Source organism: Lonchura striata, chromosome 1 (genome assembly GCF_050655825.1).
Source record: "Lonchura striata isolate lonStrDom1 chromosome 1, ASM5065582v1, whole genome shotgun sequence".
Lineage (NCBI taxonomy): Eukaryota > Metazoa > Chordata > Aves > Passeriformes > Estrildidae > Lonchura > Lonchura striata.
The window spans coordinates 113,627,198-113,687,073 of NC_140703.1; the positions used below are offsets into that span (position 1 = coordinate 113,627,198).

The window sequence follows — 59,876 nt, forward strand, 5'->3', positions numbered from 1 at the left end:
CGTGCAACCACCTGAGCTCAGGTAATCCATCTGCCCAGAGCCACCCAAGCAGCTTTTGCACCCAGAGCATCCAGCCTTAAAGTAATCTCATGGTCTAGAAGAGTTTTCTGCCAGGTTTCTGTATTCTGTATCTCTGCACTTTTTAACATAAAGAATTATACCAAATGTTCATGCTTATAACAAGAAGTAATAGCAATTTAAGTGTATCCTACCCACCTCTTTACCTCTCTGTAATGTCCACACTTCCATCATCTCTTTCTTTAAGGTTAATCAGAGAAGTGAACTAATCAGACAAGAGGTTAAACCAGATTTCTGCTGCTGTTGCATGTCTCCCAGCTCTGCTCCCATTCACTGGCAGGCACATGAGTGCTGACAGCACCTGTGGACCCATGGAAGGGCTGCAGCTCAGGCACCAAGCAGGAAAACTTGGGCAGAAAGTCTGGGAAATGTGGCTGCTGCCACTGTCCTCCCCTGCAGACCAAGCCCAGCAGTGTAAGGGGTGATGTCAAACCTGCCATAACAGCCACAGTCAAGGCTCATCTCTCAAAGTCCTCCCTGACTTGCAGATTGGCTTCAGAGCTCAAAATCTCCTCTAATTTTTCCAGCTGTGCTAGTGGATATAATGAAAAATATTCCCTCTGTCTACGACCCTTTGGCCTGGCTGTGTCCTGGGACACTGCAGCTGCAGCACAACATGCAGAGACCTCAGGGTCTGGTTCTGCTCCAAGGTAAGGAGAGCACTTCACCTCGGAGGCCTGAGAAACTGCAGCTCACATCTGATTTACTGGGAGGTGAGGAACCCCTCTCTGACCCAAGTGCTGTGCTGGTCACGGGAAGAGGCATTTTTTGGCGCACTGACTGCTCACTTCAGTGATTCCTGCCACCACATCCCCCTGCTGCAAACCCCTCCTGCAAGGGCTGGCAGTGAAAAGTCTGAGCAAATGAAATCACAAGTGCTGTGGTGTGAGTTTTTCCTTCTATTTATGCTGTCTTACTCCAAAACATGCAGGTAAAGTTCTGTCAGACCCTTCTGTCTATTTTAATTACTTTTTTTGGTTGGTTGTTTGTTTTTATTTTGGTATTTTTTGGGAGGGAGACTTTTAATCTCTTGGTTTAATTAATGCATTTTCAGCTGCTTGGTTAATGACCCAAACATGGAAGTCACACAGTGAGAAAACCTCCTGGAATTTGGATGTGAAAAAATGTGAATGAGAAGCTCAAATGCCAGCTCAGCCCCCCTCAGTGGCTGACTCTGAGCATCATTTGGTGGGAGGGAGAGTAGCACAGTCCAGCTGCACAGTGACAACAGCTGAATTTTGCTACACTCCACTGGATTTACAAGCATTTCAGGTGCTGCAGGGGCTCCTGCACTTCATCTTATCAAATAAGAAAAATACATACATGCTCTCTAATCTGTGTTTTGGTTTGGATTTTTTTGTGTTACTAAAGCATAAAGGAGTTGAAATGTACATAATACTTTAGTTGGAGACTTTATCTCTGAGTTATCTGCCAGCCCCTCAGGAGAGGAGAGATGGAAATATTGTTATAGCCAACTGCTCCAGCTCACCATTGATACTATTTCTTATTTAAGCCTTCCATGCATCCCAGTCTACATCTCTCTTACTCTGTGCTGCCCTTTTTATTAGGCTGAAATGATAGGGAGATAAAATGACAGGGCATTAGTAGTGCCTGGAAGAGAAAAGCCAGCCTGGCAGCCCAGCCAAAAATTGTGAACAATTGCTCTCCTCTACAAAATCCTTTCCCAGACTCTGCTGAACCACGCTGCCACTGCTAAATAAGTTCATCACATTCCATTTTCCCTGTGTTGATGTGGCAGGGTATTTATTTTGCATTCAATTCAGGTGAGACTTTGAGCTGACAGGTTGAAAATCAATGAGCAGCAGAAATCATCTCAGGGGAAGCCAAATTGCTACGGGGGCTGAATGAGCCTGTTGGGCTTCCTGGTTGCAGCCCCAGGGACAAGGTCATAGATCCTGGTGTCATGAACCTCACAGGGGAGGGAGATAATGACATATCCAGAGACTGAAACAAAGCCATGTATAGCTGTTCTTACCCCTATGGCCTGCTGGAGCACATAAATGAATCAGGCTGTTTGCCTGTGTTTTGTGGAGGGTTTGGAAGTAGTTCATAAATTATTGGAGAAGAAAGGTCAGGATCTTAAAGAATGCTTTGGAAAATCAGCATCCTTGGGAGGGATTTGACATGCTTTGTTTACAGTGTGAGAGAGTTCAGCATGCAAATCCTCCAAAAAGCCCAAGGAGCCTTCCAGCAAAACCAGTGGAGACAAGGCTAGACATTCCAAATAGTTCCCTTTGAGTAAAAACAAACAACAATAACAACAAAATCATAGCAGGAAATTAAACCCCAGACCTTCCTTAGTCAGCACTGAGAACTATGAAGCAGACTTTCAAAGCTCAGAGCTCTGAGTTATCTTAATATCAACATCATCAGAGCCAAACGTTGTTCCTGCAAGACTCAGCAGAGTGTCCTGGGCTCATGCAAGGGACAAGGGGGGAATAAAAGGGACCTCTTTGACCATCAGTGGCCTGCAAAACACTTTGAGGGACCTATTCCCCTGGGCTCCCTTTGTTTCCACTCTGGTGATTCAGTGGCAGGGCGATCCTGCACGTCCCATGTCCCAGCATGGCTCAGCGGGGAGGAAAAGGGCATCAGAGGTGGGAGCCAGGCTTTGGCTCTGAGATCTCCCCAGCAGATGGAAGAAATGGGAGACAAAAAGTTGTTGAAATAAGCAGTGTGGAAGGCAGAGAGCAATGCATTCAATCCTGCAGTGAGGGGCTGCCATCAGCCCGAGTGGGTCGAAAATGGAGACAGCGTGGGCAATGGTGCTGCCCTGCACCCTCTGAGCACCTGGTCAGAGAAAAGAGAGAGAAGAAAACCGAAATAATTACTGCTGGGGGTAGGGGAGAGGGGAAAAATAGGAGAGGGGAAAAAATAGGAAAGAGGAAAAGCAAAGCCCAGCATTCTCTGGAGTGTTGCTATAGGACACATGAAAGCACGATGCGAGCCACCTGCTATTTGCAAGGTAAAGAAGAAAGTTTATTTCTATGACTCCAACTTTTATACTTTCCCAAAGGTGACATTAGATTGAAGAGGGAATGGGCCACCTCTCCAAAGACATTGGACAAATCACTAGTACATCAAGTTTCTCCACCTCCACGAAGGAATGCAAAACAATATGTTGTTTACAGAAATTGTGTGTGAAAGTTCTCCAACAGAATTTAAACTCAGAAGGCTTTAGAAAATCTTAAGAATCAGCGTGACACTGGAGGAACGTACAGGAGGTGCTCGGCACATCCGAGTGTGACCTTCCCATGGTGCGCTCCCTCCCAAGCCGGAGGATGCTCGGTCCCAGCGGCGAGGGGCTGCTGCCACCTCCCGGGAGCCGAGCGGGGCCGGCCCCGGCTCCTGCCGGCAGGAAAGCATCGGGAAGGGACCGGGATGCGAGACCAGAGCCGGTTCTTTGGAATAACGCCGGAATTTTTGGATGTGTTATGTGTAGTAGATATAATTCGCTCCGTTTCTAGTATGATATATGTGATATTGAATATTTGTTGGAGTATACACGTTTGTATTAGGAGTCCCCCGCTGTTGGAACTCAAAATGTATCTCAGACGTTTTTAGAGGTTCCAGGCCTTGGTCAGAGGCATTTTAGACCCTGGCAGGCAGCTGGAAACAGCTGTGATTTTGAGTTTGAGCCATGCAATGATTAACCAACTTTGAAGGTGGAACAAACAGTCACAAAGGGTTAGATATAGTATAGTATAGTATAGTATAGTATAGTATAGTATAGTATAGTAGAAGTAGTTACAAAGTAGAGGGGAAAATTTTTTTAGTATTGTACAGGGGGGTTTTAGCACCTGTACAGGGGGGGTTTTACTTTGTACATGGGGGTCAGAAGTTCTAAGATGGAGGAAAGTGGGCTGATCCTGTTCTTCCTCTTTCTTCTTCCTTGCCTCCATGTTCTTGGTGATGTTGGCACTCACAGATTGGTTTAGTGTAGAAAAGCACCTTGTAATATAGGTAGTAGGTTTTGGGGAAAAACTGTAACCATGTAACACGTAATGTACCATATAAAAGAGAGCAGCAGCCCTGGGCAGGGAGAGAAGAAGCAGTCGGGGTCAGAGAGGATGTCAGGGTGTGTGTGTGCCTCTGTCTGAGCTGTGAGCAAACCACAGCAGCCAGAGAAGAAAATCTTTTAGATAACTCACAATAAACTGCCTTGAGACCAGACAACAGAGACTGCTGAGCCTTTCTTTGGAAGCATGGGCTGGAGGAGAGATTTTACCACCACACAAGACCCCAAACCAAGCCCAGGGTTCTCACACCCCACCACCCTCACAGGCGAGACCTGGTCTATATTAAAACCTGATTTTCAAGTAAAAGGATGTGGCTTGGCCAGGAGATGGGCCATGGCTGAATTGTTCTTCCTCATCACCAAAAAAAAAAAAAAAAATCTTATTAACCTATGGACTCTGAATAGAAGAAAAGACTGACTGCCGAAATCTTAGCCTCAGGTGGAATATTCCCATAAAAACCTCTTGTGCCAGGATGGAGGTATGTGGGCATAGAGGAAACCTCTGCTGAGGCTGACTCCTTGTTGCACACCCAGGGTCGATGCCCGGGCTCAGCTCTGTTCTTTCCTTGTGGCTGGCTAGATAGAACTTGATTGCAAAATAAATATTTTATTTTTTCATTTTAATTTGGCTGGACAAATTTTTGTTTATAACAGATGGGTATGTAAAAATCCTCGGGTGCAGCATCTCTGAGCACAGCGCTCAAGGCGCTGAGGAAATAAAGCTGTTGGTGTGCAAATGCTGTGCTGGATGCTCCGGGTTTTGTGTACACTGAAATTACACAAGTGTGCAGATCTCACTGATGGCCTGAAGGCAGAGCAGGCTCTGAATTAAGCAATGCTCCTTTCCCCCTGATCAGAGGGTAATGACATGAGCAGCTGTGGAATTTTAGCAGAGCAAGCACCACGAGCAAATCATGGAATCTCCCTTTCTCCTGACTGCCAGCTGAGCTGCTGCTTCCCCTGGGACACAGCAGCCCACGCCAGGCAATGCCACGCTGTCCATGAGCCCCTCGTGTGCTGAACCCACCCCAAGTGCTGCCTCCCCACCTCTGGGACCCTCAGCCTCCCCAAAACAGCTCCAGTGAGACACTCTGGAATCAATGAGTGCTTCCAGGAGGCTCCAGACCCTTGTGGATCAGCTCTGCCCACATCCCAGGGCAGCTGGATCTCACCATCCTCAAGCAGACAAACTCAGAGGAGTTCAGGGTCCCCATGATGTGTGGTAGATCTCTGCAAGTCAGCTGGAGGGTGAACTTTGAGGCAGAGACAAGTCTCCTGAGCTTTGGTCAGCTTGCGTCAATCCATCATCTTGCCTCAGCCTTGCTGGCTGAGATTTCATTTTTATTCCACTTGTGCTGCTCTCTCAGAAATGCCACAAGCATCTGTGCCTGTCCCAAGCTCACATTTTTCATTAAAAGGGCCAGTTAATTGCAGTTAAGTGAAGCACCAGCCATGTGGCCAGGCTCCAGCCCTGCTCTGTGGGTTCTGGATGGGCCCTGACTTCATTTCCCCAGGGAAAAGCCCCACAGCAGATCAGGAAATGAGGGACACGGCAGGCACCTGCTCCCCTGGTGTGAGCTGGTGGCTTTCCAAGCCTGTCCTCACAAGAGGTCACACCAGAGGGACAGAATCCACATTAGGGGGGTACAGCCCACACCATTACAGTCTCCTCTGGCTGCACCTCCCAGATTTATGTGCCCAACACTGCAATAAACTGCACAGATGTGCCCAGTGGGGTTTTTTTTGAGAGAATACTGCCGGGGTTTTAATCTGTTTTGAGCCCTTTTTTTTATTATTTTTCTCGCTAACAGAGGCAACTACTGCTATTTTAATTCCAGATTTAGAGACCTGTGTGGCAGAGCCCAAATCCTGATGATGATGCCAAGGAGATGAGGGGTTACAGAGATTGCAAGCAGCAGAATTTGCTTTGGGTGAAAAATGCTGGTAAACTTTCAGGCTACTCCCAGTTTTTATGTAGCACTGGCTAGCTTGTAAATCAATCAGAAATCAAGAAATGCCAGAGTTTTGCAACTCTGGTTGGGTCCTTGTGCCTGCTTGCCTTGTGCCCCGGGTCCCATCCCTGTGGGGAGATGTTGAAACCTGGTGAGAGGGAGCCCTTGGGAGTGCCAGAGCACGGGCAAGGCTGCCACCCCGCGGGGACACGGCTTTGCCAGGCAATCCCTCCCTGTCTCCAGGGCTGTCCTTCTGCCAGGAGCCAGGGGACAACATTCTAGGACTAAAGGATCAGCTCGGGGAGGATGCAGCATCCCTAAGCTGCCCGCTGCTTCCTTGCAGAGAGGGCTGCGTGAGCTCCGGGTGAGCAGCACGAGGAGAATCCTCCTTATCCCCCTGCCAAGAAGGGTGACAAGCCAGGAGCTCTGGCCCCAGTGCTCAGGGACATCTTCCTGGCTGGTAGCCTGCAGGTTGGAACCTGCCAGTTCTTGCTCTTGGATTTTTCTTGGAGGAAACAGGAGCCTGGCAGAGGTACCCTGCCCAAGCAGGGCAGTGCCAAGGAGGGGAGGGGGCAGGTACAGCACCAGGATGCTGCTGTCACTGTCCCTACGTCACTGCCACCCCCACGGAGTCACTGGGGCCTGTGGGAAGAAGGGGAGTTACTTGGAGGAGGCTGCATGTCCCTGGAGCACCATCTGCTGCATCCTCCTGAGATGCCTCTGATAATTCCTCTGGAGGAGAAGCTAAAGTCATTTCTGCTTTGCTGTAGGGAAGGGAGATTACAGGTCTGGGCAGACAATAAAAACACACTGCAGAAAGGATGAATAGTCACTCTGAGCAGAAGCCCCTGGTTAAAGGCCACGCTTCACAAACTGCCCAGACACTTTGGAAGTTCCCTGTGGGCTGAGTCCTTTGCTGCCTTTCCCTCCATCATAAAACTATCAACTAATTCACAATCAAAAAAACCTCCAAGAAATTTTGTTAATCCCTAAAGAGTGTTGCCAGCACATTATTAATAGGTGAATTTGCAAAGAAAGTTGTGGTGAAGAGCTCTTTCCTGAAACCACCATAGCTTATGAACAAGAAGAATTTCTCTAAATGACAATTAATCTCAGCAAACAAGAATTTTTGCACAGAACAGGAGGAGTATCCGGGACAGATGTGACTGGGAAGACTTCTGGGTGAAAAAATTGAAATATTTTGAGTGACACACAGGCATTAATGGCAGTGCTCAAGCTGTTCTGCAAGTAGATGAGTCTTTTGGGGTCAGAGTGGCTCTGGGTTTGGGGACACATTCCCTGTCCCACACAAAACACCGCCAAACACCCCAATGTCCTTGCACAGAGGCTTTCAAAGCTGCTTATGGGTTTAATTAGCTTATGGATTGCAAAAGGCTTTAAAATCATCCCTTCTGATAGCAGGGAGACAGTCATGGCCTGGTGTCCCCAAAAGTGAGGGGCAGCATGGATCCTGAGCTGCTGCCCCCTCTGCGTGGCTCCTGGCTTGCCTCAAACCTGCCCTGATTTCCTGTCATCATTTCCTATCAAAACTCTCCTTTTCTGCCAGCCAGGCATGAAGAGGGGCCCACAAATGGCTCAAGTGTCATTTCATGGCCCTGACAGACACACAGGCTGCTCAGGCACCTGCAGGTAACATCTGCACACAGATCACGCTCGAAATCTGTTTCCCTAATTTTACGCTTCTGAGAGGTTTGAATGGGGGGGTCAAATGTCTGGATTTAATTTTTTTTTTTTTTTCCTGCTGGCTTTGCTAGGTTTCTGTCAGGAAGGAGAGAGATGTCAGCACATGGCAGGGAGGAACCAAGGCTCTGGCAAAAGAAGTATCTGAAGGGAAAGCAGCAGAGGCTGGGGACCTGTTAGCACCAGGCAGAGAAAGGAGGCAGCTTCAGTTAAAATGCCCTTTCCATGCCTGCAGCTAGAGCTCCCTCCTGGAATGAAACTGCCCTTTCCCAAAGTGCACTCATTCATGCCTTTCCCCCTGGAGATGCAAACACAACAGGGCTGCACAATCTGTGGTAGAAAGCCCTGAGATTGCCCAGTAATTAATCTCAGTAAAAAATTGGTTTAAAAGAGTGTCAGACACTGAGGGGATTTATTGCTTTCTAATTAGCAGAGAGTCATCTCCCTCCTTTGCTTTCTCCTGCATCTGCAGCCCTGTGCCACTCCCAGCCTCTGACACAGGTGCTGTGATGCTGGTCCCAGTAATGATCCCTCAGGGGATGCAGGAGGGGACTGGGATGAACCCTGGGGCACACTCACTCTGTCTGGATAAGAGGTGGTGCCTCTGCTCCTTAACTTCCAGCCCTCCCTGAGTTTTGGCCTAGATATGGCAGAAGCAAGTGGCTTTTCAATTTAAATAGTCTCAGTGCTTCTGTGTTTATGGCTCATATTAATATCTAAGCCCACGCACTGAGGGAAAAAAAAAAAACAACCAACAAACAACTGCATTTATTTCCTCTGTTTTTCACAGCTAATCAGCATCAAAGAGGAGGAGGTTGGTGGGCTCAGCCTTTTGGCAGAGCAAATACTGTCTGAGATGATTATGCCCATGTGGTAAATTATAGGGATGTGGGGGCCTTTCCTGAACACCCTGGATATCCATCTGTGTGGAAAGCTATTTGAGCAGAGCATGAGTGCTGAAACCTTTAGCCTTGGGTATTCACGTACACTGGAGCTGTGGATTTCATGTGTGGCAACTTCAGGGAGAGCTCGTACATCCACCCCACCCACCCACAACTTTAATGATTAATTTCAGATTAAATCTGTCACGTGGTTCCATGGGCATGAGGTTTGAACTGCTGTTTGTACTGACCCATTGGTGCTGGTCAGGCTGCTGAGTTTTGTTCTTCCTCTGATCCTTTTGATTTTGCTCGCATGAGGGATAACGGGACCACGAAAGAAAGGGCGAGCCACCCTCACAAAAAGTACTTCCAGAGGTGGAAAGCACATCCTCCAAGTGGTGCTGGGCACCACGCTGACCTTCAAGAGCCTTACAAAGGAACAAATGAAACCCCCAACGCCGGTTGCCTGTTTCCTATATCACTTTATTGACCGCCACTGACCACGGTCTCAGGTTGAGCGCCAGATACCAGTGGGAGAGGTGCAGCTACCCTAGAGTTACAGGAGAGAGCAAGGGAGATGGTGTGTCACACACAGGCTGGGGAGAGCTGGCTGGGGATGAGAAGCTTCTGCATGGTGGTGAGCCCCCCTCTCTCCCCGCCGAGGGCCTACAAAGACAGCGGAAAGACGAGCTTGTCCTCCTGTCAGTTGTCCCAAAGGGAAATGACAGGGCAAAGGTGTGAACAGAGAGACTTAAACACTTTGCTGGAAAAAAAAAAAATACACATTGCAACCCCCTCGAAGGTGAGATATTGTTGGTAATTGTTATTATTGTTATTATTGTTTCTCCTGCGGTTGCAAGGAACTCATGGCAGGTTCGTCACATGGACGCGGGGCTTTGAGTGTGGGGCTTGGCTCTGTTGCTGTTTGAGAGTAACCAGTTTAACTCTGAGTGGGGTACAGCAATTCTGCAGGGCTTTTCCCCTGCCCCAAGCCTTGCCTCAAGGCTGGGTGCACCAGCAGCCAGCGTTACTCGCGCTCTCCTTCCTGCCTGATGGTGGATATGGGCTACAGCACCAGACAAAGAACCCTTTCAGCAAGTACAGCAGCATGGCAGCATTGCCACCCATGCCATTCCCATGATATTTAAGCTTCCAAGTCCACCAGCCGGTCACCCAGCCCCTCGTTCCATCCAAGGGAAGAAGGGGAGAACAAAAATAGAAGAGAACAAAAAAAAAAAAAAAAAAAAAAGGAGGAAACAAAGTGGGAGAGGAACCAACAGAAGAAACCCCTCCAGATATTCACTGATATCTACGCCAAGGCTCTGGGAGCGAGACCTGCAGGCGGTGGCAGCCTGGCCAGCGCGGTGGCCGGCGGGCTCAGGAGGAGGGCGCGGAGGTGGGCTTCTCCTCGCGGGACACGGGGATGGGCCTCTCGCTGTGGCTGGCCTCCATGTTGGAGGGGACCTTGGGGCCCGAGAAGGTCAGCATGCCATCGTTGGACAGCGAGCAGGTGATGGCGGCCTGGTCCACGTTGGCGGGCAGGCGGTACCGGCGGTGGAATTCCCGGGAGATGTAGCCGTGGTCGTCCTGAGAGGCGGTGGGGAAAGGGGGGAAGGCGTGTCAGAAAGTCCCCGGCACTCGGAGCAGGAGATCCACAATCACCCTGGCTGATCATGACACTGCACTGCCAGCACTGCTGGCACACTTCTGCCAGGTTTAATTTTGCAGGTTTGGAGGGGCAGGGATCCCCCTTGACACCTCTGAAACTGCAAGAGCTGAGCACAGCAGCAGGGAGTGATTTTGGCCAGAGGTTTGATGCCAGGCTGGGATTTGATTTGGACCTCTGATTTCAAAGGATGCTTGGAGACAAAGTCTGGAGGCCTGGGAAGGTAAAAGCAAGGTGGTTGTGTGCACCCATGTATTTATTTACTAGGCTGCAATGCTGTGTCAGCCAAAGTATACAATCTTGGCCTCCTTCTTTTTTTGGCCAAAAGAATGAAAAGTGCAATTATTTTTTTTAAGTTGGCCATGAGAATAATAACTATATTTAAAAATACATACTGTTTCCAGGCTAGAGCTTTGTCTGGCCAAAAATGTGTATGAGAAGAATTAAATCCCTGCTGGTATAATTCACTTTTCAACCCCCACAGATATTTCCATGACATCCATGTTAAAAGTTTCCAAGCCTGAGGCACTTGGTTGGTTTTCTTTTGTTTTGTTTGCTCTTGCTTTTCTCTCCCAGACTGGCATATAAAAACTGTTTTCACTAAGGGTTCTGGCTTATGAAAACTCAGCCATGCTTCAGCAGTGCCAGATGATGTCCTGAGTCTGGCCCAGTGTTATTAGTGAACAATGGACACGGTCATCTGATGGTTATGGAAGATGATAATTGAAAATAAACAAAAGAGGAGTGGATTAGCTTGTTATTGTCAGAAATCAGGTGGGGGCTCTATAGGAACAGGCCATGCCAATAATGACAATTCATAATTAACTCCTTCTTCTGATATATTCTGGTTTTTTTCCTTCAGCTGAGAACCATTGGAAAGGAGGAAAAGAGAGCTGGACTCCCCAGCTGCTCCACCATCACCATCACTTCACTTACCTGCCTTTCACTGTGCTTGCCATGGATTTCCACAAAGTCATCAATAATCTTCACGCTCAAGTCTTCGGGAGAGAAGTGTTTTACATCCAGCATGATTGTGAACTTGTCCCGATCAGACCTCACCTGGAACGAGCATTTTCACACAGTGAGGCCCCAGCTCTGGGTGTGGGGACAGCGCCAGCATCACCACAGATCAAAACCCAAAAGAGGGGTGGTCTGGCACTTTGTCCTTCTGTGACTATGGGTCTCAGCAGGGGTCTTCTTCCCATTGTGGGCACCCAAGGACATTGGGAGGCCTTGGGAGGTGTCAGGGTCACTGGGAGGTGTCAGGGTCACTGGGAGGTTGGTGTCTGCACCTTGGTACTGCTCTGGGGAGAGGTGATACTCCCTGCTGCTATTCTTGTGCCAGGGACCTTTTCGCACTCAGTGACCTGCCAGATGGACCAGGCACAGAGAGGGGGGATCAAAACCAGTGTAAGGCTCTCTGGTAGCACGTGTTTTGTCCTTTCAGTGATTTATGGTTTCGTTGTGGTCATAGCTCTGGGAGGAAAGCAGTAAGAGAAGGCTACAGAAAACACTGCTACCTGAATTTCAGATCATGGCCCCCACAGCTACACATTCCCCTACAGTTCCCTTCAGAAAATTGCTCCAGGGTCCTTCAGTGAGGGATTTCTAAAACCACCGAGCTCCCAAGGTGGAGGAGAAGGTGGAGAAAGCTCCAACTTGCCAGGGTCCTCTCCCATGGCAAGCTTTTTTGTTCTTTTTCACTACACAGGTGGCAGGCACAGAGCAACCAAAACAGCCTTCTTGAGCTGGAAACAACCCTCCAAAGGAGCTGAAATGGTTCCTATTTCTCGAAGGGAAGCTTTGTCCCCTTGAGAGGTTCCCTTTGTGCCCAAGAAGGGGTGGGTGGCTGTGCCTGGCAGTGGGCTCGGTACCTTCCTCGTCCCCTCACACGGGGCTACAGCAGCATGAGATGTGGGTGGAGAGGAGCAGCTGGAAAAGGTGGGAGAGGAAGGAAAGGAGAGGAAATCAAAGGGCCCTTACCTCTGAAATGCCCGACTCCAGCACGCTGCGGAAGAGGGACTGCCTGTAGTAGGGGCTGATAGTGGACGAGAACAAAGGCAGGAGGTCATACTCAAGGAGACCCTCTCCAAAAAACTGGTCGAACAAACGGCTTGGAATGAGGGGTCCCAGAGCACGCTTGAACCAGGGGTGCTGGATGGTAATGTCCATGCTGCTGCTGCTGCTGCTGCTGCTGCTGCTGCTGAGAGCTGTGGCTGCAAGGGGAGAGAAGAAGGGGCAGCGCCGCTGCTGGGGAGACGGCGAGGCCTTGGCTGGACTGCAGCCCCAGGGAAGCTCCCCCTATATATACCAGCCTGGCAGAATGAAGGCATTAGCAGGATTCCTCTGGAAAGACATGATCTCATGATGGAGGCAACGTGGTCAGCAGAAATGCGGAGACTGACCTGGAAATGACAGTCTGGTTGGAATCGGTGCCAGATGTCCTGGAGGGATGATGCCAGGCAGCAGGCTGCGAGGCACAGGGTGCCCAGGGGTGCTGGCATGTCCCCTGTGGAATCAAGCAGGCTGGGCAGGACACCCCAGTGGGCATCTCAAAGATGCTTGTGAAAGAGATCTGGTCCATAGGTCTTTGTAACCTGACCCTGGGTTTCATTAATTTGCTTCATTGCTGCCCCTCCTTGAAGCAGAAACTCAATATTTTTTCCAAATAAATGAAATAGCTTTCTTCCAAGCAAGGAAAAAGGGTCAGATTCAGGTTGAAGGAGGGGAAACTTTTTTGTAACATACTACAAAGTGCCTCTGCCACTCAAGAGGGGCCTGACGCCCCTGGCACAGGGATCATGGCAGGACTGGCAGGGAAGCAGGACTAGCAAATGATTTAGAGCATCATTTTTTGTCTGACAAAACAAAAACTTTCAACAAAAAATACTTTGGCAAAAGAAAGAAATAAAAACAAGCTTGGCCTCTGACTGTAACATCAGCCCCTAAGCTGCTCTTGTGAGTGTCCTTGTTTTGATATAGGAGTGATGGGGGAGATCCATTTATCTCATGGTGTCACAGCACAGATCCTGCTTAACATGCATTTCTGGTTACAGCTGTTTTTCATTTCTGTTTCACTTAAAGCTTCCTTTAAGGGGTCAGCTGGCACCCTGGGCTGCTGGGCAATGGGCACCGTGCCCGCTGCTGCAGCCACAGAGAGCTGATGTGGCTGGGCACTGAAAGGGCAGCCAGGCTGCCCAGCTCCACAGCAGGGCTCACAGGCTGTGGCCACAGCTGAAACCCCATTCCCATCACATCCAGAGATGCAGGGATTGCATTCTGGGAGCCTCTGAGCAGCAGAAGCACCAGTGCTGGGAGTCCTGTGCATCTCAGCACCTTTTGCAGTCAGCAGAGAGCAAAAGAAAAAGAGAGGACACTTCATATATGAGGAGCTGAATCATCTTCTCACATTTTTAGGCACTAAAGAAAGCAAGGGTGGCTGAGATCCTGCCCTCTTCTTTGGGAGAAACCAGATGATTCCAGTCCAGAGGATCTAACTGAGAAAAGCACTGAGGCTTTTCTATCACTGAGTGATACTCAGCTGGGAATCACCTGGCATCCAGGCACCATGTGCCCTTGGAAAATCCTTGGCCTTGGAAGAATTGTAGGAACTAGAAGATCCTGTTACAGAGGCTTTCCTTCATGAAAAGCAAAAACTTGAGCAGAAAAACCCCCAAAATCACAGTAAAGACTGCTAAGAAGACAGACAAGAGTTTAGGTTCCACCTTACGTAGCTCCAGCAAGAAAAGGCCCCATGGTCTGGCCTTGGCTCTCAGACATGAAGGATTTTCTAAAATCAGGTGTCAAAAAGAGATCAACCACTCCTCAAGCCATGGAGGGAAAAACCACAAGAGAGAGACATAACACCTCACTTATTCCCATTGCACCAAATCTGTCATTTTGTTTGAGGAATTAAGGGAAAGCAAACAAATCATAAAGCACTACTAACATTTGTCTTCAAGAACTCTGTGAGATTTGTCCTGCAGTGAAAAAAAAATCTCTCCTCAGCCAGCCAGTTCCAGAGACCTGCTAACCTGTATTTATCCAACTGGCAGCAGTGACCTGATGCAGATGCATCACCTGATGTGCAGGATAAGAGGAAAAATGAGAGGAGAGATGGGAACAAGTTCAAATCCCAAAGCACTCAGTGGAACACACAAAGCAAGGTATTTATTTGGCTGGTAGAGGAACTGTGAGAACTCTTCTTACACAGAAAATGAAAGAAATTTGGGAGTCTGACAGGTGAGGGGGTGAGGGTGAGGGGTGAATGCCATCCCTAAAGGGTGTTGGGAACATCCTCTTTGTATTTCCCAAATCAGGGGTTATGGTGGGAGCACAGGGAGCAATGCACACAATGGCAGGATCCTCTCTGGGCTTCCTTCAGTCCTGACAAACCTGCCAAACCCTTGAGCTCTGACCTCCAGTGTGTTCCCCAGATTATTCCTTGGATTATTGAGGCCAGGAGGAAGGAGGGAGCCCAGTCTGCTCAAAGTCAAATCCAACCAGGCCTTGAACACTTCCAGGCATGGGGCAGCCACAGCTTTTCTGGGCAACCAGTGCCACTGAGCAACATACAGGTAACCAGAGCCCTCTGTATGCTCAGAGGAATGAAAGGAATTGGCTCCTTGCAGAAAAATGAGAAATATGTCTTCAACAAATTTTGTCTGAATTATGGATATTACCATACACTCATATAAATAAAAAGCATCAGCCAACTTTGTGGTTTTTTGTCTTTACTTTCTTCTGGACCTACATTTTCATGGTTTTCCCGAGCATTAATCATACCCATATGTCTTAGACAGACATTTTTGTCTTTTGTGGGCAAAAATATTTCACTGAAATGTAAATTTCATTTACAGGGGTTTTTATCTGATGCAGACTTCACATTGCCTGTATATCTCTGGGGGAAAAAACCAATCTCCTGAGATGCATCACATGTAATTTCCAATGGCCTAAAACTTCTGTGTCCTGTTCAGATAAGTTGTCCAAGCTGCCTGTCCAGTCAGTGAAGGGACAGATGCCTCCAGAACATGTGGGAGGGCAGGAAAGGTGAAGTGAGACCCGTTTTAGCAGTGCCTGTGTCTCAGGAGGGAGTTGGGGAGGCAATTCCAATTCTAATCTCCTTTTGCACAAGCAAAGCTGCTGAGATGAATCCCATCCAGTGGGAATTTGGTATGAGAGAAGAAAGTGATCATTTTGCATCAGTTCAGCAGAGCAGACCTCAAAAGACATGCAACATTTGAGCATCATTATCACCTGCTGAGAAACAGCAGTGAGATTTGTCGGTGGAAATTGAATGGAAGAAAATTAATGCATATGGTCATGAGCACATCCAAGAGCAATGCATCAAAGGCAGTTTTTTCCCAAAGATTCATTGCTAGTTTAGAATGTGAGTCAAACTGAGAAACTCCTCCAGAATGTTCTGTTGTCCAGCTTACCTTTGAAATAATCCCTTCCTAAACCATAATTGCCAGCATGTAAGTGAGACATTTAGTAAAAGATATTGCCCAGGACAAACTGAAGAAATCCCAGACCACATTTCTGAGTAAAGCTGTCATCAGCAATCACAGCCCTTGCTTGTGTTTAGCTGCTCTCAGTTTGTCTGCATGACTGACTCCCACCTCCCCATTTCCAGGCGAGCCCAGGGCTGTCTCCAACCTCCTTGCCAAGATCTGTGCAAGCCCAGGGTGAAGAAAAAAAGCAAATATTGAAGTGGAGCAGTCACTGGTCAGGTGCAGTGACTGTGGAGGGTTTGCAGGAGATTCTGAAGTGCTGACAGAATGGGGGTTCCTGTTCCCAGCTGGTTTCTTGCAGCCCCAGGAGAGCCAAGAAAGGCAGACTCTGCTCTGATCTGCATTTCTGTTCAAGTCAAGTGTACCCTCTCACCCTGCAGAAGATGCAACTCTTTAGCTAGTTCTCATGGAAAACAGGAATGCACCCCAGTGCTTTTTCTTGCAAATACACATATCTACCCCCAGAATACAACTATACACATTTAAAAGGTCCTCTGTGTTTAGATGTCAGCTGTTTAGTGATGATATAAGGGACTGAGCAACCTCTGGCAATATATAATGATAAAATTATTGCAGCATGCCAGTCAGACTGTTTCCACTTCATGGAAATCTATGAGTTACAAAAACAAGATCATGAGAGGGACATGAAGCTAGAGTAAATAATATGATTTTTTTTTTGCAAGTTTTCTTCCTGCCACTGTTGCTGCGGTGGAAAATACCACATAATGTGTGTAAGAAAGCTGGTGAGTGGGGAAAAGAAACAAAAGATCATGTTTTTCTTAATCTTGCATAGATCAAGCTTTGTAAAGGGTGCAAGGAGTCCGTATGAAGTCATAGAAGTCAGAATGCAAGCAGTCTACCACAAAGGGCAGGCTCACTCCTGGTTATCAGTTCTGGCTGCTAAGCACTAGGAAAAGCTTTTCCTAGAAATGATCACAGAGCATTTCTTTTTTTTTAAGGGAACAGCTTTTTCTTTATAAGACTCATTTCCTGTTCCTCATGGCCAGGAGCTTCAAACCTTTCCACCAGGGTGGACCTGGGATGCTGATGAAGGAAGGAGCAGGTGATTATGACAGCAGTGAGATCCATTTCCCTCCCCACCAGACCCCATGGAAAGCAGGAAAGCAGTGATCCTGATGAGTTCTGAATGCTGGTGATATCTTGATCAAGTTTCTAAAGTATGGGGAGATACCAGTGCAGTTTGCACGATGCTTATCTGGGGTTGGGGCTGCAGGGCAATGCAATGGCAGGCCTGGCATGAGAAATGGCAGTGCTGTTTTTTTAAAAAAAATTAGATTAATTAGTGATTCTTATTAAAAGGTCCTCTGTGTTTAGATTTCAGCTGTTTAGTGATGATATAAGGGACTGAGCAACCTCTGGCAATATATAATGATAAAATTATTGCAGCATGCCAGTCAGACTGTTTCCACTTCATAGAAATCTATGAGTTCAAGAACACTTGAAAACAACTCTGGGGGGATATTCACAGCAAAAAAAAAGAAGCCGGTTAGTAGGAGGGTCACTACATGCTGAGCACCTTTGAAAAAACAAAAAACAAACACAAAACTGCCATCAAACTGGGCTTGCTTTCATTTTAAAGAGAGACCAGCATGTCCCTGAGAACCCTGCAAACTCCCAGCCTCTCAAACAGCCCTGGGCAGCCCCTGCCCTCCAGACTCTTGGCTAAGCTTGTCCTGGTGCAAACCAGCACAACTCTCCCTCTCCTCATCCCTGCAGCTCCTGCCCAATGACTGGTCAGCCCTGTCCCCCAAGTTTTGTCCCAGGTGGTCCCCACTCATGCTGACAATGCTTTTATCTCATTTTGCTTTTGCAAAGTTGCTGAACACCAGAGCCAGGGAGGGAAAAATCACAAGTCATGGGGGGGGACACTTTTAGTTTTCTACCGACAAAGAAATCTTCACCTCACCACTTTTAAGGCATAATAATCTGTTTTATTGCTGCTCTTTGTGATTACTTTTCTACTCCAACATCTCCTTTTTGCCCTTTTTAGAGGGATGGGGCAATTTTCATTTTACAGTTTACAGCAATCCACAGTCAGCTTTACAATTCAGCTGTACACTGGAAAAGTTAAACATCCACTCTACTTATCCCAAGACTGATATTTATTTTATCTAAAGAATTTATATAATATCAACAGTCTGCCTTGGTGCAGCCAAAGAGGCTTAAAAAATCACTAGCAATCCCTTTTTTCCACATCAGAGCCCACATCCTAAACACTGAACAAATCCCATCGGTGTTTAGGGCACATAATATCATTGTTGTCAAATCAATGGTGAATTTACGTGCTGCTAATCCTTGGCACTCAGTCAAACAAGCTCAGCAAGTTTTAGCAGCACAATGCATTTTATGTTTTCATCAATGGATTTGCATAGGGAATGAGGGATGCTCTTTGCAGCAGCTCCCAGAGAGTGGGAGATGTGGAGAGAACGTCCCATACACACCCAGAGAGCAGGAGAACAGGGACAGGAGCAGGTTTGGAATTTTACAGCTGCTTAGCAGTGATGCTTCTCCCCATCTGTAGATCTCAGGTGAGTATCATCCTGTAAAATGACTTGGCAGAGGTACAATTTCAGCCCTTTTCACTCCCCTGGTCCTTTCTTTAAATAAAACCATCTCGCTTGCAACCCCACAGAGCTTGCTGCTGAGAGTTCTCCTGCCTTGCAGCCAGATCTCATCTCCCTGAGCTTTCCATGGTCCCTCGTCCTGCTGTATAAAATATTCCCTTGGCTCTGGAAATTAGACCCATTTTTATTTTCAGGCAAGTCGAGTTGGATGACATAGTTTTGTGATGTGATGTTTACTTGTCTAAAGCAAATAATTATGGCAAATGAGGCAACATCTTGAGGAATTTAAATCTTGGCTATTTTTCAGAATAAAGGAAAAAATTAGGTCCATTCTTGGTTTGGTGAGATCCTCAAAAAATTAGGTAATTTAAAAAAATAAAATAAGATATCTCTTCACATAGAGACGTCTCCAAAAAATAAATCACAACTTGCCATAACTTTGATTCCATAGAGTAACCTTATTTTTCTTCTAGTGTTCTTGACTATTTACATGTGGATTATTTCTTCACAGTCCACATGAGCATTCCTGCACTGAGCAGATCATTCTACAGAGCCCATTGCAGGGTGATCATATAGAATTTTCTTCTCCAAAGCATTGATACCCAGCCTTTGCACTGGGAAAGTATGGAATACAGGGAGGAGTGGGTAGCCAGGAAGAAGAGTGAGTAGCCAGAAAGAAAAGTGGCTTTATCTGCTGGTGTGGGGGAAGTGGTGCTGATGTAGTGGGGAAGGAGAGGCAGGAGGTCTGGAGGAAAGAAGACTGGAAAAGAAGATACCATGGGAAGAGAGTGGTCTGATCAGGACAAGCAGCTCTAAAAGGCATTCTGCAAACCCTGTAGCCACTTGGAGATGGTGCAGTGAACAACCCAGTCCTGGTTTGAGTCTGCCTCTCTCTCTGTCTGAGCAGGGCTTGGAGGGGAAGCACTAAACATTTAATGCAGAGAGCATTGCATGAATCGCTAAGCCATCCAGGAAAGCTCCAAAAATTGCCTGATTGCAGGTGATGCTGCAGGAGTTTAGTGCTCAGGTGCAATGGGGGACTGGGAGCTGAGCTGTTTGTCAGTGCAGATTGGCTTGCAGAAGTGGTGGACAGGGCAAGAAGGCAGTATCAGATCTAACAGGGACACTGATAAAGGGGGTTTGGACAGGCAAGGCTTGTTATTGACTCAGGCTGGAGAGTGGGAGCTATTGAGACACTTGCTGGTACTACAGACACTGAAACCAACTCGATTCTCCTCCAGCTTCTGTGTGTACAAGGCTACCTGTAGAATTAGGTTCTTTAAACTAGAAAGCCTACAGTGATTGAACACCACACATCCAGAGACTGCTCTAGGGAGCACCTCCCTTCACAGGAACCAGGTTCAGAAGTACCTGAGCAGCACCACAGGATCTGCAAATCTCCCGGTGCTGAGGAGGAGCACAAAACAATCCCAGCTTGTATATGGCTCGCAGGGACCCACTCTGTTCATGCAGCAGCCTAACTGAGAGCAAAAGAAAAGCCATCTCTTGATGGGATAATGATCCCTGTCCCTCACGCCTGGATGCCAGACGAGTCTGTTAGGGTGGCAGCTGTCTGGTGACTTGGAGAATTTATTTTTACAGTAGCTCGGTGATGGGAACCTTAGGGAAGAAAAAAAAAAACATCCCTTGGCAGAGAAAAGACCCTAATGAACCATTTGTCTAAGCTGTTCCCAAATCCTCTCGCTGGATTTGTGTGCACTCATGTGAGGATGAGCATTAGCAGGAGGCGGTGGAGGTTACTGGAGGGAAGATTAGCGCGGCGAGCAGAACGCTGAGCCCGGCTCTGCGCGTCACTGCGCCCAGCCTGACCCCAGCAGGGTCCCCAGCTGCTGCTCAGCACGGCCCAGAGCCTGCTCCGCATCCCCAGGGCTGGGGAAGAGTCACCAAATCCCCCCTGACGTCTCCTGAAGAGCTTGGGAGGCAAACAGAGCACCCGGGCCAGACTGGAGCACGCACTGGGGGAGAAGACACAGACCAAGGGATGATCAAACCAGAGAACGTCACATTTGCAGACTTGAACCCACAGCAAAGTGCTGTGCTCAGGCACAGCAGATGGGATATCAGTGCTGCTGACGCTACACCAATGGCCATGGCTCTGCTGTGTATAATTAAGGTTAAATGATAACGATTGTCACAGCATCTGCAGTTCGAAACAACCCCTCTTTTCACTTTCTTTTTTTTCTTTTTTTTTTTTTTTTCCAGACCAAATCTGTGGGAGTCCAGGGCTTTCCCCTGTCTGCCCTAGCAGGTCTGGGACCCTGGCAGGGCTCAGGAACCCCCCTGGACAGAGCCCCCAGAGACACTGGCTGTGATCTCTGTCCATGGAAAAGAGTTTTCAATCTTACAGGGTCAATTACAAGCTCTGAGTGTTTGATATCAGTAATAATTAAGTGTGGCATGGGTGCAAAAGTAAAATTTTAGGATTCCAAAGGGGACAAGATGGAGGAAATTGGGTGTGCCTTGTCCTTTTTCTCCTCCTTCATGCCCTCCATGTTTCACTGTGGTGTTGGCATTTTTCTGTTGGTTCAGGCTGGGGACACACTGTCCAACGTAGGTGACAGATATTGGCACGTTCTTGTAAATCCAGCCCAGGGAGTTTCTGGTATTTAATGTTTGTAACATCCCACTGAGGGCAGAGCCCCACACGCTGCCCTGCAGGACAGAGCTGGGCAGGGCAGCAGAACATGTGAGAGATAAACAGAATAAACAACCTTGAAACCAGCACAGACCAATTATGGCTTCTGCTTTGGCAGTAGGGCAGAAAGACAGAGACTTTCTACAATCTCAGAATCATCAATACCTCAGATTCTGACAAAATACAGTGGGGGAAAGCAAGTAAACAGAAAAATCCCCGCTGCAGCTGCTGAGTGAAAGAAATAAAATAATTTGTACGTTAGTTCTGGGAAAAGTGGTCCAGTGGAGGGGAGTTGCAATAACAGAGGGAAACTCAGAACAATCATTTTTAAATGCAAGGTCCCAAATCTAAACTCACAGCATGCAAACATAAAAGTATTTGAATGACATTTCTCACTCCTTAGGCTGACACAGTGACCTGTAGACCACAGAGGGGCTTTTCAGTGACCAAAAGAGGGTGCTCTCACTTATAAAGGTTTCAATAATGCACTTTATGATCAGCTGTGGATTCAGGAGAATGGTTCTGGAGCCTTCTCATAGCTTTCAGGCAGATGAGCAAATGAAACTGCAGCCTGTTGCCCAAGGCTTGGTGTTCTTTCTCCACCTAGAGCACAACAGGAGGAATGTTCTGCAGCCACACAGAGAGATCTGAGAGGTAACTCTCCTTCAGTGCTATCCACTGCTTTGCCACTGATCGAGTGTATTCAACCTTCCTTTCTACCTCCAAAGCCTTGTCCTGCTCTCACTCTGACTCTCCAGTTTTATTCACCAGGAAATCTGTGTATTTCTGTGCTGTGGAGAGATTAAAACCTGCCAGTGCTGTTCAGCCTCCCTCTGGGTCTGTGTTGCTTTACAGACCTGTTCCAGGGTTCCTAAAAGAGTTGGTGCTTCTAAAGAGCTGCCTGCTCTTCCCAATCCAGTTAAAAGCAGGCCACCATCCTCTGAAGGGCATGAATATTTCACTGCTTTTATGGCCCTGTTGTGCCCATCCTCTTCCTGTCCCAGCCTGTGTTGGAAGCTGGCTCCTGCCCAGGGCTGACCCAAGCATAAGAGGGATAAGAGAAGGAGGGCAGACATTTAATCATCCCTGTGGTAACAAAACGTGGTCCTGAGGGCTCCATCAGCTCTGCTCCTCTCCAGGGTGGGCACTGCTTCCCAGTGGAAGGAGACATTCCTTACCTGCAAGAAGACATTCACACTTCGGTGCTGATTACCCTGGAAAGGGGAAAAGGGGATCCAGGCATGCTGTAGTACTGGCCCTACTCAAAAGGTGTGTAAAGAAAGCATCCACAGAAGGAAAAGGGACTTTTCCCTAGGGGAGAAGTATTCCTGAGAGTCTCACAACTCACTCTGACACACAGCACGCTTCCTCCTGCTCTTCCAACACACACCACTAAGCCCTGTGCACTTTGTTTCTCCTCTCATGCACCACCTTCTTCTGGAATTTGGGAGATTCTTTTTTTTGTTTCTGAAGACTAGAGTTTCAAGAGGCTGCAACTGTGAATGAGCCAGTCCATCAGCCACTGTGCACTGCTGCAGCTGTGGCACTTTATTTGCAAGCCCTGATCCAGGGGGATGGGTTATCTTGACTTTCAAAGATCCACTTTGGTTGAAGAAATAAAAAATCAGCCAAGAGAATATCTGCTATGATCAATAAAACATCAAAAAAGATTGGCATGTATCTTTAAGAAAATAAGGACAGCTTTCTCAAAAGCTGCATCTGTCCCTCTGGGATTCCCAGAACCTGAGAATTCCAGGCCATGTGAGTAAAAGGGCAGCCCTTGTAAGGACGTGATAAATGTCTTCACACTGAGAGGAATGATGTATTTTGGCTTTACAATCAAGCTATGGGTCTGCTGGTAGATAAAATTAGCACTGAGAGATAAAAGAAACAATGGGGAGGATTCCACTGATTGATGAATGGAAGAAGATATTTGCTTTTACAAATAAACTTCAAAAGCAAACTAGGTTTGCTAATAAATTAAATTGGATATTGAAAAATGAAAGAAACAATGGGGAAAAACTCTGAATTCGATAAGAATTAAAAATTAAAAGGGAAGATTATACAGTAGAGGGGAAATCTTTGGTATCAGGGATATTGGTAAGCCCGTACCTCTCAAGTACTTCAGGCAATGGGGAAAGAGAGAAGGGAAATGCAGCCAGGAAACGAGGATAAAATTAGGAAGCTATGTCCTTCAAAATTTAGGACAAAATTAGGAAGCTATGTCCTCCAAAAATTTGAGAGACCCCAGAGGAATACCCCATGGTCTCTCCCTTTATTGGAATAAAGTAAAAGGACTCCTCTGTCTCCTTTTTGGACATAAACCTCTAATGTTTGTGGATTAATTTTCCTGACAACACCAAGCAGAAGGGACGTGTCCCTTCTCCAGTGAATGTTATTCCAAGGGTTTGGACATGGCTGCTCCATGGCTTTCAGGGGCTGGCAAGGGCTTTTTGTCCCCATGAACTGTATTGCTGGCAGTTTTTCCAGTGTGTTCACAGCATATCAGATGCAATGTGCAGCCTTCAGTTGAGATCACAATATGCTTTACATCCATTTAACATCTATTCCCAGAGGTTGCCACACTGCAGAGTTGGCTTTTCCTTTACAAAGCACTCAGGCAAAATACGCTCCAGGGTCTGCAAATCTGCACGGCTCTGGAAGGGGTTCTGCGGGGTCCTTGTTACCATTCCCAAGCATCCTAAAAGGCTTTTCCAAACCTCTGGAAAGCACCAACACCCAAACTGCTACCAAGATGACCTGAATTAATCAGGAATCTCATCCATCCCAGACTTTTCTGTTAGCTGTCTTGTTATTCCCTACATAAGGGACAGACATGGGTGCCTCATTCTCACCCTTAAATCACATCTGATTTTCAAAGTGTTCATCTGCCAGCTCCTTTTGGTCCATAGACAATTAGATTTTCCCCAGCAGCCCCCAGGAAATGGGCCATATTCTTCTAATACCTGGTACAAATTGGGAAGAGGTGGGGAAATCTGTTATCAACCCAAAAAAAGGAGGTGCAGAGGAAAGAGCTGAGGTTTCAGGTGAGCTGCTGTGTTGTTTCACACCTCTTTAGCTTATCTCCCAGAGCAGCATCCATTGGAGGTAAGCCCTGGCTTTACTGTGCCCCTGCAGGATGACTTCTCAACCTGAGCTCATTCCCTAAAACCCTTCCAGCTGCAATGGGAAGTTCAGCAGAGCAAAGCAAAGTCATTATACAGAATTCAGAGCTGAAAGGCACAGCCTGAGCCCTCCTCAGCCTCCTGCATCCACGGCCAGGGAGCTTCCTGTCCTCCCACATGTGGCATGCTCTGACCTTTGCACCTCTGCTAGCCCAAAAGTGGCACACACACACACACACACCTCCCAGCTGGGTCTGTGCTGCTGATGGCACTCTGTGCTCCACCAGGGATAGACTAGGGCTGGGGAATCACCAGGAAAAATGAACAGAGCAGCAAGTTTCTTTTTCCTGACCTTTAGCTGGATATAGGAGTGCTCAGAACCTGGCACACAATATCTACCACATTAAAACAATAAGGAATGACAGCCTGACAGGACTTGACCTTGTTAATCCAGCTATTTAGTAGAATGTGCAATTAGACAGCACCTGCAGGTGAGCCTGCACTGATATACCTGCTCAATACACAAGCACTGCTAACAGGACATTTTTTGCAGCCGTGATTTTAGGACCACTTCTGGTCTAGAAACACAGCAAAATTCCCACGGCGTTCCAGTGAAGACAACTGCTTAGGAAAGCAGTTTATATGGGGGGAAAAAAACAAGCCTACAAGGTTTTGTAGACATTGGCATACTGATTAAAGTGCCATGGATCTTGCCTTAGGGTGCTCACTGCAGCTGCCCATTTGTTGAGAGAGACAAAGGGCACAGAGAGCCTGTGTGGAAAAGGATTGGGATGGGCATGTGCTGCTGCTCTGCCACTGCAGAGATGGAAGTGGTTGGGTTTAATGACTGCCACAGAGGTAGACCAGCAATCCCTGTTCACCTCGTAGAGGTGATTGCCACATCCACAGAATCACAGAATGGTTTGGGATGGAAGAGACCTTAAAGATCATCTCATTCCAACTCCCTGCCATGGGCAGGGATGCCTTCCACTAGAGACCAGTTTGCTCCAAGCCCCATCCAGCCTGAACACTTGGCCTTAACCACTTTAAAGGATGGCACAGCCACAGCTTCTCTGGGCAACCTGTGCCAGGGCCTCACCACCCTCACATGAAGAATTTCTTCCCAATATCTAATCTAAATCTCTCCTCTTTTAGTTTAAAACCAATTCTCCTTGTCCTATCACTGTCTGCTCATATACAAAATCAGACTCTCTCTTTTTTATTAACTCACTTTAAATACTGAAAAGCCACAATAAGGTCTCCCCAGAACCTTCTCCAGGTTGCAGCTCTCTCGGGCTGTCTCTGCAGCAGAGGTACTCCTGTCCCTGTATCATCTTTGTGGCCTCCTCTGAACCTGCTCCAATGGGATTTTCTTTTGCTGAGGACCCCAAATTTAGATCCAGCACTGCAGGGGGTTCTCATGAGGGCAGAGTAGAGTGGGAGAATCACCTCCCTTGGCCTGCTGGACACCCTCCTTTTTTGCAGTCCAGGACATGGGGGGTTTCTGGGTTGCCAGTGCACATGGCCACCTCATGTCCAGCAGCATCCCCAAGTCCTTCTCTGCAGGGCTACTCTCAGTAAGTTCTTCCAGTGTCGCTTTCTCTCTCTCAGGGTTCCTGATGGTCAGGGTGAACCCAAGAGAGATCCTAAAGAGTCTCTGCTTCCCTGGCCCAAACACAGCTGAAGAAGAAGTCTTGGAATGCTTTCAGTTGCTTTTTCAAGGTTGTTTATTTCTTCTTATCTCTATTTCTTTCTCTGAACTGCCGTGGTCTGCCTAGCACAGAAGCCATGTCAGTCTGGCTCTGAGTCCTGGGCAGCTCCCACATTATCTACTCAAAACTACCTGTGTACACCAATCCCCATCACCTATGTTAGACAGTGAATCTCTACCCCAAGCCAATAGAAAAGTGCCACCATCACACCAAGACATGCAGGACAAGAAGAACAAGAAGAAGGCCAGGAAATGCCCAAATCCCTCAATGTTGTTCCCTGAACCCCTTATCTTAAAACCCCCAAAACTCTATATTTTTTTCACCCTTAGTTCAAATATCACACTACTAAAACTCTTGTGACTTGTAATTCCTCATCCAGAGTTGACAGCTTTCCACGGGCTAAAATTGAAGCCACAGATGTCTTTGACCTCCTGCCAGGGTCTCTGAGACCCCTGCCAGGGTCTCAAGAGAGCCAGGCCAGCCAGAGGGATGTTCTGGACTCTGACATTCCAGCTGTGCTCATGTCTGGAATTGCCCTGACCCAGGTGCAGCACCTGCCACTTGGCCTTGTTGAACATGGTGAGGTTCTTGTGGTTTCACCTCCCAGGCTTGCTCAGGTCCTTCTGCATGGCCCTGTCCTTCCATAGTGACACCTGCCCCTCTCAGCTTCCCATCCCCTGCAAATGTGCTGAGGGTGAGCTGGATCCACTGTCTGTGTCATTGGGGAAGCCATTCAAGAGCCCTGGAGCCATGGCAGAGCCCTGAGGGACAGCCCTCATCCCACACCTGCAGCTGGACATGGAGCCACTGCCCACAGCTCCCTGGCTGTGCCTAATCAGGATCCACTTCAAGCTGGTGAACAACCTGGTTGCACACCACAGATGCCACTTTCAAAAGAACTTCTTTTACACTGGGCTTTCAAAAGCTGTAGATAATGCACGTACTTCTTGGGCCAACAACTGATTAGTTTTTAAAATAATGTCTAATATTCGGTGTCAGGTGAGGGTACAGCCAGCCACTTTCAGCCTCTGGTCACAACCTCTTCCCTAGAGGTATGTCAGGCCCATGGAGAGATCCCAAGCAGAGGCAAGGATCAGGTGGATCCTTGCTGGAGGTTCCCTCCATCCAACTGCATCTTCAGCACTTTTATCTCTTGTTTTGTTAAGGACAGTAATGAAATAAAATTCAGGCCCTTTTTGGGGTAGATGAGACCTGGAAAACTCGCTAGGACCTGTGAGATCAGCTCGGTGAGATTGCAGCACCACGATTCCAAAGTCTCCTGGCTGATCCTGGCTTCCCCGTGGAATCTCTCTGGGATCAGCCTGGAGGATGTCTGCAGTCTGGAGCTGGAGGGGGGTGAGGAGTGGGCAGCTGAGGTGAGGGACCCCAGGTCCCTTGGCAGCTGCCAGCCCAGAGCCAGCAGCTGCCTGGGCTCCTGCACAGGCTCCATGGGGAGGCTTTTGGCCACCCAGTACAACAAGAGGCAAAATGGGCCAGAGAACTGAAATCAGCAGTGCACACCTGAGCCCAGCGAGTGCCAAGAAAGCTGTTCCAGGTGCAGTGGTAAAAAACCTTGCAGCAGCATTAATGAATGCACAGGGAGAATGTTTAATTTGGGCTAAATGGCTGAGCAGCCTCATGCCAGCTGTGTCTTCAGCTGCCTTCTAGTTCAGGTTCCTTCTTCGTGACACTGGCACCTTCCAGCTCTCTCATACCAAGAAAGTTAACAATAACTTGTGCTCTTGCTTGTGGTTGTTTTAAACAGATTTTAATCTTGTGGGAAAATGGCTGTCTAGTATTATTCCAGCATTCAGTATTGCTCTGCTCTGAAATCTAACCCCACAAGTGGGCTCCTGGGAAACTCCTTTTGTCTTTTGCTAATTCAGAGTACAGCAGATCCTTCGCAGGGCCCAGGTGATGCAACACCCAAAGGACATTTCAACAGCCACCCAGTGCTGCGTGGGTTTCCTGTAACAGATTTACACCACAAGTGTTACTTCCTGAGCTGGTGTTTCTTCAGCTAGAGCTGCTTCACAGTGCTAAAACCAGTGCTGTAAATACTATTGATCTTAGGCCCTGCTCTGCAAAAATACAGTTCTGCTGGGTGTTGTGAACATTGACTTCTTGCTAAGCTCCTGGGAAATGCTTTAAGAGCATATAGCTTAGCAACAACACTGACCTTTTTTTTTTTTCTTTTTTTTTCCCTGAACCTCATTGCTTCCTTAGTCAGGTGGCAGCAAAGTCTGTTGTTGCAGTGACTGCCCTGAAATAAGGAGCTAAAACAACAATGGGAAGAATTCACAGGAGGCACAGGCAGCTCAGGAGCTGCGTCAGAGCCAGCAGCTTTGATGCCTGTGCTTTCCCAGGGCTGACTAAACACATTGATTAGATCTGCATCAGCCATCCTGCAAGGCACAATTGGAAATAATATTTTCACAGGATTAGAGCTCTTTGCTCTGAAAATTAGCAGCTTGACTTCAGGTAAAATTTTCGAAGGCAGCTGTGAGGTGCGGAGAGCAGAGCCTGGCTTCAGCTCAGGTCGTCAGCAGCTTACCTGGCTCTGAGGGGTGATGCTGGCAGCGGAGAAGTGAGAGTTTGGGCTCAGGCTTCACCTCAGGCTGCCCCTCTGAACCTGTTTGCTGGCAGGTTTCCACTTCCATGTCTTTTGCAGGTGTAACTCCTCCTCTGCCCCTTCCCCTGTGGCAGCTGAGGCCACGGACACGGCCCCACGTGCAGGTTTGCCTGCTGTACATCTTCTGTGTGCTCACATCACAGGGACAGTCTGAGCAGGACGGGCTCCCACCCCCTGCTCACGTTGGGAGTGATTTGTGTGAAGGCAGTGTTATGTGTAGTAAATATAATTCGCGCCATTCCTTGTATGAAATATGCAATATTGGATACTTGTTAGATTATGCCTGTTTGTATTACTTCCCCCCAACCCTTGCAGGCGAGACTGGGTGTATATTGGAAACTGATTTACAAGTAAAAGGATGTGACTCAGCCAGGAGATGGGCCATGGCTGGACTCAAGGTGTTGATCATCGGTGCTGATCGTTGCCCGAGATGGATCTCATGGAAATCCTCAGACAGATCCATGTGAATGCAGCCTTTCCGTAAAATCTCATCAGGGATTCACCTACCCAGACATTGAATTATTTCTCCTCATCACCAAAAAAAGAAAATCTTATTAACCTATAGACTCTGAATAGAAGAAAAGACTGATTGCTGAAATCTTGGCCTCAGGCGGAATTTTCCCTATAAAACCCACTTGGGCCAGGATGGAGGTGTGTGGGCATAGGGGAAACCTCTGCTGAGGCTGACTGCTTGTTGCACACCCAGGGTCAATGCCTGGGCTCGGCTCTGTTCTTTCCTTGTGGCTGGCTAGATAGAATTTGACCACTAATAAAATTATTTTTATTTTTAATCTGGCTAAATAAATTCTCATTTATAACAGCAGGATGAGCACACCACAGCACGGATACCTGGGCAGTGCAGCTGTGCAGGGCAGACGGAAACCCTGGGAGCTGAATGAAACCCCACAGTTTTTTGTTCTACAGTCTCCTTACCCAGCTCTGGCTCCCTGGGAAGCAGGAAGGGTTCCAGGCAGTCTCCATGGAGCTCTCTGGCTTCCAGAGGGGCTGCTGGCTGTCACAGGATGCTGCTGGCAGCCAGGAGAGCAGAGCTCACACACCACAGCCTTTCTCAGGCATTCCACACAAAACAAGGGGGTCCTGCTTTCACCCTGTGAGCTCCTGAGGGGATTTCCATCCCCTCTCAGGGCCTGGCTGTAACCATCCTGCTTCTCTCTCTGCACCAGGGGATGGCACCTCACAACTCAGGCTGGTCTGGTGATGCTTTCCTAAGGGCTGCCACACCAGCAGCTTTTCCCAAGTTATCCCTCCCTCCTGCCCCTAAGTGAATCCCACACCTGGGTCCCCTCACAAGCATCTTCTGTTCCTACAGGATCCCCACAGCTCCAAGAGTGTCAGAATCTGTGGTATTGATGATCCCGAGATTGTAGAAAGTCTCTGTCTTTCTGCCCTACTGCCAAAGAAGAAGCCATAATTGGTCTGTGCTGGTTTCAAGGTTGTTTATTCTGTTTATCTCTAACATGTTCTGCTGCCCTGCCCAGCTCTGTCCTGCAGGGCAGCATGTGGGGCTCTGCCCTCAGTGGGATGTGACAAACATTAAACACCAGAAACTCCCTGGGCTGCATTTACAAGAACGTGCCAATATCTGTCACCTATGTTGGACAGTGTGTCCCCAGCCTGAACCAACAGAAAAATGCCAACACCACAGTGAGACATGGAGGGCATGAAGAAGGAGAAAAAGGACAAGGCACACCCAATTTCCTCCATCTTGTCCCCTTTGGACCCCTCATCTAGAATCCTAAAATTTTACTTTTGCACCCATGCCACACTTAATTATTACTCATATCAAACACTCAGAGCTTGCAATTCATCCTGTAAGACTGAAAACTCTTTTCCATGGGCAGAGATCACAGACAGTGTCTCTGGGGGCTCTGTCCAGGGGGGTTCCTGACCCCTGCCAGGGTCCCAGACCTGCCAGGGCAGCCAGAGGGAAGCCCTGGATTCCCACACAAGAGGACACAGCAGGGCCCCCATGGCATCACTCAGCACCTCTGTACTGAGGTGAATGCAGGCAGCACAACCCTTGGCACCTTGCTTCACATGCCAGCAAGAGAGATGGAGGCATAAAATTCCTTGTGGGACATACATGCTGTGTGTCCCTGCTGCTCAGAGGGTTCCTGGTGGGGACAGGGCAGGAACCATCCCATTTGTCCATGTCTCGGGGTTCTGAATGTCAAGGAAGCCCCAAAATCGTAAAGAGACTTTGCTGCCTTGGCTGTGCAGCCAAAGAAGGAGTCTGGAATGCTTTGGATCATGTTCTCAAGGTTGTTTATTTTTCCTATCTATAACATTCTTTCTCTGACCTGCTGAGCTCTAGCTAGCAAGGAGGCCATGGCATTCTGTCTGCCCTCTCGGGTGGTGTTTACATTTTATATCAAAAGTTATATATAGTCTGTTTACAATAATGTGCCAATATCTATTATCTATGTTGGACAGTGTCTCTACCTTAAACCAATAGAAAAGTGTCACCATCACAGCAAGACATGGAGGACAAGACGAAGGAGAAGAAGGGCAGGCCACAAATTGCTCCATCTTGTACCCCCTTGAACCCCTTATTTTAAAACCCTAAAATTCTACTTTTTCCCCCTGTGTTAACTCAACTACCACACTACTGAAATCCTTGTGGCTTTTAATTCCTCATACAAAATTGGCAGATTTTTCCACAGGTTAAAATCAAAGTAACAGATGTTTTTGACTTTGTGCCAAGGTCTCTGAGCCCCCTGCCAGGGTCTGGAGACAGCCAGGGCAGCCAGGGGGATGTGCTGGACTCTGACACCCATTGAAGCAAATCTACTTCTGGAGCACAGGGGACACCGACAGCAAATCTCCTGCTCCTGGAGCACAGAGGTCACCTGCTCTGGGCTCTGCTGTCCCCCGGTGCCCATCCCGAGCTCCCCATGCCCTCAGCAGGGTGCTGGTGGGAATCGCTGCCCTGGATGATGCCCAGCGCAGCTCCTGCCAAGGGCTGGCAGCGCTGCAGGCTCTGAGCCCTTCCAGCCGATGCCACGGGAGGGAGCCCCAGGAAAGCCAATGGAAAACTCCTGCATCCTCCCGCCATGGAATTGCGGCTTCCCCACGAGCATCCCCCAGCGCCTCCGGAGCCGGCGATTATTGATTATTTCGCGTGGGGGTCATGGAAAGCAGCACCTCCTCCGTCAGGAGGGGTCCAGCACACACCTCAGGCTGCTTCTGGACTAAACCACAGGCAGAAAAGCTTTAGAGCCCGCATGCACTTTACCTGCACTTCCTCCCCTCGCCTGGCCAGGACAGCTCCCGGTGGGTTTGGGGAGGCTTTGTGTGACCCAGGCAAGCAGCAGTGAGCTGCTGTGGGTGTGCTCTGCCTTGCCTTTCTGCAGGCTTTCTGTTACAACCCGGCTCTTTCGCTAAAGAATTTTCTGTAAATATATTTCAGGATAAGTCTGGCACAATCCCTTTTTTTTTTTTTTTTTTTTTTTTTTTTTTTTTTTTTTGTGACTGCGGAGCTGTGAGCAGAGTTCAACTGCAGACAGCGAAGGGAATGTGCAGGAGGTTTTTGCCCCTCTTACAACAACTTTCTCTGATACCTCTGCTCTGGTTCTCTGGCAGAAACACCTCCTATTTTTAGATTTAATATTTGCTGATAAAAAAGCTCCACTGTGAGGGTACAGTCCCATGACAGGCTTGAGCTGAACAACTTGGCTGCTACAAAAAGGGAGAAGCCTTCCTTCTTTCTCCTTCTACCCCATCTGTGCAGTGCAGCTTCATTTCCCTGTCCTGATTGCAAGATAAAACTATTCAGCTTATTAACTTGGCCATTTGAGCCAGTTCAAGGCGCTCACGATGTGGCCAGGCAGGTGTGGGAGATGGAACAAAATAAGATCTGGGAAAGTTGGAGGGAAACCTGCCTCTTGAACCTGGGCTGAGCCCAAGTGAGACAAGGTCCTGCTGTACCAGGAAACCACAACCAAATGAAGACAGGCTGAAAACAAACAAAATTATGGGATGGCCATCACAGATCTGCAAGGTGCTTTTCTCCTGTGGGTAGTGGTTTGACTGCTGGCCAAATGCCAGTGCACTCACGAAAATCATCTACTCTGTCCCTTTTTCCTTCTCACCAAAAAAACAAGATATTTCAAACTACTACACTATGCAAAGAGCTTGTACGGGCTCAGGGACACTGGACAAGTCATTGGAGGAGGGATGTCATAAGAGATTTCCACCAAACTCTCTCCTTTCACTGCCTTGGTGTCCTCTTGGTCTTCAAAGTACCAGAGGGCAGCATGCAAGCAATACCTGGAGAATTTTTCAAAGAGTACTCAGAAAGGTCAAAAGACATCAGCTGGTTCCACTAAATGCTTCATCCAAAGTGCCCAGGACAGGCCAGAGAGGAATTTCCCTCAAAGGAGCAGCTGGGTTTGCTCATGAGATGGACTTTGCTTATTTTCCAGTTAATCCTTTTGGCCCTTAGACTGTGGAGGTGGATCAGAAGCACTTCAAAAGGCTGGGAGAGAAGGTGTGAGACAGGAGAGCCAGGATTACACTCACACTGAAAGCAGAAGAGAAGGGGTTTTTCTTCTTTTCGTGGTGAATAGGGATGTCATCCCCCATGGCCACAGCACAGTGAGGCTGCCCAATTGTCCACATCTGGGGAAAGCACAGGGATGGTGGGGTTCACCTTGAAAAAACACCTACGTGGTTTTAGAGCTCTCCTGCCAGGCTGGTATTGCTACAGTCCCCACTGACATCTCTTCTGGAAACAAAACCTGGAATTCCTGCCCTGCAAGGGGGGCTGGAGGGTTGTAGGGTTATAGAGAGTGTTAACAATGGGGTAAAAAAATTATAAAAATCAAGAAGTAGTTCTGGAAGAGCCCCAAGTGAAGCTGCAGCTGTGGGCACTAGATGTTACTTGTGCACTGAGTCATGAAGGAGGCCACAAACACACCAATGCTCACCACTGAGTGCAGAATATTCCTCTTTCTGTCCCCTGCCAGGGCACTCCACCCTCACTGCTAGCTAAGAGGTCCTGCTGCCTCGTGTGTGAGCGAGGAGACTGCACGTGCAGCCTGGTGAACCAACAAGGCTATCCCTAAATTCTTACCCTGATTCTGCTCATCTCCTGTCCACTTTGATATCAAGAAAATCACCTGCTCTCTCTGTCTCCTCTGTAAAGGGAAGAGCATGGCATTTTTGCCTAGCTTGTAAGGAGAGAGGGCTTTTTACAAACAGTGACTGCCTTGATCCCAGACTGCACAGCAGCTTGCTGGATGAAAGTTCTAATCACATCGAATAGTGGGTTGAACTTAAAAGCCCTGCAACTTTATTAATTTTCCTGGTTGACAATTGTAAAGCTCTCCCTAACAGCAAGAGATAATAAATCAGCAGTGTTCCTAATCAGGGGCTGGATCTCGAAGCCTCTCCAAGGAAAAGCTTCCCTAAGACACACAAATCCCTCAGCCACGCTCCAGTGTCTGCACTGCTGCCTCTCCAAGGCTCTGACTCAGCATCTCCTCTCCTCTCCTGCCACTCATCCAACCTCAGGGACTATCCCTGTCCTTGGAGCTGGTGAGAATGTACCTTGATGCTGTGTCCAGTTCTGGCCCCTCAGTTTGGGAAGGACCTTGAGATGCTTGAGCACATCAGAGGAGGCAACAAGGCTGGTGAGGGGCTGGGAACACAAACCCTGTGAGGAACGTTTGAGGGAGCTGGGGTTGTTTAGCCTGGAGAAGAGGAGGCTCAGAGGTGACCTTATTGCTCTCCACAACTCCTGAAGGGAGGTTGCAGACAGGTGGGGTCAGTCTCTCCCACCAGGCAGCACTGACAGAACAAGAGGACACAGCCTCAAGCTATGTCAGGGAAGGTACACGTTGGATATTGGGAAAAAAATTTTCACCAAAAGACTAATAAAGTACTGGAATTGCCTTCCCAATGAGGTGATGGAATCACCATCTCTGGATGTGTTTAAAAAAAGACTGGACTTGGCACTTGGTGCTATAGTCTAGTTGTGGTGTTGGGGCATAGGTTGGATTTTATGATCTTCAAGGCCTTTTCCAACCTCATTATTCTGTGATTCTGCGATTCTGTGACTGCTCCTGGTGCCAGGCTGGTGCCATGCACCTCAGCCACAGCATCAGAGCCTTGCCCTCACAGCACTGACAGGGGCAGGGCTCAGCTGGGGCCTCACACAGGGTCTGTCCCCATCAGCTTGGTGGCACAGTCCTTCACACCAGCGTTGCCCAGAGAGAAGAAACAAAGCCACAGCCAGTCCTGCCCCAGACCCACAGGGAAGGTACAGCTCCAAAGACCTCTCCATTCTCTCTGCTGTGCTGTGCAGCCTCTCCTGGGGTTGCTATAATTGAGGATCTGATCAAAGATCTGCTTATATAACCATGGTGATGAGTGAAGTATAGGCATGCAAGGAGATTACATGAGTTTACCAGCTACAACTCTGTTCTCATGTACACGGGCTGCCTTCTCAGATTAATTTTTTGACATTACATCTTAAATTGGTTCTCTTTCCTCACAGCTGTGTCTTGTTCCAAGAGGTGTCAAGCAGAGTGCTGGCAAAATTGTTCAAAGGGCTTGCTGGCTGTGGGTCAGTAATTATCCCTGCATATGCACTGTTAGCAAAATCCCTTTAACCTGAGAAACCAAGTCCTGTGCGCTGGCCTGGAACTCCAGGTACCTCTTTAGCACATAGTTCTGGCAACAATAAAGTGTTATTTTCCAGTGAATGCTTTAAGTACTTCATGTACTGACCCCCTAGATGAGTTTCTGTGTTTGTTTTAATCTTTTTTCTGTATCCAAGCACTGCTTTCTTTTGCTTCACAATTATTTTTTACTGCCTTTCCTCTTCTCTTAAAACCAGCTGCTTCCCTTCTAATTTTTCCTCTCAGCCCTTTTATCTCCAAACCAGATCTGGGTGTCACCATTTTGTGCTGGGTTGATAGCCAGTGATGACAGTGTGCCTTAAGGAGGCAGAGCAAAACAGAGGAGGGGCTGTGGCATTATTTAACCCAACAGATCTGAGCAATTTGGGGCAGGGAGTAACCCACAGTACTAAATCACTAACCTGAGATTTAGAGATAGGTATTAAAAAAAAAAAAAAAAAAAAAGGAAAAAGACTGGCTGCTGTTACCATGCCAGGTGGAGATCCCTTTCCATGACTCACACCACCACAAAACCCAGTGTGTTTCAAATATTGAAAACATGTCTTGATTCCCCAGGAAAAAAATCTATTTTGACATATTTCAGCTGAAGGCTTTAACAAAAACACTGGAGCAAAGATCAGTGCAAGTTTGCTGTAAGGAGCAGGTGAGCTTTACATCCCTAAAGAGCACAGAATGAACATGGCAGGACACGGAGCAGTGTCAGGAGACTGTCCCTGTCCTGAGACCCGTCACAGCCCAGACCAAAGCAGGAATTGCAGGAGGTGTCAGGTTGGATGGGGCTTGGAGTGGAACGTGGGAAAGTGGAAGGTGTCCTTGCCTATGGCAGGGGCTTGGAACGAGATGATCTTCAAGGTCCCTTCCAGCACAAACCATTCTGTGATTCTGTGAAAGGTCCAGCTGGAGCTGTGAGCTCTGTGGAGTGTATTTGTTACTGCTTCAGGGAACTGCAAACTATCTGAATTTTCCTTGTAAAATTCAATACTTTAATTTTACTGAGCACTGCACGCTCGGTCTTGTTTTCTGAATCAGCAGAAGCAGTAAGTTTATCTCCTGATGTGGTTTCCAGTGATGTACAGTATTGGAATCCTCCACATGCATTGCTGCTCCATTGCAAAAATTTCAGCTCACTGGGTCCAGGCTTGCGGCTTTTGGCCTGTAATTCCATGAAACATCCCAAAATAACGATCAGAAAGAATTTGGCTCTACTCTCCGCTCTGCTTTTAACTCAAAAGCACGATTTACTTTTTTTTTTTTTTTTTTTTTAATTTAAACCCCTTTCGGACGCGCACCCACACACCCACGGCCTTTGAGCGAATTCCCTTTACTCCATCCAGCATTCATCAGCCACAACCCCCCGACCCGCCCGCTCCCCTCAGGCCCTGCCGGGGGCGGGACTCGAACCCGCGGCCCACCGCTCCCGGCCCCGCCCCGCCGCCCCTGCGCGCGGGCCGCGGCGACCCCCCCGCCGCGTTCCGTCCCCTCCCCTCAGCGCCGCGTTTCCGGCGCGGTCGCTGTGACGCGGCGGCGGCGCCGGGGCGGTCCGGCGGGCGGGCGGGCGGTGGGAGATGGCGGAGTACCTGGCCTCCATCTTCGGCACCGAGAAGGACAAGTGAGTGGCCCCGTTCCCCCGCTCCCCGCGCCGCTCCCGCGGCTGCGGTGCCCCCGGGAGGGAGGGAGGGATGGGGGGGAAGCTGGAGGGGAGGCCGGAGGCCCGTAGCGGGTTGCGCGCGGACGCGGCCTGTTCCGATCGCGGCGGTCAGCCCTGCTTCCCTTCTCCCTGCCCCTCCTTCCCTGCGGGGGGACCCCCGGCCCGTTTCGCCCATTTCTTCCACTCCCGCCTCGGCGGCGCCGCCCGGGACCACGTCCCCCCGGCTTTCCCATCCCGCTGGAACGCGGCGGGCAGAGGGAAGCGAGAGGCGGCCGCGCTCCCCGCTCCCCTCCCCCGCCATCGCCTCCCTCAGGCCCTTCCCCTCCCCCCCCCTCCCTGCCCCCCGCCCCCCCCCCCGTCCCAGGCGCGCGCGCGCGCGCCCGGCGGCGCGTGGGTCTCGCGCGTTCCCGCGCGCGCGCCCGGCGGCCCCGCCCACGCGCTCCCCCCCCCCCCCCTCCCCCATCCCGGGCCGGGGCCGTTCTCGGGCACTCCCTCCCCCCTCTCCCCACACTTCTTCCTCCTCCTTCTCCTCCTCCTCTCCCACCCCTTCCTCCCCTCCCCTGGCCGCCATGAGGGTGTGCCGCGCCTCGTGGCGCGCTGCCGCCCTCCCCTTGTCCTCCCTCCGCCCTTCCCCCGCGGCTGCGCCTTCCTGTCGGGGCCGCTGGGTGCCGGAGCTTCCCGCCGCCTCCTGCCAGAAAGCGCCTCCTCCTCCTCCTGTTCCCCTTTTGTTCGTGTCCCTGAGCCTCGCAGCAGCCTGAGAGCTCCCGCTCTGCTGCAAGGACAGCGACTGGTTATTTCTCCCCCCTCCCCAGGGTGCGGAGGATTTCCCCGACTGCTGCATCCTGATCCTACAGGCTTCTGCCTGCAGCCTTCCACGCGTCCGGGAACGCCTCTAGTTTCTCTGGTTGTTGGAAGCACACACACAAAACCCTCCTAACGAAAATTTGGTCACCATCGGCCTGACCAAACCGGCGTGTTTTTCCCTCGTAAAAATGAAAAGGGGGCATCGATGTGCTGCTGGACTAAATTACTCTTGTCAGCCCCTGGCCGTGGGGCTTCAGCTGTGCTCTGTAGTGCTGCCATTCCAGGAAAGCAGTGTCGGCAGCCTCTCTTTTGAGCTCTGTTACTGTAGCATCCTTTCACACAAAGGAGATACATAGGAATTTAATGCATTACAGTTTCAGAGTTTTAATCAGGCATGAAATTCCTGTGCAGCTCCTGTTTTCTGTTTAAAAAAGCAGACGGAACCTTCCAGAAAGTGCTGAAGTTGGAGGCACTATTGGAAATTTTGTAGTTAGGTATTTCTTTTTGTTTCAGGTTAGAGTTCAGAAAAGACAGTAAGTATTTTATCATGCTAAGTGTTTGTTTTCAAAAACATAATGAAGAGTGAGCATGTTGCAATTTTACAGTAGAATGCTTTGCTAGAGATCAGTTGTGCTTTAGTAGTTTAATAATTCTCCCCACCATGAGCTGATGTTGGTTACACAGGATTGTGGAAAATAATTGGTGTTACTTATGGGAATAATAATTTTTCTTCCAGGAGAATTCTAGTATTTCATTTACCCATATATAGCCCATAATAGTTTTCTTGCCCTTCAGAATTTTGCATTTCCCTGTTAAGGTAACTAAACTCCTTGTGGTTTTCTTTCATCATTCTATGTGAGTTACACCTTTTTGTGGGAGTTCCAGTAGCATTTCTAAACCCAGATCATTATCAAGGTGTCCTGAGATGCATCATTCAAGAAAAGTTTGTGGTTTAAAACAAAGAGCAGCTTCCTCTTAAAATCATTAATTATGTTCATAGAAATGGCTTAACTGAATGGATTTATTTTGCTTATGTGTATTCTTTCTGTAACATGATTTTCTCTTCCCTGAGTTATTTTGGATATACTGTGTTGGTAGCAGCCTGAGTTACCCTTAGAGTATAACTTAAACAGGTGCTTTATAAAACATGAGAGAGGTACAACTGTGTCAGTTTTAAAGCAGATTTTATTGCCTGGACCCGGGGCTGCATCATCTCAGCCACAGAGCTCCCAGTGCCAATTTTCAGATCATTTTTCTCGTTACTTTCCATCCCATCACGCACTGAAACTGACGTAAAGACAAGAATGGAGAAGCGGAAGAGTAAAACAGACCACTTCTGAGTGGTGGATCATGAAACCACTTCGGGGGAAATTGGTCAGATACTGGCTGTTAATTAGGGGTAAAAGGAGGAATATGGACAGGTTTGTTGGAATGCTTTCCTGTACAGTTTTGATGTGGGTTTTTTTTTTCCTGTATTACTTATCCACATCAAGATAAAGACATTTAGGGCATAGACTTTTTTACAAATTAATGTTTTCTGTGCCAGTGTGTAACTACCTTATTAATTTTTTTCTTGCAGAGTCAACTGCTCATTTTATTTCAAAATTGGAGCTTGTCGCCATGGAGACAGATGTTCTCGGTTGCACAACAAACCAACATTTAGCCAGGTTTGTTTCCCCTTTTTTCTCTTTTTTGTGGAAGTATATTCTGGCTTCTTTAAAACATAGATTCTCAGATACAAGTGAATAATTACCAGACTCCAGATTAATTAGTTCAGTTTTAGTCCCAGTTTATCTGGGTCTTTGTTTTTTTTTGGAGTGTTCCATTTACTTCTCCCAGCATTTCTAATTATCTCCTGTCACCCTTAATGGCTGCAGGAAGCGATGCTGTTGTAAGCTTGCCTGTAGTAGAGACCAACCAGTGCTAACTTTCAGGTGAGTGTGCCTTCTCAGTGGTGTTCAGGCACTTAAACCATCCCAGAGTTCTTAAATCACAGACAAAGGCAGCTCATTCCACCTGTCCCAAAGGTGGGAACATCAATCTTTTTGCATATAATAGAAGAAAACTAATTAATGGATAAAAGTGACTCATCTGTCATTACATTTGCTCTCTGACCCAGGCTTTTTAAGTTTCAAGAGTGATTTGCATACTTCCTTTGATGGTGGAAGAAGTGGTTTATTGAAAACAACTTGCCTGGTTGCTGAGGGTGAATTGTCAATTGGCATGACAGATTATTTAATCTTTGGCTCAGTTAAGAGACATGATGTGTGACTGCATGTCTGCCAGAAAAAAAAATAAATTTGAAAAGGTGCAGGGAGTGACAGGGTTTTCATTATTATTATTATTATTGTGAGCTGTACAATACTCACAAATTACATTCCTGGAGAAATGTATGTTTTCCCTCTTTCTATCAATGCTGATTGTCAAGGTACACAGATGAATTTCTTTGGAAATTTTGTACATGAGCAGTAGTGCCTTTGAAAGTTACTGCATTTTTAACTACAGCAGTTTCAACTGCAGTGGTTTTAAATCTGCAGAGGAAAATTCACATAACAGCTGAGTCTTCTGCAAGTTCATTTAATCTGCTTAGGAGCAGAGTTGATGAGAAATGTGGGCTGATGATGGTTTGGGGAGAAATTAGGGAGGGCAGTGCTACCCATGTGACAGGTCCAGAGCTATGATCATCAAGTTAAACTGAGTGGGCAGGGGGACTTCCAGGAGAGAAAGTCAAGGTTACTGGTGTATAGGGACTTCTGGTACTTTAGCAAAAAAACCACCTCTTTGCTTCTGGGATTTTAAAAATTTTCCATGCATATAATTGGGTTTCAAAAGAGCATTGTCCATTTCCAAAACTATCCCATGATGCTGACCTACACGGAGCACAAGTTGAAGTGCAGTTGGTTATTTAGAGACCTAAATTTAGATCATTGACTATGAAAAAATATTCCTAAAGCAGACAGCTTCCACAGTAGTTGTCTTTTAAGTTAAAAAGAACCCCAAAAACCTAACAAAAACCTCCACAACCATTATATCTTTTTACCAATAAAAGTTTGTGTGCAACTACAGCTTTCTGTCAGTTTAGCTTTGCTTTAGACTGGGTTAGCAATGCCAGATGAAGTGGGTCAGCAGGGCACATCCCATTCATCCAGGGATGTCTGGGACTGCACAGCCTCGTACTGGCAGCTGTGCTGTGACATCTCCCATGTCCCTGGCACTGGGTGAGGTCTGCAGAAATCTTTATTTGTGTGCAGGTTGACAATCAGCAGTGATAGAAAATAGAGATCCTGCTAATGGGAAGTTACCAGCACAGTGTTTTAACCTTGTGCAGCTCTTGCTGGTGCAGCTACTTTACAGAAGAGCTGTGCTGGGAAAGGTCACACAATCCAGGGTGATCAAATTACCCCCAGTCAGCAGAAACACCCTAACGAGATGCCTGTTTCTGGCACTCTCCAGTTGTAGGCTAAAGCATAGGTAGTTTAAATCTGGGCCACGGAAGCACAAAGCTTTGGTTGGTATGGCTGGACCTCTAATAAAACAAGTGTGTGATTTTAAATGTGATGTTACAGTTGTATTTTTTTTACATGTTAAATGGGTAGCATATGTAGATGTGACATTGCTGGTTCTGTGACTTCTTTAAGCTCTGAATTCTTACTGTGACTAATAATATTGTCTAAGCTAAAGTTACTTGGGGATTGCCATTCATACTGACTAACATTGAGCTTGTATTTTAAGTAATCAAATCTCAATTTTTGAGCTGCTTACAGTGATATGGACGTTTGGATTTTTTTTGTAATATTAGTTTACTAACTTAAACATGGTTTGTTTTTTCAGACAACTTGATTTTAAGAAGAACGGTACAAATGTAAGGTTTCAAGTCTGCCTGGGCTAATTCTTCAAGTAAAAAGCAGAAGGGCTAAAAGGATATTGTCCTTATTTGAAGGATCGGAAACATGTGAACCTATGATGCTATTATATTATTTAAACAGAAATTCCACCAAGAAAACCCTGATGCACAAAACGAGATGTAGCAGTTGCCTAAAGGCCTTATGGTCTGGTGTAGCATTTTGGACACTGTGGCATTATGCTGTGCACATAACACTTATTTTTTTTTTCCCCCTAGACTTGCAGTAGTGAATCTGGTCTCAAAAGTTTAGGCATATCCAGAGTACCTCATGTGACATTTTAGGTTACTGGGCCTCACACCTCCCATTTTGAGGCTGGCTCTCGAGACAAATGCAGCTCTTTCTTGGTGGTTAATTAAAACTGTTTTCATAATATGATGGTCTGGATGCAATTTTGGAAGATACTCTGCAAATACAAAAGGAAATCTTAAGGATAAAATATGACTTTTAGCTGTTTGCAAACAAGTTGTCTCTTTGCAATTGTCTATTATATGCACAGCAGCCAGTAGAATTCCCCTTTTTATTTTTTTTCCCCGCAGACCATCTTGATTCAAAACATCTATCGTAACCCCCAAAACAGTGCACAGACGGCTGACGGCTCACACTGTAAGTCCCACAGTTGGAGAAATTTTTTTAAAGAATGGTGTTAAAGAGCCCACTCCTAATTATGATCAAATAATGTTGGCTTCTGAGCTGCTGACATAAAGCTGTTGCAAACAGGACAAGTGACGGAACTCTTCTTGCGCACAGATCAAGAATTTGTGGAATGTGTGCAATTCTGAGTGTAGAAAGGGCTGCACAAATTGGACTTGATGCAGATTCCCTTTTGTGTTTTAAAGTGAAACTTAGTTACTTAGTAACCCTGCATTCTTTTGAAAGGGTTAAACTGCAGACATTTCTCAAATTCTTAATTTAACACAAAAAAAAAAAAAAAATAGGCATATATGTACGGTAAGTCCCTAAACTGGGTTTTCTTTCATCTTAACTTTCTTAGGAAAATGGAGATTTCATGTTATGCTCTAATTATTGTATTGCTTCCTTTCCTGGGATTTTGCTACTAAGAAGCTATTCAGCAATATCAACATAAAATTATGACATGCATTTGGATACCACCTATTTTCAGAGCTGTCTGAAATCATGCAAAACCCCTCTGTAGTAATATTGGTGAATGGAGTGAAATTAAGAATACAATAATGGAGTATCATGAGATCTCTATTACTTTACAGTGTTAGGTTGATATAGAAAGGTCACCAGCTAAGTGCAAGTTCTCCTCCTTGGGAGAGAATAACCACCTCTCTTTCAGCACAGACTCGACTAAAGCGACCCTAAAGGAAACCAGTTTCTTGTTAAAATTATTTTCCATAATATAAAGTTGTTGCGTTTTGTATTTCAGACCATTGCCCTCTTGAACATTTACCGTAACCCTCAAAACTCTTCCCAGTCTGCTGACGGTTTGCGCTGTAAGTTCATACAAGTTCCTTCACTGGTTCCCTGGGCTTGATTGTCAGAGCTCAGTGTCGACTTAAACTGGTCTGCCATTTTAGTTTAACAGATCAAACTGACCACGTTTCGTTACATGTGTTCAAAACAAACACCAAAAAAAACAAAAACCCAAATTTTTTTTGTCCCACTACCTTCCTCCCTACTCCCAAAACTATGGGGGAATCTGAATACCAACTATTAAATCAAAAAGGATTGAAATTGTACTTCCCCTGTGAAGCAGTGTTGGTTGCACTGCTTTCTTCCTGTTACTTCTCCCTGCCAGTTGCCTGCATCCTAGGAATGGTTTTCTGTATGTTTTGTGCTATCCATTAGGTTCCACTGTCGAAAAGAGCAGGACAGTTGACACATTGACTTCATCCAGAACAAATGTCCTGCTCTGTAAATGTTAGAGAACTTGAACTGAAACTTTTCAGACTGCATGCACAAATTTGTTAATGCAGCTTCCATTTAGGGAGTGCACTTTGGAAGAACACACCATGACTGACCAACCCCTTCTGGCAGCTGTCCTTTGTGGATGGGTGCATGCTTAAAATTCTTTTATGTTCATACTTTGAAAATTAAAATTCTGATGCCATTTGGCATATTTACCTAAGACAAGTAAAGTACTTTAGAGGAGGGGAAGGCATTTGGGTATGGTCATAAAGTAATTGAATGGCTCCTCCTGAGATACAAATGGGCATAAGCAAACACACCTCCTGTGAGACTGGCAGCAATTAATGCCCAGGATTGTTGATCGGCGATAACTGATTTATCATTGTAATTGAATCATGTATGTTAAAATAAGATTAAAAAAAACCAAACAAGTTTTAGAACCAAAAAAGGATCGGTGTTCTTTTCTAACTAATCTTTCTTGTTGAAGTGAGTATTTACTGTGTGGTAATAAAGCTTTGTTTGGCTATTCTTTTTTTTTTCTTTTTTCTTTTTTCTTTTTTCTTTTTTTTTTTTTTAACTTGGTTTATAGACTAGCTCAGATTAGTTACCAGCATTTAATTAGAAGTGGTTTGTGATTTGGCCACTAACTTAAAAGTCAACACTGTCTCTCTTGCTTCTCAAAGGAATAATGGCTTTATTGTGTAATATGTGTTTTTGTCACACTGTCAAGCTGGACATGTAAATGAGCTGTGTCATTTTGTCTAGATGCTTGACCAGTTCCATTGGTTTGTAGGCTCTCTCCTTGCAGATACTTAGTAGTTAATGCTGTTTCAGTAGACCAAAACATTTCCAGTTGTGTGTTTCCACTCTCCCTGAACTCTCAATGCGCTGGTAACTAATTTGCACAGAGTTACAGCAGTTTGGTCTGTGGAGCTGTGTAGATTTACAGCTGCAAGAGTCCTGCACAGATCCTCCAGTGTTGTAAATGCTGGTATCCAACTCTAGTTTGTTTTGACAAGCGAGTAGCTGTGTGCCAGAGCCTGACTGTACCTCCTGGGGTAGAGCTGGAGCTCTGCAAGCAGTAGGTTTGCTGAAACTCCTGGCTCCTTGGTTTTTTATATTTGTCCCTACTTAAGTATTGCATGTATTTTAAATTGATAACTTGGGTAGCGATTTAATGCCTTGTCATTGTTGCTTAACTGTCTTCCTTTCTATTGCCGTCGTAGAGGATTAACCTTAGTTTGGAACAGGAATAGTTTTCCTGAGTATTTTAATTAGTAATTGGGCTTCCCATGGTTCAGATACCAGTAGCCCTGGAATATGGATGTTTGTAAAGCCTGTGCATATGTATACTTCCCACTTTAGGAGGTCATTGAATTAGTCATTAACTAACTGTTGTGGTCTCCTAATTTGACCAAAAAAAAGTTTTTAGCGCTTGTCCATCTGGTAAAAAGTAGTTATTTCCACTGAGGCTCCCAGAGCCCCTGTGTGATACCTTTAAAAGCAAAACAAAAAAAAATCCATAGATGTTAATAAGCTGTTATCAGTGATGTTGGCAGAACCTTGGCAATATAGTTAAGTATTAAACTGCCTAGAATTGCTGGTTTAATATTTGATATTCCTTAATTTGCTATACCTATGGAGAGAAGAAATTTCTTAAAAGTAAACATATCTCAAATGCAGAAAAATTGTTAGCCTAAATGATAAACCAAATGCCCCTTAGCCTCTTGTGGAGGTGAGCTGGGTGGCAGAACAGGAATTGCAGTTTCTGAGTGTGTGGCTGGCTAATATTAGAGCCTTTGAAGAAAAACAAAGTTTGTCCAAGTGGTAATACTAGCCAAAATTTTTTCATATCAGCCTGAAAATTAATAAACTCAGCTTTATTGGCTCAGTTTCTTGTCTTTCACATTCATTAACTAAACCAGTCTGGTTTGTAATTTTAAACTCTAGCATAAAATGCAGGGTTTGTTGTAAAACTGCTCCGCTTGATCTTGGTAAACCACTTAACTGCTGATGAGCTAATCTAATGGCTTTAATGTATACAGCTTCTTTAAAATGCTGTAGACTGGAAGAAATAAATGAAACTCATTTTTATATTTTAATGGTTTGAAAAATAAGCCACACTTATGTTGGCTTTTGTAGCAACAGGCAAGCAGCACTCATTTTTGAAGTCCAGCTTGTAGCATGAAAATAATCATAACTGGAATATAAGGCTGGCTTGTCTTGCACTGAAAGGTGTTCTGCAGAACTACAGTAAAATGAAGTGACACTCAGACTTGAACTAGAAGATGGCTCTCTGTTGCAAAGTGCTGAGGGCACTGAGAAAAGTGTGTCATTTCAATGACTATTTTCAGCAAATTAAAAAAAAATCGGCTCTTTTACATTGTGAGCTCTCAAATTCTAGTGGGATGCTGCAGAAGCAGACATAAATTTCTGCCTTTAGGAAGAGGAATACTAAATTTTAGTAATATTTTAAGGTATGGAATTGTAACAAAGCACTTGCCTTCTGTTTAGGTAAAATTATTGGTAGTTAGAGAGTGGGACTGTACATTAAATTTTAAGTGATATTTAAGTAATTATTTTCCCCTTTAAATTTGTAGCATACAACTTTGGCTCTGATTAAAACTTGCTTTGATTTGATCATACCAATGTAATATTTTGACAGATACTTTGGGGACTCAAAGCTCTTCACACATCCTTATTTTGCAATATTCCTGTTAGTTAGCTCCATGCTATTTGATGTCTCTCATGCTCCTGATGGCCTTTCTAGGTTGTTTTTAGTTTGATCAAAATCTTCCCTTCCTTATTGTCAGGCTCTAATCGATCTGACTCTTTGACTTTTGCAGGTGCTGTGAGCGATGTTGAGATGCAGGAACATTATGATGAGTTCTTTGAGGTATGTAAAGGTGGAGTGTCCCTGGATTTGTCACCACAGATAAGTTGTATTGATGTAGTGCATAGCACAATTACGTTCAGGAAAAAAACAATTATTTTCTCAGGTGTTCATATAGAACATACAACTTTGTATTTAATATTTCCTGGTGTAACCACTGATTAGTTTGACCTTAATTTGACTGCTTGAAATAGGCTTTGTTTTACATCAGCAGCTTAAGTGACATAGCATTTTGATTGTATAGCCTTCTTTTTACAAATTTAAAGTATTCTTAATTATTTGTATAGAAACTAAGTAGCTGATGGGTTTCTGTGTTGTGTTTTCAGTGCATCCTGGGTATTCTGTAAATGCTGTGCGTGTTTTCCATAGGTTTTTATGGTATCTTGGTAATGCTGTGCTTATAGGTGGCCAAGAAAGTACTAATTTTAAACCCAAAAATGTGGAAAAAAAAAAAAAAACAAAAACAAATGGTCTTGCTTTTTTCCAAGGAAGATCTTTTTTATACTTAGAGTTAGAGGCAATATTTCTGTACTTAAAAGTAACGTTCTGCAAACTTTTGCTGGGTTGTTTTGTGCTTAGGAGGTCTTCACGGAAATGGAGGAGAAATACGGCGAAGTTGAGGAGATGAACGTTTGTGATAACCTTGGAGATCATCTAGTTGGAAATGTATACGTAAAGGTAGGATGAAGAGATGTTCATGCAGTCAGGCAGAGTGGTGTTTATTGATTTAGAATTTTAAACGCTGCTGTGTAATTGTAGATTTCATTTTGCTAGGAGAAATCTTCAGTATATAAGCTACTCTCAAACTTCACAATTTAAAGTAGAGTAAAAATGTTAAATCCAAGATAATTTTTAATGAATTTTGAGAAGCTTTCTTGATAGTCAAAATCTATGTAATTTTCAGAAAGATTAACTTTTTTTTTCTTTTATACAGTTATAAACAGTCATCACTACTGGACTGTTTACTTTGGCAGGGTTAATTTGGGATCTGTCTTAGCATCGTGCTGCCCTTCAAGCACATCAGTATGAGGGAGGTTTTATATGCCACAGGTGCATCAATTTTCTAACTTCCCAGTTAAACACAATATCTCTGACCAAGTTAGATTTGGCAGTAGCTGTGTGGTTCAAGGTGCAAACTGGAGCACTTAGGTTTAACTTTTCAAAAAGTCATTGGTATCTCTTCAATAACGGGTACAAAGTTGTCACCTGCAGAACTTTTACTGTGTGTTCACGGTGTGGGTGAGGTATGAGAGATTTCCTTTGAATGTTTTGACTGTACATACCCTCAGCTGGAAAGTATTTTCACACCTGAAATTCTTGACTGTGTAGGTCATAATAAAAAAAAAAGTTTTTAAAAATTTTGCTGTAAAAAGGGATTTCAAATTTAAATTTTACATTCATCGTAAGACATGATCTGATTTTTGTAAATTCTCATTTAAATGAATGCTAGCTCCAATTTTTATATAAATTTCTTTTAAATGTTTGAAAAAATGCATTACTTCAGGAATATAGGTGCTCCAGAAAGTATTTTATAAGCATTCTCTCGTTTTAAAGCTGTAGTAAGAAAACACAGTAACTTCTATTGACTCACTTTCCCACTTGAAAGACTAAACAGAGCATAATGAAGAGGAAAATCAATGCTTTGATTAGCCCTTGAGTCCCAGCTAATGAAAAGCTGGCATATTTACCCGTGATTTGATGGACTGTCCAAGAAATTTGAAGTAGCTTCTAATTTCATTACTAGAACGCTGAGCCTTAGATATCACACAACTGATTTGATAGGAATCTTTTCTCTACTGCCATTGCTTCTCTGACGAGGTTTATTTTGCTTTCAGTTCCGCCGTGAGGAGGATGCAGAGAAGGCCGTGATCGACCTGAACAATCGCTGGTTTAACGGGCAGCCCATCCATGCCGAGCTCTCACCTGTGACTGACTTCAGAGAGGCCTGCTGCCGTCAATACGAGATGGGGTAAAGCAGGGCCTTCCTCTCACCCCCACAGCCTGGGAGGGGTTTGCACAGCAGGGAGGGCACCTGGGTGTGGATTTTATGTAGCTGAGTGTGGAAGAAAACCACTTCAGGTACCAGTAGTGTGGAGGACCTGCAGTGAACCTCTTGACTTTTACCGTCTTTTGGGGATTTTCTCCTAGGAGTGTCAGTAAATGATGCTTGTAATTTACTGTGTTTAATATTAGAGGTGTTGAGGTCTTAGCAGATAGGGTAGAGCTGGGAATTCTAACTGTGCCTCTTGAATTCTCTTTCAGAGAGTGTACACGAGGAGGTTTCTGCAATTTTATGCATTTGAAGCCCATTTCTCGAGAGCTAAGGCGCGAGTTGTATGGGCGACGTCGTAAAAAGTAAGTTTGTTTTTAAACACTGCTAAAACAATTTAAGGATCAGTTGCTGAAAAATCTGAATCTTTAAACCTATGCCAAGTCCTCTTGTTTTTTCTGACTTACTTCTGGCACATGCCAAAGGGAATCAAGTCAAGCTGGCAAGGGGCCAGTTTCAAACAAAGGAGTCGGGCTTTAAAAATATGGGTGCTTCTTGCTCTGCAGTGCTGTGGATTCTGACTGTTAAGTGTACACATGGACATTACTTAGTAGAAGTTGCTTTATGCTTCTTCTGCTTTATTCTAACTCATGGCCCTTGTTAGATGCAGGCTGCTTGGTCAATGGGCATTTTGGCAGCATCAGAGTGACAGTTTTCAACATTTTATGAAGTCTGGCATATCTATAGATTATACTCAGGACCCAGCCTTATTTGCCTTTAACTGTTAATGGTGAAATGTTGTAGCCTATATTAATTTCTTATTGTTAATACCAGCCAGTCACTGTATGGAGCTCACTTTTAGCTTCACAGTGTGTCCCTTGATAGGAAATCCCAGTAGGAGAAAGGAGAAGTAATTTCATTTAATGGTTAAAAAAAATTGATAAAGACATTTTATTATGTATTAAATTATTCATTTAGTGAGGTACCTTGCTGAAGGGCTTTTACCACTGCTGTTACTATGATGGTTCACTTGGAACTGGATTCAATCTGCTTGCATTTAAGACCTGGTATTTGAGATAGGCATATAAAATTTTTGATCTTGCTTTTATAGAGAATATGATTTTTGTAGATTTCTGAAAATCATAGAAGGAGCCTGGGACTGTGAATGTGTTTTTCCTATAAACATCTCTAATTGGTAGTGTTTCAGAATCTGTGAGGATGAATTTAACTTTGAAAAACATGCATCGTGTTGCTTAGCCACATGTGTTTGTGGCTAAGTAAATTTCTCAGCTATTTGAATGCTTTGTGGAAAAGACGAAGTGTGTTTTTCTGTTAACCTTTTGGTCACTGTTACAAATCTGGAACTCTCAGATTCAGTAATGCTGATTGGTAGTACCTGTGGCAACAGTATGTTCTGGGTGGTTTTAGCTCCCTTCCTGAATTTATCAGCCCAAGAGGCAGGGAAGATGATTTGCCAATGCTTGTGTCCTGGAGGGGTAGAAATCATGTAGAGGGACCAACAACAGAGAACTGGGTTGTAATTGCTAATTAATGCAATTGATTTAATATGAGTAGACTTAGAAGCAGCTGTAGGCTTTTGGTGTGTATTGCTAAGAGCTATTTCTGCCTGCCAAAGCAGGTGTCCCCTTCTCCTGCTTTAAATACCAGCTGTGTAACCGTGCCTTCCCTTAGGGTTGGCACATCCATTGTAAGAGGTGACTGCAGGGAGCAGCCAATTCTTGTACCTGTTTGTGCTGACTCCCCAGTATGAAATTTGGGCAGTTTGTAAATACATTGGGCTTTGCAGCTCAAGTGCCAATTAACCAATCCTTCTAATGACACGCTGCCTTTCTTCTCCCTCATCACTCCCATCCTTAATTACGTGTTCCGCTGTGTGGTACTGCGAGTAAATCACTGCTGGCATGAACAATAAAATGTCCCAACTTTCTTTGAAGGCATCGATCCAGGTCGAGGTCCCGTGAGCGCCGGTCGAGATCCAGAGATCGCGGCCGCGGAGGTGGAGGAGGAGGAGGAGGCCGCGAGCGCGACAGGAGGCGGTCGAGAGATCGTGAACGATCCGGTCGATTCTGAGCCATGCCATTTTTACTGTATGTCTGCTAGAAAGTGTTGTAGTTTGACCAAACAAGTTCATAATGACATTTTTTTTAAAGATGGGCTTCTGAATAAAAAATTTGTAGTGATACAGTATTCTTTGTGTAACTTGTTTCTTGTGGGGGGAGTCTTTTTAACTGTCATTCCTCTATCTTGACAAATACCTGGATAAGCCTGCCTGAGGGAAAGGTGGTAAATGTATTGGAGGAGCGCCAGTTTTGGTTTGGGTTTTTTTTTTTAATTTTATTCTGGTATAATTTGAACTGTTGATGAAAATGTGTGTGTATATAATATAAAATATTATATACATAGTAAAAATAATATACTGCTTAAGAAACAGTTACTCACATAAGTTTCCCTTTTCTGCTATGCTGTCTGCTTATTTAGGTTAGTTTAGGCACATTTAAGAGGAAGGCTGTGCGAAATGCATTTATTTACTGAGTAGAAACGCTTAGTTACAAAAATGTATGTTTGTTTGTTACCAGAAGTCTGTGCTCTGTCTATCAATGTGACTGTGGCATTTACAATAAATCAAATTTCTTGATGTAAAATCTAAAGCCTATTTTCTAAGCACTCTGGAGTAGTTGAGTTGCTACTCCTGGCTGCCTATTTTCTAAGCGCTCTGGCGTAGTTGAGTGGCTGCTCCTGGCTGTGCCAGAGTTCATAGTTCAGGTTTTTATAATTCTTGACTAAATTCCTTTCTTTAGCTGGAAAGAAAGTTGCCTAGTGAAAAAAGATAATATTTTTATTGCAATGATTCATAATAGGCAGATGAGATTTTTGTGAAAAAAATAAAAACACCAAAATTAAGCTCCATGCAACACAATAGAGAAGTGCTATTGAAGGAAATGCAAGGTCCTGAATGCAAGGATCAAATTTCTTAACAGGCTTTTTTTTTCCTAATCTATGCTCCCTCATCTGTCATTTAATAAAAAGCATTTTGTTAGCATTCAAGGTCATAGAAAACAAATTCGATACTAGTGGAAAATAAATCTTATTTCCACTTTTCTGATGGCCTGGAGTGTGAGTAAAGCTAATGGACAGATGGCAGTTCCTTCACAAATACTTTTTTTTTTTAATTTTTTTTTGAGCTTCAATTGCTCAGGCGCTGAACATTGTAGGTTGTGTCCCAAAGCGTTAAAGCTCCAGTGGAAATATTGGCATTCTAAGAAACAGTTTGTACAATGATTGACTTGCAATTTCACCTCATTCATGTCTGCTTTTACTCAGAGTGTAACATAGCAAGAAGTTACGGTCATTGATGATATTTCTGCAAAATAGAACTGTATGTACACAAAGCTACGCAATAAAACACAGATTTCCAGTGGGGGAGAGAAATTGCTAGAGCTTCCTTAGTTCTCAGCCAGATAACTTGCTAAATGATAAATCTGATCCTTGGTGATTCTTTTAAAAAAATGGAAATAAGGTATGGATGCATCACATATTAGATGATTAACAAACCAGCTGCTTCTGCCTCTTAAGTGTAAAACCATTTTTCTCACTGGAACTTGGAAAACAAAACAGTATCGACAAATAAGCTTTTCTAAATTAATCTGCTTTGCTTCTTAAACTAAATTCTTGAACCAGTTCGGTTTGAATTTTTTTTTTGTTCTCCCTGGGTGGTTTGGCTAACCAGACTTTGGAACTTGGTGTGCCAGGACCCTTTTTGAAGAAATATCACTCAAGCAGTGAAGCCCATCTCCACATGATGTTTTGTTGTAAGTACATAAATGATGCTTTACTGGAAGAAATTGAGCAGTGCCTGGCATTAAATGACTGAGCTGAAATGTATTTCTGCTGGGCATTAGGAATTTCACATTGATCATTTAGTTCTTGGCGTTTACGGGATATTAATCCAGTTCCATATTTCTCTTAAGTGAGATTCAGGATTACTGGTGAGCTAATTTAAATCTCAAGCTACAAAAGGTGAGGATAGTTTTTTGTTTTTAAACAGTATCCAATACAATGTGGCTAGTATTTAAAAGGTTTAAGATTTGCTCTACAAAACTAGTTTGAAAGTTAGTTGTTCTATAAAGTTAGTTTGAAATGAGTACAAATGTGTCCCTGTAATGGCTTTAATCTGTTTATCTAAATCCTGTTTCACTGCAGACATATTTTTGCATGAACAGTGGAAGGTAGATTTTTCTGTCTCCCCTAATACAATTTTAATGAAGAAAGCATTTTAGAATTCTACCAAATGTATGATTTTGTGATCTGGTTGCACAGATGCCCAAAAATTCCCCAAGTAACTGGAATACGTTGGAGTGGGCACTGAAAGCAGTGGATTTTACTGGATACTCTAATGGGTGCCTAGTGACAGCATTCAGCATATAAATTAAGCTCATGACATATCTTGTTAGGTTCTCCTTTTGAGTCTGTGCTGCCAGTAAAATTAATCAAATTTGAAATTTAAACTGGACCAATGTGGTTAAACATTTACACCTGATAAACCCAAGTGTTCATTCACCAATACAAACCCAGTGGAAATCCTACCTCCCCCTTCTCTTGTTGCCCACAATGTCTTTAAGATTTGTTTTTTCCCTCCCCAAGGTTCTTCTCAAATATTTCATTGTTGACTCTTCTATTGAACAGTGGATCTAATTTATGGAATTCCTTTACCTCAAATAAGTGACAGCATACAGGATTTTCTGAAGTCTTGAGTCAATTAGGTTGAAACTGTTAATCCCAAGTGGCTTTCTCTTTGTATTTGGCTCTTATTATGTGAAAATGCTGCTTGTCCATGAATATGATGTATGTTGAGACTGTAAAACCAAATGGAGAAAACTTGTTCAAAATAAAGCCTTTTTTTATAAGAATCTGACAAAAACTATCCCTTTCCTTTAGATTGGATGCTGCTCTCTAAATATCTAGTGAGGGCATAGACTAAAGTTTCAAATTCTTATCTCTTAAGCTATGTTTTGAGCAATTCTTTGCCTTCTGTTTTTCAGAGCTGGTGAAGCATATCTTCAGCTAAAATAACCTCAGCCTCTCCATATTTACATGATCAAGTTGAATTTTAGGAGAGCACCTTGGGGTTAGGAGTTGGGTGGGTTGGTTTGGGTTCTTTTAATTGATAAAGCTTTTGGTTAGGTTGTTATGGTTAGGGAGAACCTGCAAATTTCTTTTGTGGTCTGCAGAGGACAAGAAAGGTCATTTTAGCAGAAGGAACGTGTTCAATTGAAAAAGTAGGTAATCAAAGGGGGTCATAACTATTTAAAGATTATTTCTTCTGCTGTTGCACCATCCAGGCTGTAAAATTTTGGGTGTTAACGATTGTATATCAGCACCTTAAACTGCGTCTGTTGTCTTTAATACATTAAAAGTGAAACTGCTTTCATGGCAGCTGGAGAGGCTGTAGGTAAATAATTTCATTCTCCAGACACTGCTGTACTGAATATTCCCTAAAAACAGCCCCAGTCATGAAAAGTTCCAGCTGAAAATCTGAACTGAGTTGGTGTTTTCTTTTTAGCTGGTAAGGAACTAATGGCCAAGTGGCAAGCTGTCACAGGAGAGAATATTTGTAGCTGCATTTATCACTTATTACAAGGCTGAAGCTGAGCTGTGTTACTCTACAGTCTTACCCTGGAGCAAATGGATTTGAATTAAAGAATACCAAAATTACATCCAGATGTGTGTAGAATAAATTAATTTATGTTCACGTTGAATTGATACCTGGTGCTTTCTAAAGCCATGCACAAGTATTTCTGAATTCATCCAATTAGTTGGTATTTTTACAAAGCATAGAATAATTTGAGTTGGAAGGGACCTTAATGACCATCATGTTCCAAGCCCCTGCCATGAGAGTGCCACTTTCCACTAGAGCAGGTTGTTCAGGTCCCCTTCCAGCCTGGTCTTGAGCACTTCCAGAGGCAGGGACTGCACAACTTTTCCAGGCAACCCGTGTGGCACTGTCAGTGGTAAGAGTGCCCCAAATTGCTTTTATTTGTTTGTGATTTTCATTGTGTTAAATGCACTTGTGTGAAAAAATCAGTGCATCTCCTCAGCTATGTAGACAGTTCCTCCTTGTCAGCAATGTGCTCATCAGCCAAAAACCTCTTTATCCCCTGTTAACCTTTCATGTTTCATTTTGTACAAAATTACAACCTTAGCGAGAAGGGCCACGAGCGAGAGGACAGCACGGCCCCACCCTGCAGTTCTGTGGTTCTTCAGCAGCAGAGCCGCTTTAGAAGGTCCCTGTTTCCCTGCTGATGGTTTCTGCCAGGAGTGGCGTGAATTCAATTGATCTCCAGTTTCAACTGTAAATTGGATGTGTGGGATCGGGTGGAACGGAGGCAGCCAAGAGCCCAGGTCAGCTGCCAGCAGCCTGGCTCCGGTGGCCAGCGGCTCCTTTGAGGTATCAGAGGCAGGAGGGGGCAGGGTGTGCTTATCTCTGATTATCTCTGACTGTTCAGATGCAAGCGCCGACTTCTCGGTGCTCTGATAAGCATCGGGTCGTTATTTTTGCATAATTTCTGTTGTTTGGATGTTTGCTTTCCAGCAAGATTGTTTTTACAGGACAACTGATGAAATGGTGGGATATTAGTGAGGGGTGGGCAGCAGCTTGTGTGTGTGGCTGCCCCTTTGATCCAAGTGCCCTAACAGCATTCTTCGAGCTGTTCCCCGTAAGAAGAGACAATTACTGTGATCCAGGTGTTGATCTGGGACAAACCCGTGTGTTAATGACATTGACCTGCAGAACACTGTTTCCCCAAACACTGTAGGGCTCTTCTAGCTCTGCACTTCCATGACTGCACGTGTAGTTAAGTCTGGAAGGAAAATAAATAGTTTCTGCTCTAGTTGAGCAGCGAGACAAAGTGGGGAGAAAGACAGCAGGGAGCAATGGAGTCTCCCTGCCTCCTTGTTTTTCAGGGAAAAGCCTTTAGTCTGCCAGGCTGAGGCCTGCTGTGCTGTTGCCAGCACCTGGCTTCATTTCAAGTCTTGCTACCTATTCAGCTGAATATTGGATGTGTTTCAGATCCTTCTCACTGTCTTCCTGGAGCTGTCTGGGATTCTGGCCAGGCAAAGGGAGGGAGGGAGGGAGGGAGCTGCTCCCACTGCAGGCTCTGCACCAGCCTGCTCCTGGGTTTGGGAGCTGTGGGAAGAGCCACGGAGAACAACTGCTCCTCCCTTCTCTACCACCCATTTTCCTTGACAGCTATACTGCTCCTGTCCTAGAGAGATATGAGAGACAACATCACAAATCAAAACAGATCTTCCATTATCCTTTTTCCTTCCTCTTCAGTGAACATGCAAAATCTTTGCTCTTGTGTTACAGGAAAAGAAGTCCTGGAGAGAGGAGTTGATAAAGGGAACTCTAGGCAAGACATGAAGAGCTGTTTTCTGGACAAAGACCAGTGGAGAGTGAGCAGCCAACCCTTAGTGCCTTGGGGATTGCATGCATCCTTAATTATTGCAGTGCTGGACTGGAGAGGGTGAGGGAAATTCCAAAGTCTCATCAAAATCTCACCAAGTAGCAGTCTTGTTAATATCTGGGCCATATTTTTCATTCTGCAAGGGTTTAACTCATTATATTTTACCCTTTCATGACCACAACAAAGAGACATTAATTGCCTTCCTTGCTCAGTCTCCAAGGAGGCCACCCTTTGGTCTTTTGAACAATCCTGGGATTCTCAAGCACATGTGTAGTGGCAGCTGTTACACCTCACTGAAAAATACATCAGCAAAGAGAATAGACCTGCAGTTCAGAGCAAGTAGCAAATCATATTCTTTCTCTTTGTAGTACTTGCAGCTGATTTAAACAAGGTTTCTGACAGTTTGTTTTCTCTTCTCTGACAAGTTCTTACTGCTGGCCCATATTTCACTCTACAACTTCTGTTCCCCAGGCCACATCGCACATGGGCCACGTCATTCCAGGTGGGACAAGGCACCTCCCCATGGCACATGGCTGCTGGGAGTGCCATGTGTCCTGCAGGCTGGATCCCTGTTTGCTTGACCCTGTATGATGTTTGCTTTTTACACAACAGCAGGGCCTTGTTGACTCACAGTGAGCCTGCCTGGCACTGTAGTCATCGCTGCCACTCCACACAATTCCTGTCCAGGTAATGGCCACTCAAGCAGATTATTCCTTCTGCCTGGCTGCAAAATTAAGCACTTGCCCTTATCAGCCACCTTCCTATTTTACTTTGTCTTCTGATTTCTCCAGTCTGCCAAAGATCATTTTGAAATATGATTCTGTCCAAATTGTGGCTTATCCATCCCATGCAGTAAAAATAAGGAGTGAATCTTTTTGGGCTGCGTTTTCCTCCCTTTACATAAAAACATTTCCATGAACTTGTGCAATAGGTTTATGCTCTTCCTTCCCAAAAGGGCTGTGTGTACCACCAAAGCTCCATTGGTTCTTTTGGTGACTTAGTTACTGCTCACAAAAAGCCTCCTCCACTTGATCCCCTCTTTCAGTGATCTTACCAGAAGAGCATTTACCTTTTTCTCCCCCTCTCTTTGATTACTGACTGTGCTTCTCCAAGGGGTTCCTCTTCTTGACCTTTCAGTCTTCAGCATGTCTACTCGTCACTAATGCAAGAAACATCATTCTCTGCTTGCCATTCCTAAAGTAGCTGTTTTTTTCATGTTAATATTCCAGCTGGTGTCACTTCACTGCTAGGCTGATTAGATCATAATCTTGCTTTTACACCAACTCTCACTGTAGCTTCTCTTGTCCCTTGCAAGAGAAAGAAACCCAATCACGCCAGGTCTCAGGAAATGGATTATGTGGCTCTCCTTATGAAATCGGTGCTGATTTATGGGAATTATTCTCAAGGCTGGGATGAGGATTAATCTGTGTCCTGCTGATTGACCTAAGCCCTAATGGAGCAAATTAGAAGTGTGTATTCATTCCCAGACACCAAGATTGATTTTAATGGCTTTAAAGCCAATGGCACAGTGTGGGTTGATGTTGCTGTGGAGATCTTTTAAATCAGTTTATTATATACACCAAAACTCCCTTGTAATGGAGAAGGACTTCCCAGAAGAGCATGTAGTGACAGGACAATGGGGAATGGCCTTAAGCTGGAAGAGGGCAGGATTAGATTGGATATTAGGAAGAAACTCTTCCCAGTGAGGGTGGTGAGGTCCTGTCACAGGTTGCCCAGAGAAGCTGTGGCTGCCCCATCCCTGAAGTGTTGAAGTCAGGCTGTTTGGGGCTCTGAGCAACCTGGGGTTGTGGAAGGTGTCCCTGGATGTGGAAGGGAGGTTGGAACTAAGACTTTCTTTAAGGTCCCTTCTGACCCAAACCATTCTTCACCTGGTGAAGGAAAATGGATCTTGAGTACAGAGCTGTGCTGCAATTACAAATCCCTCTGATTTGCCTCACACATTATGTTCAGATAGTTTCCAACACACTTGGTGCTGTCACTTGGTCTTACAAGTTTCCTCTGAGGTGTCTGTCTCACATCTCCCAGGATCTGGCACATCCATCTGTGCTAGCGATTCCATACCTCGACACCCATCTGCCTGAAGCTGCAGTGGTTCCTGCAAGGCTGGCACTTCTTCAGGCAGAACAGCTGACTCAGAGCCTCTTCTCCAGTCCCTCCTGAAAGGCATGAAAGGTATGGATATCCCTCCTTGCCTACGACTGCAGTTTGCAGTGCTCGCACTCCTCCTGTTCCAAATAGTGATGGATTTCTGCATAGCTTCACCTCACGTGTGCCCTGGCATCTCGTGGTTCTCTGAGACCCAAATCTAGGGCCAGGCCTCCTTACTGTCACCATTTTCACCCTTTGCATTGCTCTTGTGCCATCCCATAATTTATCTGCACCAGATGCCAGCCGCAATCTCATTCCATGTGTTTTTCCAACTGATGTTTTACCAGTGGGGCTAATGGTTACTTGTGTAAATGTCACTTTATAGCATATTTCAGATGTAATTAACTAAGCAAACTATGATTTACAGTAAATAATTGTTCTGTTTAAGAACACTATTTTCTAGTAAACTCTTCTGTAGTAAAACTAGAATATAGAGGGTAGGAAAAACCAGTGTAATTTCAACCAGAAATTGTATTTTGATGATCCTTGTAGGTCCCCTAAACTCAGAATTTTTTGTGACTCTGTGATACCGTAATTTGTCATTGATGTGGATGTCTCTCTGCAAGCTGTGAATTTTTAACAATGTAATGATACAGCTGCTTCAGTGTCTCTATTTATGGCAAATATAAAATATCTGGTTCTTCTCTTGATTTGTTTTTAATTGCTCAGTGTTTTTCCTGATTTTTTTTTTCATAAATTTCACCCCACATTCTAATCATGGTCCATTTTCTTACCAGAGAGACAGACTCTTGACTTTTTAGTGCTGAAACTGGTCCCTCAGCTTTAGACCAGTCACATCCAGTTGGAAAGTCTTTTCTGTCACTTTTACCACTTGATTAAAACATCCTATTTCTTATTTTTGATATTTCTACAGCATACAATATTCTCCAAATAGCTCTATATACTATATACCATGCGCAGATGGAGACATACAGCTGTCTCAACTCCTTCAATAGCCTGAAATACATGGAACACTGTCCTAAAATAAACTACCTTGAACTGCTTTTCTCTGTATTGGTACTTTTTATAGATACAGAAGAAATTGCTGCTTGAACTTTCCAAACCAACAGGCTGCATTCTTGAGGACCTTCTCTCTGGTAAGGCCTTTCAGCATCTTCTGCTTTCATGCAAGGATTTCTGTGGTTTTGTTTGGGTTTTTTTGTTTTGTTTTGTTTTTAACTTTCTGAATAATCTAGAGCAACCTTTAAAGCATTACTGTGAGATAATTTGCATGGAGTGTATTAAATTCACCTGCACCCTGTGTTCCACACATCAAGCCCTGTTCACAACAGGGATGCAACTGTTGTGACACTGCCCATAATTCATGGTCACATTCTCAGGATGGCCTTGGGCTGAAGGAAGGTAGGGTTTCAATACATATTAGGAAGAAATTCTTTACTGTGAAGGTGGTGAGGATCTGGCACAGGTTTCCTGAAGGTGTGGCTGCCCCTGGATCCCTGGAAGTGTGTATGACCAGGTTGGATGTAGCTCTGATTAACCTGGTCTAGTGGGAGGTGTCCCTGCCCACAGCAGGGGGTTGGAACATGATGGTCATTAAGGTCCCTTCCAACACAAACCATTCCATGATTCACCAGGCTCCCTGCCCTGAGATGGGCATTTCTAGGGCTACCTGCACCTCTCTCCCCTGTTTCTGGCCTGGGCAAGCTGAGATGCCTGGGCAATGCCTGCACAACCCCAAGGCCTTCTTAGGGGGAGCACCAGACTGCTGCCCCAGCATGAAGCCCCTCAGACCCCTCAGATTTAGTGGGAATTCCCCCCCAAACCAGACAAGCAGCCACTACCACGGGTTGTGCTTGGGAGCCACTGGCAGCCACATCTGTGTCCACACTGTGGCCACTGTCCTTGGGGACACAAGTAAAACATCTTCAAAGGTGCCCTGGCAGAG

At 45.5% G+C, this 59,876-nt stretch overlaps 2 protein-coding genes across 3 annotated transcripts; one reads left to right on the forward strand and one right to left on the reverse strand.

Annotated features, from left to right (window-relative positions):
* Window positions 1-7,554: 7,554 nt before the first annotated feature.
* Window positions 7,555-16,048, reverse strand: CRYAA (crystallin alpha A). The gene is made up of 3 exons (XM_021546759.3): window positions 12,301-16,048; window positions 11,254-11,376; window positions 7,555-10,238 (listed from the first exon to the last, which is right to left on the reverse strand). Exons 1-3 carry the CDS (start codon window positions 12,487-12,489, stop codon window positions 10,029-10,031), a joined length of 522 nt encoding a protein of 173 aa, XP_021402434.2. The 5' UTR covers window positions 12,490-16,048; the 3' UTR covers window positions 7,555-10,028.
* Window positions 16,049-36,750: 20,702 nt separating this feature from the next.
* Window positions 36,751-53,245, forward strand: U2AF1 (U2 small nuclear RNA auxiliary factor 1). Of its 2 annotated transcripts, none has more exons than XM_021546770.3 (8): window positions 36,751-36,814; window positions 39,237-39,324; window positions 42,099-42,165; window positions 46,281-46,330; window positions 46,907-47,005; window positions 48,163-48,296; window positions 48,590-48,682; window positions 50,273-53,245. In XM_021546770.3, the coding sequence occupies exons 1-8, from the start codon at window positions 36,771-36,773 to the stop codon at window positions 50,406-50,408; spliced, it is 711 nt and encodes a 236-aa protein (XP_021402445.1). In that variant the 5' UTR covers window positions 36,751-36,770; the 3' UTR covers window positions 50,409-53,245. The 2 variants fall into 2 exon arrangements, with proteins under 2 accessions (XP_021402445.1, XP_021402446.1); XM_021546771.3 differs by lacking the exon at window positions 42,099-42,165 and adding an exon at window positions 42,953-43,019.
* The last annotated feature ends 6,631 nt before the right edge of the window (window positions 53,246-59,876 follow it).

Coding starts and splice junctions, on each gene's coding strand:
- CRYAA (XM_021546759.3), bottom strand. CDS start 12,489: ATGGACATTACCATCCAGCACCCCTGGTTCAAGCGTGCTCTGGGACCC. Junction 11,377..12,300: donor TGGAGTCGGGCATTTCAGAG/GTAAGGGCCCTT, acceptor TGCTCGTTCCAG/GTGAGGTCTGATCGGGACAA. Junction 10,239..11,253: donor GCAAGCACAGTGAAAGGCAG/GTAAGTGAAGTG, acceptor ACCGCCTCTCAG/GACGACCACGGCTACATCTC.
- U2AF1 (XM_021546770.3), top strand. CDS start 36,771: ATGGCGGAGTACCTGGCCTCCATCTTCGGCACCGAGAAGGACAA. Junction 42,166..46,280: donor GACGGCTGACGGCTCACACT/GTAAGTCCCACA, acceptor TGACTTTTGCAG/GTGCTGTGAGCGATGTTGAG. Junction 48,297..48,589: donor TGCCGTCAATACGAGATGGG/GTAAAGCAGGGC, acceptor ATTCTCTTTCAG/AGAGTGTACACGAGGAGGTT.